Raw genomic sequence first — 72089 nt, 5'->3', positions numbered from 1 at the left:
AAGGCCCGATTGTAATCAAATTTGACATCCTCCAGGCTCAAATTGCAGCCCTCCAGCATATTCACGACATCCATCTTCAGCGTATACCTCGAGATTCCAAGCAGCTTCCCATACACCAAACCTTAAAAATATCATATGCAACACATTGCCATTGACACATTTCATCATTGAAATTAAATCCCCAAAACCCTGAACCCTAAATTGAAAATGGAAATGAAATCACAGCCATGCCCACGGCAGCCGATAGGTCAGTTTATAATACCTGTGGTTGGGGTTTGGAGAAATGGTTCGATCGGTGAAGCATCCTGCGGCTGATCAGACGGCGGGGAGTTCTGAGGCGGGTTTTCGGCTTCCGTCGAGAACCGTCGAGAACCGTCTCGCCGGTTCGCCGAGGAGCATAGGGAGGCCGCGGTTCTGCCGCACGGCCGTACGTACTGCGAGGTTTGACGTGATTACGGCGCGGAGAAGACCGAGCTTCGACATTTTTGCTCTCTTTTGGAGATTCACAGTGGCGCGGCGTCAGTGTCTCTGCTCTACTGAGTACCAAGAAACGATTTTCAAAAAAGAATTACAGATAAAGATGGAGTTACAGATGAAGATGAAGATGGAAGAAATGACTGCTAACAAACAGAGTTACAGATGAAGATGGAAGAAATGTAAAAGTTATGAACACACAAAAAAAAAATTGCCAACGGCATAAATTAATTACCTAATTTGGGTGAGAGTGAGACTCGGACTCAGTGCTAGATTGAGAGTTCTGTCTGTGAGGGAAAATTGCCCGAGAGAGAGAGATCGCAACTCGCAAGTGTCGGAGGAATCGTGAAGGAAGGCTGGAGAGTTCTGTCCTTGATGCTTTGGCGTGGCGGTGGCTGGGTGTTGATTTGTGAAGGAAGGCTGAGCCGCTGGAGAGTCAGAGACGATTCGAAGGAAGGCAAGCTGGGTGGTGATTCTGGTGAAGGAAGGCTGGTGGCACAGCACTGGCAGTGGCACAGCGGCTGCGCTCTTGATGGAATCATGGAAGTATGGAAACGGAAGTGAAAACTGAAATGGGGGAAGGGGATCTAACCTAAAAACAAATGAACGGCACAGATTAAATCTAAAACAATGAACGGTTGAAATAATTCTCTTATAATTAAAAAATAATATATATATATATATAATATTTATTTCGATTCGGTATGGGAATACCGAAAAAATGGAGATGCAATACCGAATCCCATACCGAAAATTTCGGTTTGGTTCGGGATGAAGTACCGAAAATTTCGGGAATTTTGGTTTGGGATCGGGATTTTTTCGGTTTGGTTTGGGATTTTTTTCCAGCCCTACTAATTTACATCTCTCCCGTTAAAGTAAAATTTCTTCGCTGAAGATGCTCTTGTAAAACAATATTCAAAGGATTCCAAGTTAAATCGAGCATTTTGTTGGCATTTGGTAGCATTATGAGCACACTAATTCTAGCATTACGACTAGATACATTACAACAAGGGCCTTATAGCTCATGTTGTTGAAAACATTTGTTTACCTCTAATCTCGAGGTCCTGCTTTTGATAAGTCCTCCCAATATCACTTGTATTATAAAGTTAAATACATTGCAACAAATGAAAATATTACCATGTAGGAGTTCAAGGTTCCACAGAGTATTGTCCAATAATTTTTTTTTTCTTGAACAAACAATATTATCTATGCTAAGAGAGTGGGGGAGTAGGGTAGTGGGCTAAACCTCACGATAGATTAGCCATATAATATGGTTCAAATTCGCTTTTGGCAAGAATCAAACTTAAGACCTCTCACTTACAAGTAAAGAGAAATATTACCAGACCGTAGTACTAAGTGATTGTATTGTGCAATAATTTATTTGCTACATAAATCATTTGGGTAGTGTCTACTAATTCCAATGCTAAGGGACCTGGAAACTTAAGTCCAAAAATATCCCTAAGTTTTACCTTCATCATGTACACATAAGAATACATCATTTAAAGACAATTCTTTTTTAGTCTTTTGGAAGTGCAATTTAACCATCGAGTAATGTTCGAACCCATTCCACCCTTTGGAATGATGTTCGAACTCATCGCGCAGGATGCTCGAATGCCACCCACTTTTAAAAATAAAATAAAATAAAAATATTTGAATGGTCAAAATTGGGCCAAGGAGCCTAAAGTTCCAAAGATTTTTCGGATGGAAGTTTACACAACTGTTAAAAAAGGCCATTGTCCAGGTACAATTTTCACCCCACGCAAAGTTACCAGCATTACCGGCCTTGTCTCGGGGGCTTTTGCCAATTTTTACCATATGAAACATAATAACAGATAGCCTCCTCACCTTTTCCCACCAACGCCATTGGTCTCACAACCCTTTGATTCTTACAATTTCTCTAGGAGTAGGAGTCTCTCTCTCTCTCTCTCTCTCTCTCAGAAGAGCTCTCTGGAGGCGCTGCAGGCAGACTCTGAGAGCTTAAGAGAGACGTGAGACCTTTCTCTCGTGGGGTATTATCCGAAAGAGTCAACAACAACAACAACGGCCATTCCCAGGCTCTCTCTTAATCGTCTTGCAGTTGCGGCTATTGCTGTCATCATTTTTGGCATTGCCATTTCTGCTGTTTAGGCAAACCCCATGCCATCCGCTCCCGCTCCCGCTCCAGCTTCCAGTAACAGCCACAGCGATGGTTAGTTCTGAATCAGTTTTTCCCCTTCTGTTTTCCTCTCCCTCTTTTCTCATTGTGTACTTTGGATTCGACATTTCATGGTTTAGTGGTATTCATGGGGGTTAACATCTTATTTTCAGGGACAAACATTGACCAAGGGATTGCATACTCACTAATCGTGCTGGCTCTTGTGCTTACATACCTCATCCACAGTGCCGACATTCCCGGCTTCTGAGCTCAAGAACAAACGAAGGAATCAACGGAATCAGGGATAAGAGTTTTGTTCAGTCAGATGGATGTTTGTGTATTCCCTTGCTCATGTGCTGTGTTATGGGATGTCCATTGTACTAATTCTGGCTTTGACAATTTGTTGCTGTTTGACAATTGCATTTCCAGAATTCTGTTTACGAATAACATGAAGCAGAAAAGTAGAAGACGAAATATAGCACATTTGTAAAATGCTAAACAAATCCAGATCAGAATAACATATTGCAAACATCATTTCCGATATCAGATACAAAGCACGGAGTTACGTAGTAATACAACCTCAATAATTGTCAGTTTTTCACCATCAAAAATTCAAAATGAAGAAGGGAAGGAAAGAAGTCATCCGTACGAGAAAGATCTCGGCCTAAGAATCCTATCAGCACCAAATGCAATCAGGCTTTCTGATCAATTTGGCTTTGCATCCTTCTGTTCCTGGTCAGCTAGTGAAAACTTCTTCACTTTCTGTTTGGAGACGAAAGAAACATGTTAGTGTTTGCATAAATGAAGGCACAAATTTGAATTCAGAAATTAAATGATACCATAGCCACTGACCTAATAAGCAATAGTGACTCAATAATCAAGATTGTAAGAAAGTATCATCGTTAGTAGCTTATAAGTTATGACAAAATCATTAAAATGTCGATATCTACGTTGGAGCGGTTGCTTATTTGAGCATTAAACTACAGAGCATCTATAAGCTCGATTTCTCAACTTTTGGTAAATCCGAAAATCCAATAGCAATAAGAAAGCTAGTTCTCCTGTTTACACACTGAATGCCAAGTTTATGTATCCAAATATCAACTTGATGACTACTCGGCTTTGATTCCCGCATCTTCAGAGCCATATAACTTCACCAAAACAAGTAAATAATCGAATTGAGGAAACAATGGAGTAACTGTCAAGTTCACGACTTGAACTCTAGTTTGCATAAAAATGGCGTCCCAAAGATTAGATCCCACCAACACATATATAATTGGGAAAGCAACAGCCTCGATGAGTCAGAATCCCGATTAGCAATCAGCTAATTAGGATAAGTTGGCTGGTGATTCAATTAGACAGTAAACAAACCAGAACCACGAAGTAGTTTATTTAGTTCAAACAAATGCATCAATTGGTTTCAGCAGAATGTTGTCATATGCACATGTCTAATAAACTTCACGAAACCAGAAAACTATATCTTCGAAAAAAGTTTCGTACTTTCAAAGAAAAGAAAAGCATGAATTGAAAACGCTCACTCCAAACAAATATCAATCTGGGTTTCAAGTTCCAACATTATCCGCAACAAAACCTAATTATCTGCCATACTAAATCAAACCCAAAATTACCTAACCCCATTCACTCAATTAAATCAAATAATTTGAATAAGCAGCCAAACCCCCAAATCAAATCCCAAATTACGAGTGAATTATTCGATCAATTACTTAATAATTTCCAGAGAAAGTAAATTCAATCAAAGAACAAATTAACCCAGTATCCACAAATTCACAGAGAAACTCAAAAGACAAAGAAAGAGTGTGAATTGAGAGAGAAATAGAAAGTGGGTGACCTTATTGAGCACACATTCTCGCAGGGAATGCAGGAGGCGAACGCATTTGTCTTGATCGAAAGGAGACTGAGCGACGCAGTTGAGCAGATCCAGAGCCTCCTGGCCGCACACCGCCTTGCCACGAGCGTCCTCCATTGCTGTTTTACCTTAATCAGGGTTTAGGGTTTTAGAGGTGGTGGTCTTTCCTCTCTTTTGTTTTTCCGAGGATTTGTTTGGTTCCCGAGAAAAGCAAAGAAAGTGGTGGAAAATTCGGCAGTCCCGCCTTGCCGAGTACGTTAGTCAAAGTCGGTCTGTCTGACCCCGAGTTTTCGTTTCTCTTTTTAACTTTTCTTTCTCCAACGACGCCGTTCCGTTGTAATCCGAAACTTTCCCGCCAAAGCGGATGACTTTGGTAATTAGGTTGTATTATTTGTATTACTTTGCTGGTTATACCTATTACAGTTCATGATCATGTTCTTCTAATTCATATTAGTAACTTCCTCACATGCTGCTAGCATGTGGCGGTCAAGTAGGGGATTTACTATGTTTGTTTACTGTGTTTTACTCTCTCTAGATCAAAGAGTGATCATTGGAGAAAAAGAACCCAGTTAGCATTGAATCTGTAATTGTGTTGTGACCGTGTTTTAACTTTTAAATGACGTTATTAGTATTACAATAGATAAGGGCATCTCCAAACTATTAGTTCTAGTAACAAAAGTATATTGATGTCAAACTAACTTAACAGTTAAAATTCTTTATTGTATAACAACTTACCGAATGATTCAATAATATTTTTCTTCATTTGAAATGAATAGGTATTAAATTCGAATGCACCAACTATGTAAGATTAAGATTGTGAATTACCACTAACGAGGAAAGTTTATGCTTCGAAGGCCCGTTGGAGCAATGGATTAGGAATAAATAAAAAAAATGAAGAAAGACCAACTTTTGTAACAATGTTTTGAAATACTACATACCCAACCCAATGCAATGAAATTGAAGAGTACTACATAGGAAAAATTGAGAGTTTGAACTCTAAATCATGTGGTATGATAAGCATGTCCAAACTGAAAATTTTGATTAAATCATGTGTATTGTTGAGACACTGTGACTTGTAAACATGTCGGACAGTAACTCTTCCATGCCTTATCAAGTTATGGGTGCAAATTTTGGGAGAGTTTTGGCTAAACGATTTAACCAAACTTGAAGTTGTAGAGTTTGTTAATGGAAAAATGTGGTGCAAATTATTGCCTCTTTTCTATGACTAGTAATGATGAGAATTGAGAATAATACAATTTTTAGAAAGGGTGTGTTATCCACACACCTCTTTTTACTTTTCACACACCCTTTGTTAATTTATGTCCATTGATCTTCTTCAAATTCATCCAATCTGACGGCTTAAAACCAAAAAGGTATGGGAGAAGTAAAAAATGGTGTGTGAATATCATACCCCTTTTTAGAAAACAAGATTTTAATACTTAAATAAGATGAAGTTTAGAAAAATGTCTTATACAACATTAAAAATTTATTTAGTACCTAAACTCTATTTAATACCATAATATGTATTCAATTTCTCTCTTTTTTATTTATAACTTTATGGTGTTCATAAATTAATTTTTTTGAAAATATTATAAATTTTAATCCCCATTATCGTAAGTATCTTATATAAGAAAATATTTTCGTACAGATTTTTCGGTACACTTATGCTTTTGCATATTTTCTTATGTGCTACTAATTCATTACAATATATTTAGGTACGAACATTTCGGTACACTAGGGTAGTTTAGTATAATATATTTAAGTACCGACATTTCAATACACTAGTTTAGTACCATATAATTTAGGTACGGAATTTTTGATACACTTACGTTTTTGCATATTTTCATATGTGCCACTAATTCACTACAATATATTTAGGTACGAACATTTCGGTACGCTAATTTAGTAAAATATATTATGATACGAACATTTAGGTACACTAATTAGAGGAAGTTAAATAAAATTAATGAATTAAAATGTTTATCATAATAAATTTAAAATTTAATGTAATGACATTTGTCACACCCTAAAGTTTTTTTTTTTTTTTAGAGTATGAATAAAAAGGGTAACTTTAATGTAATAACAGGCGACTACGTTGAACTAAAATGTTTCATTAAACAAAGTAATTTACATAGTCATTACACATAAAAGAAAAGACAACAATTCCTTAAAAAAAGTTTAAAACTATTTATAAGCAGTCTCTTTCTTACAAGTCAGCCACTAGATTTCTGTCTCAACTCCTGGAACACAATTAATAAGGGGTGAGCTAAAAGCTCAGTAGGGGCCCAAGGTCTTAAGTGATTAATATTATTAATGTTAAGAATGTTTTATAAGTAATGTAATGCAAGAACGTACTTTTTTCCTACCCAACCCCATTAATATATATATATATATTAAGACAAATAGACATGCATGTCTCTTACCATGCATTTTACCACTGTGATCCCGAGTGCTTTAATATATAAAATAACTCTCATCAAATATCCCAAGTTCATAAACCACTTTTGCTAGTTATCTTATCTAATTCATTGATCTCCAGCCGAAATCACCTTCATTGACGATTTATCCCACCAGTACCTTATTCTAATGTGCACATCAGGCTTGCCTAGAACTGGTTTCACAATTAATAGATTCAACTACAAAAAAGCTAATTTCCGCATTTTCCCACAACCTAAGTAACTCCTTTACTTCGTTGACATATGATAATGATCATGCCAGTGTATAATATACCACATTTATAATATATCACATCTAAGCCAATAGTTAAATATAGATAGCATGTTCACATAGCAACATTTCACTTAATACAAATAGCACATGTAATTAATTAATTCCCCTACCACGAATCCTCACTTCTTACTCCACGAGTACTTCTTTTGCTCACCTGCTTTATTACTCTCTTACTCACTCTCTACGTAGGGTATGTATTGCATGTTCCAAAAAAAAAAAAAAAAAAAAAAAAAAGAGTAAAGATGGAGCATTGCTCCTATTTATACTATAAATGAGGCGGCAAAACTAGTTGTTCTCATTGGTTTATAGGTTTCTCTACAATCAACTCCTCATGCTATAACACCATTCCACGTTAACTATAGGGTTCATTATTCATCATCATAGCCTTCAATAGTCATCACACTAAAGTGCTTACAAAGGCACTCTAAAAACACCAAGTTATGACACATAACGTACAAACTTTCCACCAAACATGCTAATAATATGATTAGTGTCCTTAGGTTAGCATTGTGGGTAAACACCATGTGGCAAACTTAGCCACGCAATGAATGCCATTTGTCCTCAATTTCCTAGTCCAACTGTAAATTCTGAATTCGTATAGACTCCTACATGTAAACCAAAAATTGTTGTGATCTCGAAATGAAATACACTTTCATCCTATGACATTCAAAATAGTAAAATCTACAACGCGTTCTAAGCACTTTGAAAATTTAGGAGTTTCACAATCTATCTAAATAAACTAAAGAAGGGTGAAGTCAAATTGGATTTTTTCCTATTCCAAAAGGGTTAAATATAAATTGTATATGGTTTGTAGTCTAATTTCAACCCAACCTTAGTTAACCTAATCAACTTTCTATTTAAATATAAGCTAAATAAAAATGTTCCCATTAATGCAAGATTAAATAGAAATGAAAAGAGAAGTCTAAAATTTTAATCATATAAGCACGTCGTGTATAAAATTTAGAAATTATAAGACTCCACAACATTAAATAAGATATCTATTAAATTAAAACAAAAATATAATATGAATTTGAATTAAGTACACATTAAAGGACTAAAATCAATATCCAATGTAACATCAGATTTTTATTAAATTTTAATCTTCTTTAAGGATTAAAGTTCAAAAACCTCTAGTAGTTGTTTTGTTGGAGTGGACAAATTTGTGTAAAATAAAATAAAAAACTCTATGTACATGTAATACATTGTCATAGTGAAACCATAAACATCTTTAGTGCGGACGTAGCTCAATTTTGGTGAATTTGCAATATATATCATTATGTTTTTGTGCATTTGTATGATTTATGGTGTAATAAGTTAATCCAACTATTGACATCAACAATGTCCATGGTAATCATGTTCAGACTTACACTTGATTGACAAGTTTAACGACTAATTAACCACATCCGCCATACTAACAGATTAAAGTCAATAATTAACTAACCTGAGAACGATTCATATCGAACAGAAGCATAATCAAATCAGAGAATCGTTTATTAACAAATTGCTTAATTAGGTTCAACAAGACACCTGATGATTCAAATAGTCATTTGTTATTTCTCCTAAAATAGCCATAACACTGCATGCAGATTGTTAGTTTTGCGTGCTAAAAACCCTCTTCTCCTTTGAAAAATAGGCGAAATTCCCTTCTCATATCTCTAACAACATAACCGTTGACATCGTCCGAAACCCTTAAAATACCATGCAATCACAGGAGCAAGCAACTCCAAACAATTTTTATAGCAGGCATCCATCTCACTGTTCTTTTAGCCGTCTTGTGTTGAAGGAAACAAGGACTAGGTTACAATATTATTATTTTTATTTTATTTTTATTATAATTAAGCTTCCTTCAACACCGGCTCACCAGGGAAATTAAATAAAATATTTATAAGAAATATATATCGAAAGATATATAGAACTCCGGGAGGCAAGATGGGAAAGATTCAGATTGCGGTGTTCCTAGCGGCAGCAATGGGCTGCTTCTTGATAGGATCAGTGAGTGCTTTCACTCACATTGTTGGAGGAAAAGAGGGCTGGTCTGTACCTGAGAACAAAACTTACTATGAGGACTGGGCTTTTCCAAGAACCTTTGGGGTTGGTGACAGACTTGGTAAGAACTTCTTGTTGATTTTTCAAATTTATGAAGGAAAGAAAAAAATAGTATCCATTTTCATCTTATTTATTGTATAAAAGGCTTTGAATTCCCAATGTGGGTTCTAACCGATAAACTAACGAATGATCTGTCTGATTGGCTTGAAAGGGTTTCGGTTTTGAATACATGGAATGAGGTTCAGAACGAAACCCTAAATTTAAAAACAAACAAGGAGTTTCAGTTTGATTCTCGAAAATAAATTAAATAGTTTGTACATTTGTAACATGTGTATAATACTCCGAATTTACTAACTAGGATTCTAAATGATTTTTGTTTTCAAACTAAACAATGAAGATGAAACTCGAACCAACCAACTATGGTTTTGTCTTGGCAATCGAAATTCCTTTGAGCTACGTAAATCAAAGCAAGTTCGGCTTGGCCTACAAATTTTCGAACTTTAGGTTCATATACTCTTGAATACCATTTGATATATCTATATATATCTGGCTAACAATTCTTGCCTGAATGTGTGGTCCGAATTGCAGTTTTCCCCTACAGGCCCGGCTCTGGCAACGTAGTAGTCATCAACAAGGACGACTTCGACAAATGCACACAGAAGAATGTCATCTACATGTATTACAATGGACCAACCATCCTCGACCTCACAGCACCAGGTGACTACTACTACTACAGTGGCGTCGGCAAGCACTGCGAGTTTGGCCAAAAGCTCCACATCAAGGTCGTCAACAAGCCTGGATCGTCTGGCAAGATTTCCCCATTCAAGCTTGTTTCCAAGAACACCAAGACTACTGCTGGCGCGCCTGCCCCCGTCACAGATGCGGCTGCTCCTGCTCATTCCTCAGCCACCACCATTCAAAATGTTGGCATGGCTTCTGGTTTATTGACCGTCTTCCTTTCTCTCTTCATCTAAAGAGAGATTTTATGTACTTTTGATATTGCCCTTGACAAAGTAATTACATGATATATATCATCCATACTACAATTAAGAGAAAATTCTGTCAAAAGTTGTACTGGAAGATGGATTTTTACCCCTATTAAATTAAATAATCTTAATAATTCATCTAAACCATGAAGTTACAATTACATTTACATGGAATCTTAGTTTAGTTTATCCAAATGCTTAGGCCTTTCACCGTAGGTCAAAAGTTTTGAGTTCGATTCTTATAGAATATATAACTTTTACAACCATCAAACTTACACGCTACAAAAACAGTGTTATAGAAATCAAACTCATACGGCCTGATTTTCATGTATTGTGATCAAACTCACATAAACTACTGTGGAATACCTTAATGGCACTTGGATTAACAATGCGGAAAGACAAAGATTTGACTCTTGAGAATGGACTCAAGCTGCCCTTCACTCAATAAGGCATAGGTATGATTTCAAAGGAAATAATGGACCATCAATTCAGCCCATTCCAACTAAATAGGCCTTAAACTATGACCCAAGAGGGTAGAGTATTGGTAATTACCAAATCCATTTTAAGAGCGTGTACAATGGAAGAGGATTCAAATTGTATATCCAAACTCAAATTCTGGTTTTCAACACATTTTGGGCACGAAAATGTACGGCTTCTTCTATGTAAGTAGATTTTCTTTATTACACACAAATCACAATTTGACATATAAATATATATATATATATATATATATATTTATATGTTTGTAATAAATCACTTGAGTAAATGTGTCAGCTTATCATTTATAGGCAGTGAAGAATAACTCCTTCACAGTAAAAACGAACCAATATTCTTCTCAACCACACATTTCTCTCTGCATATCTTTCTTTCTACTAGCTGAAAAATTATGTCAGATGAGATACGGAATAACACGTTTGAGGCCGTGAAAAAAGGAAAAAAATTTGGATAAACAAAAAGAAACCAGCAGAAAAAAAAGAAGGAAAAAAAAAAGGTAAAGACTTTGGATAAAGAGAACAAAAGGAAGGTTGAAAGTGCAAAAAAGAAACACAAAAGAAGTGCATGGTTGGAGTGTACTGTGTGAGTATAGAATAACTTATATGACACAGATACACTGTTATGTTGATGCATATTATCCCAACAATACAGGAAAATAGGTTAATATCTCACCATGTCTTCTTGTATCATTAGCACGAAACATCATCGTGGCAGTATACCCATGCCATACAAATCACTCACGTGATGGGTTTTTTGATATTTCAACAAATATCATCCATCCATCCCTCCATTAAATCTCATGAGAGATATCAATGTCCGACCCATAGAGGAAATCTCACTCGATTCTGTATCAAGAGTCTTGCTGTCGGGTGGTTGCTCAACTTGGCTCCCATTTGACCCTACCTGCCTGATTTTCCACCCACAATGCATGACTACTGCTTCACTGCAAACCCAGATGCATGCATACATACATTTAGTCTGAAAATTTTAATTTCTGCAATTACTCGTACTGCACATATTGTTGTACGGATTTGATTTGCTCCTAGAAAAAGTAAGCTAGCTAGATATTTAGATTTGGGGACAACCTCAAATAAATAGAGTGGTTTCATAATTTTATAGTCACTCACCCTCTTTTCTTTCAATTCTATACCTAAAACAATAAATCCTAGCTAGCTCTTGGTCAAAATTGTAATTTTATTTTGTGACATTGAAACATATCTCAAGTTTGAATATTTCTTTCATGTTCATTAGAAAGAAGTGCGAAAGTACTTAGAGATATGTCAACCCTAAGTGATGACGACCATGAAAGTTCAAAGATGATTATTAAAAAGCACATCTTTTCATAAACATTTTTTATGCAATTAGATTTATTGTAAGCATGTTGAAATTATTACTAAAAAGTGTTTGGACGCGTTTTTTGGGACCATCTCTAACCCACCCAACTAAATGCTAAGACCATCTCCAACCGAAGGCTGGCCATAGGGCTCGTTTTAGCCCTCTAGCCCTCCAAGATATTAATATTTTAATGAACAGTACATGATCATATTTGCCTCCATCTCCAATCGAGGGCCAAAATGTCATAGGGCTCATTTTAGCCCTGTCAGAAAAAACCATCTCCAACCAAGGGCCACAGGGCCATAGCGCTAAACATAATTATTATTTAAATTTAAAAACTACAACTTATATTTAAAAATTACAACTTAAATTTAAAAACTACAAATTAAATTTAAAAACAACATTAACTTAAAATTTTTAAATTCATAAAAAAAAACAATTGAATCCAACGATAACTAGCCATTGCATTTGAAAATTTGGCCTAGCATTCCTGTTGGATATAACCAACAAGAATATTTATATTGATGTCGATTATATCCGACAGGAATACTCAAATTTCTGGCCTAGCCCAGGGCTAGCTGGCTGACTCATTTGGGCTAGCCGGTTGGCCCTTTGGCCCTTTTTTGTCCAGTGGGGCCCATGAGCTCTTTGACCTAGCCCTTGGTTGGAGACGGTTTTCAAGTGTTTTTCGGTCCTCTGGACCATTCGGTTGGAAATGATCTAAATGATCTAACCCAAGAAGGTGACAATAATAAGAGCTTCACAGCTTATCCAAATTATTATTTTACCTAGTGAATCATTTCCAGAGCGTAGGGTTATTTCTTGCAGAGTACAATGCACTCGAGAGTAGAGTTTGTTACCCCTAATTATGAATTTGTATTCCATTGATTATCTGATATGTTGTTTCTCAAAACCAGAGGAAAAAAAACAAAGAAAGTGAGATTTTTTTTGGAATGTAAGGGATTGTTCTGTTACATGAAATCCTTTTTCCCTCAATTGTTATGAACGGGACAAATACTAGGGATTTCGAATCTCTTTGATAGCTCGGATATCTAACAGAATTTCCAGCCACAAATTTGATGTACAATAAAAAAAATATGGACGCGGAGAAACAAAACTCTCCAACCAAAATATTCAGAAAAAGTAAAAAAAATAAAAAACCACAAAATCTAATCCCATGAGTTCAAATCTTGGCCAGACAATCCCAAATGGGCTTTATAAGAACAAAACAAAAGCCCACAATTCAGTGGGCCTGGTGGTGCTCCTATCGAAAAATGCATAGCCACGTCATCGGCACGAGAGCTGGTGGGACCGCAATCGCAATCGGATGGCGCAGAGTCGCAGACACAGTGAAGAGTGAGCTGGACAGGGGAGGAGGGGGTGGGGACCGGGACCAAGAATGGGGCCCAAGCCCCAAAGGCAAAAGGCCGAGTTGCAACACTCGCACTTGCACTGCTCGAGGTGGAATACCGTTAGCCTGACATGACGTGTACGGCTGTGATTGACTGATTAAGTGGAGAGGTTGGACGAAATAACAAAGAAGATCTTCTGGGTTGCACTCAGTAAATCTGCCAGATTTTGGTGCGTTGTGCAGAACATTTAAGCGTTGGGTTGGTTTTTGCATGTGTCTGGTGACCTCTCTCCTCCCCTGTATTGGTTATTGTTCACACAGAGAGAGAGAGAGAGAGAGAGGGGGCAGAGGCGGCCTAGCCCCGACAAAGGTTGAGGCACAAGGGCTCGTTCCCCGAAATAAGTCACAAATGGTGTTACACAAAATACTTGGCTTCTCATAATTTGACAAGAGTAATTTAGTTACAAGATACATTACGTATTATGATTCATAATTTGACAAAGAATTCATTCTTTCGGTGCACCAAGTTTATTGTGAACATAAAAGAACACGTGTTTCACTTGCATATTGCTATGATTGCAAAGATTGTGATGTATAATTATAATTAAAGAGAACTCATTAAGATCTCATTTGAAATTGTTTCTTTAAATAGTATTTATGCTCAAAATTACTTAAAAGCTCTTATGTCATAAGCACATTGAAAATCTTAATAAAATTGTAAGACCTCTCAAAACCCATAAGCACTTCTAACATTTTTTACCAAACATATTCATAAGTGTTTTTGTTGATTTAAAATGCTTTTAGTCGTTTAAAAAACGCTTCCAGACAAGCTTTTTTTTTTTTTTTTTTTTAATAGATCCGCTCAATATTATGTTGATATATAAAGAATTGGAGAAAATCTAGAGGAAAATATAAATTTAAGAAAAACCCCAAGTCCGAGGTGCAATATTTGAGGGGATGATGACGTTGAATTGATACGGACCGTGGATAGGTTGATGAATATCTGGGTAGGCATTGTATTTTGTCGAGTGATTGCAGGTGTTTTGGTTTGGTTGGTTGGTTCATGCATTTATATGGTCTCATTTGAGGTTAATGTATACCTAACTTTAGAGATGAAATCACTCCATCAACTATTTTGGTGCTTTTCAATGAGACTATATACTATTTTGTTGGATTTACAACAAAAATTCAACACAATTCTTGTCATATTTGACAATATATTAAATGCAACCTTGAACTTCAAGAATGAAGTACTACAATCTGATGATATTCCCCTTTACTTAAAAATGAGAGGTCTTAGGTTCGAATCTTGTGGATGGCAAATTCGATACCAAATTAGAATGTCCATTATGTGACTTAGCCGAACTCCTCATCCCCTAAGTGTAAAAATATCGATGTACTAAAAAAAAAAAAAAAAACCGAAGTTTCCTACTTCTCTTTCAACTTGGAAAATGTTCTAATGCTACATGTGCTTGCTTTAACTTTACCTATTGGGTGGTTTAGATTAGACAGGATCGAGACTGAGTTCAATTTATTTATATTCAATTCTATCCCTGTAGAAGGAACTTCTTGTCCATAATATGTTGGACAGTTGTCCAATTTGACAAGTATAGTCTCGAATGATTTAAATTCACTAAACATGAAAGCCCCATTGTCCATTTTAATTGATTGGTCTTGAAAAGGTTGTTGCTAGGTGTCGCTAATGTCTTAGCTTCTTGTGTGACTAAAACGTTACATAAAGGTAGTGCATATTTCATATGATATGACATGTTACGTTATTAAACTATTGCATAAAATAAAGACATCGTGCAACCAATGTTTCTTACGAAAAATCTAGTAAGAGAAGTTATAGAACATATCTCTAATAAGCATCACCTGAAACAAAATGAAATAACAAAAAAGAGATGGTCTTTCTTCTTCTTAACCGGTTGGTTTGTATATGTTGTGTATGATTGTAAGGGACCCCAAAAGTTTAAGAACATACAACAAGGAACGGAACTGCTGTCCCTATCTCTCTCCAGCCAGGCTTCAATTGAAGGCTAAACAAGTCCTTGAAAATCCCAGAAGACCTACATAATTAGGACACAGGACACGTACTGGAAAATCTCACTCACTCCATCATTTCAAAGCTCTTGCATTTTAAACACTTGGAACTCCATGATCCATCAAGAAAATGACATCTCAGTCCTCCCCAATAAATACCATTACTATTCATGCAAATTTAACACATGCATGCCTGGAATTTGTCGCAAAAGTTTTTGAAGAACCAGAAACCCAATAAAGGAGGTTTGCAGAATTTTGCAATACAAAAGTAAAATATCGCAAGTAGATTGGGCAAAAAAAACAGAGAAAAAGACAGATTGGGTTTCTCAGGGGTATGTTTGTCATATTAGCGACGCGTGCAGGCTAGAAGGCTTTCAGGTCCGTATCCAGAATTTGCCAAAACCTATTTAATAGGGCATTTTGGCACTTGTTTGAGAAATCGGCAAATGGAATGGAAGTTTGGATTTTGTGGGATGGGGCATCTGGTTTTAGGGTTAGCCAGCCAGGTACTACGTGAGTTTTTCCGCTGCTGCAGTGGGTGAGGCACAATTGTTACAATTTATATGATGGCATTCAAAACGATTTCATGGACCACCGGACTGCTTTTTCTTCAACCCTGTCCGTTGATTGGATTTGACTTGATTTAAACCTTTCTCCCTTTTGTTAGATTAGGATTAACTGATACAGTAGTTTAACCGCTTCGGTTCACAATCTAACAACATACAATAATATAGTACACATCCTAAACGGGTGTTTAGTTGACAAAATGAATGATTAATTGGTTTCTTTTAAACAAAGTGTGATTATTCATACAACTTTACTCTGCAAATTCTCTCCAAACTCCCAAGTCAAAACTATGGTGTTCATGTGGAGCTCCCAAGTGAACCACTAATTAGTCAAACATTGGCTTTCCCTTTTCTGTGTTTTTCTTTCCCATGGAAGATACTCATATCAAATAGATCTCATCGGTAAAGAAAGACACGGAGTGAGGGTTCGATGACAATAGTTATGTCTACGCATATCTCATTAAATGAGACGTGAAGTGAGAGATGCATGGACATAAAAGTTATTAAAAAACTCCTTTGTAAAATAAAATTTTGCATTTTAAGGTGAGGAATGTGTCTTTTAAATAAAAAAACAAAAATAAAGTGTTTGGTCCAAATATCTGAAAATATTAATACTTGCGTTCCACTTATGAGGGGACAATCTACTTGCCTTCTTACTTTTGGTTAATGTCTTTTTACCGTACGAACTCCATGATCTGAACTGTTCATACTGTTTATCATCATTTAAAAATTATGTCGGCAAAAAATTATTCAAGTTGAAGATCGTTTAGTCATCCTCGTTTGTCAAACCAATCGACGATTTTTGTACCAAGTAGCATCCTCATAATGAACCTTCCCTTTGTTTGATGCATTTGAATTGCTAATTAATGATTTTCAAATTGAATGATTTTTTGCAGATATAATTTTTAGATGATTATAAAGAGTATAAACGGTTCTGATTATGAAGTTCGTGTGATGAAGATATGTTAATTAGAAATGGGGAGACAAGTAAGTTCCCCCATCAGGGGTAGACAAGTATTATCCATATAGTTTTTCCATTTGGTAGTAATGTTTTTCCATTTTCTATATTAAGAGAATGGTGGGGAAGGTGAGGCGGGTCATGCTTGTGGCAAAGGTGGTGCAGGGTGGTATTGGCGGCAATAGTTGTCGCAGTAGGGGTGGCACGATTATACATATAGGGTGGAGGTGGTGGCAATGGTGGTTCAGGTGGTAGAGATGTTGGCGATTGTGGGGGTGGCATGGTGGTGAAGGGTAGTGCCAGGGGCAATAGTGGTTAAGGGTGATGGAGGTGATAGTGGTGAAGATGGTAGCAGTGGTTCTAGTGACAATGTATGCGGGGGTGGCGGCGGCAATGATATAGTGTGGGGGAAGTTATGGTTGTAGAGATGGTAGTGGTGGCGATAATATGGTCATCGGGTGTTGGTTACATGATTGATTTTTTAGGTCTTAAAACTCTAATGTGATTAGGTGTATCTCTTTTTTCTTTTAGATGTAGACACATGAAATACCAATTTGACGTTTTGTAACACATAAGAATTTTTTATATCTAATGTTTTGTATCAAACGCATTTGATTACACTCGTATACATAAAACACAAAAATAAATATTTCAAAAACGTAACCAGATCCTCAACACCCAATCATAACATAAGCAACATATATGTCTCAAAACTTTAGTCCATCCTATCAAGGCATGGTTGTATCAAATATATATCTAATAATGTTGTCATATGACCCTTCAATAATTGGCATCTTTTCAACCGTTCTTTGCACAACAAAATTGTCTCCCTTTTCTCGTCAAACATTTTGATTGAGTGTTTGACAGAGAAAAATGTACATCCATATTGCTGTTTTTTGGTCTCACTCTCCCACTTGCTCACAGTATCTACGTGTTACCAAATGAAAGCTCCCCAAGCAATGCATAAAATAAAAAGTCTCCCTCCCACCCAAAACAGCCATAACCCTGCCACTGTATATCACCATGGATTCCATTTCCTACATTAATTCCATCACAATAACGTGCCATGTCTCCTTTCAATATATCAAGACCCATGAGATATTTTTTTTAGTGTATCTGGAATATAAAACGGTGTATACTATCTATCACACTTCTGACACAGGGACATTGAAAATTATATCTTAAATTGTCACATATCAACCTTATCGTTTAGTTGTATGATAACATGTGGTGTGTCAATATGTGTGCCGAGAAGACATAAAAATTTCTCAAGACACTGTCAGATTCCTTCCCGCTCTAACCACTCATTTATTTCTTAATTTTATTGAAAATGATTGGATTGATCACAATTAGGCCACTACTTAATTTGTTCTTAATTATTGATAATTAGATCTGCCATGTCTGCATCCAAATATCCCTACTTAGACCTAAAGGAACGGATATAATGAATAAGCCCATCATTCTTCTTATCTGGAATATTGCAGGGACGTGAGATCTAATTCTAATCCACCAAATAAGTATCAAAATTCTTCCCACGAATCAAAAACCTACTCAAAACAAAGATACCTTCCTTCTAAGTTTGTCCTGCCCTTCTACTTCATATACAAATTTAAGTAGCTAGGGAGTAGTGATAATCCAAAACAATATAATTACTTTCTGATATATTTCAATATAAAAATTCATAATTGTTATTGACGTTCCAAATTTATAATAATAATAATAATAATAAACAAAAAAGAATTTGTATAAAAATGAGTACATAGTAGTACTTTGGTTGGTTCTACAAGTGATGTTCTACACTAAGGAAAGAGATGATGGCCTAAATTCGGAACGTTGTGGATTAAAATTGAAAGCCCTAACCAGGGGGGTAGGATAGCATGTTAATTCGGAGTTTTTGTAAACAACACCTAGAGAATTATCAAGTTTCAGTTTAACGTTGTAGAATCAATGCCAAAAAAAAAAAAACAAATAACGGTTGACATAAATGCTAATGCTTAAGGAAGCAATTTAACCCAAAAACGTTACAAAAATTAATATACGATACCAAAGCTGTTGTTACTATTATGTGTGTTAATATGAATGAATTGGTCGAAAACAAGAGCACTTAGAATATTTATTGAATTAGTGAGAATTTTATTGGATTCGGTCCAACCTTATAAACCAAAAAACATAGCTTTAAAATTTGATAATTCATTTATAAATAAACCCAGCACGTGTGCAGCTCCACATGTGTTGCAAATTAGGACGCGCAAAGCAAAATATTATGGGACGGGTCAGTCACGTGGCATTTAAAAGATAAAACCAAAAAGAACAAGCGCACTGTACACCGTATGGCCAAAACTCACCGTTCATAAATAAACAATTACAAACCAAAACTGATAAAAAAACAAAAACAAAAAAATATTAAAAATTAAATTAAATTAAACACATTCCGATTTTCCGTTCCCGCCGATACAAAACTTGCCGTTAAACCGACAACACAAGGACGGAGAACTATAGTGTTGTTCGTCTCATAGCGCAACCAGAGGATCGGAACTAAACAGGTCGCCGATGTCTTGGAAACAGTCCTCCGTAGACCACGGCGAGGACCCGAATCCGAAGTCCTGAACCGAATCGACAAACAGGTCACCCAAGTTTCCGAAATCGGTCATTTCTTCTTTCGAAATGCCGAAGTTTCCGAAATCGGTGATTTCTTCCTTCAAAATACAGATATCGTCTCGGAGATTATTCTCCTCGAAGAAGTCCGGTATCGAGGTTTCGAAGTTAAATATGTCGTTCGGAATAAACGTTTCGAAACTTGTGTAATCCGAAAACTCGGACAAGCTCTTCGAAATGGAGGAGTTCCCTCGGACATTTCGGACTTCGGTGACTTCCGGAGATTGTTTCGGGCACGGCGACTCGGCTTCTTCGTTGGAAGGCGAGGGACAGCGTAACACTGACGTCGGAGAGCAAAGGTGGTTGTGCGACCCGTCGCCGGAATAAAAGCCAGAGCTAACTTCCGGCTTAACGTCAGGTAGAGATATCGCCGGAGGAGGAGGAGCGAAGTTGGTGAGCGCGTCGGGTCCACGCAGCTGAATGGCAGCGTTGTCGTACACCACAGCGGCCTCCTCGGCCGTGTCAAACGTTCCCAACCAGAGCCGTACACGTCTCAGAGGATCTCTTATCTCCGCCGCCCATTTTCCCCAGGGCCTCTGCCTCACGCCACGGAACTTCTTCCCCGCAGGAGCAGCAACCGCCTTCAAATCCCGGCGACCACTCGCCGGGCCTTTGGATTTCCCAGACGGCCGCTTCCTCCCGGTCCTCGACATCCGACTCCTCCAAACGGCAGAGTCGGTGTCCCTGTTTGAGCAGGACTCGATGGTAATCTCATTAACAAATCTCTTGACCCGGTGGCGGGTCCCACAAAAAGACGAGCCCTCGGCCTCGTCGTCACTGGAGGAGTCGGTGGCGTTTCCGTCGGTGACCGATATCCGCACAACACGCGGCCTGACGGACTCGAACTCGTCCGCTTCCGCCGAATTGGCCACCATCGTAGTGTGGCTCCGGTGGTGCGTGTACTTAACAGCAGGACGATTCATAGCTCACAAAAAAGAAACAAAACTTTCTAGAGTGAAAATTTAGAAGGTGAGTGGCATCGAGAGCGGGTTGAAAGAGTGAGTGGGTGGGGGAGCGAGTCAGCGGTGGTGGGTTAAAATAGAGGTGGAGAAATCAGAAGAAAAAAAGGAGATTCTTTGAGAGCACACGAGGAGGAGAGAATAAAGAGAGAGAAACAGGCGTGAAGGAGAAGCTGCTTCTGCTGCTCGAAACGGAGTGAAAATTACCAAAAGGTACCATCAAACGACGAGAAATTTCACGGAAAGCTTCGCCAAGAAAAGGAGAAAAAGGGGAAAGAGCGTGAGGGACGAAGCTCCAGGCCTTCCCGGCCAACGGTACGGAAAAAGAACGGGATATTTTCAGAAAAGCTCCGAAAGGGAATATAATGTTTTCGGAATCGGAATCGGAATCGGTTTCTGAAAAGCAGAGAGAGGGGGTGGGGGGGGGGGGGGGTGTGAGAGTGGTAGTGGTGGTGGGTGTAGTGAGAAATGAGGAGAGTGTGTGGAGTAAGTGAGAAAGAAAGAAGAAGCACAAGGTCTCGCTGGATACCAAAACTACCTACTTTATAGGATCCCCCAACAGCCGTAATCGCTAAACCCGGTTTTTTTGTTTTTCGATAAAATCGCTAAACCCGGTTCAGCTGCCTTCTCATATCTTTCTCTTTCTGTTTTTTTTTTTCCATTTTTATCCCCAAAAAGGAAAAAAAATCTTTTTTTTTTATATATTTTATTTTGGCTCTAAAAGCTTCAAAATTTTCAATTATTTTTAGTAATTAGAAGGCGGGTGGGGCCGGGACGTACCGGGGGAGAGTCCGGCGAGACTCGGAGATATTTTGCGAGGCGCCGCATGGGAGGAGAGGACCGAGGGGGGGGTCAGGTGGGGCCGGGGCTGACTCAGCTGCTGGAGAAAAAACTAATTCTTGGAGTTTGGGATTCGGGTCACGTGAGAGGACATATGGGTTCTACTTTGACTGAATATTAAGATTAATTAATGGTGTTAATCCCCCATTGAATGGCTGTTACTTGTCAGTTACTGCTTAACGTTCGGTTACCGACTTCACCAGTGGGGGTGTTTTCGTCATCGTAATACTTAAAATAAGAAAATGGCGTTACGAATTTATGACCTTACCTTGTGTGTGCACGTACTATGATTTAGATTTTATTTTACCATTTGAAGATTTTAAACCTTCTCTTTTTGTTTAATTAACAGCTAAATGTGACGTGGCAGGCAACCTCGAATACAAGGCAATTTTATAAGCCTATTTTTATCTCCTTAACCACTGCATGCCTTCTCCATAACCTTTTTATCCTTGCCCACCTCACACGGTGATCGGCGAAAAGCTTTTTTCAACCGTTAGATTCGCAATGGATTGAGGATTCGAACATTAGAGGATCGTCAATTGAATTATGTTGCATAGATATCATCATATTTCGACAAGTAGAACTTTTGTTAGTTTTTATTTTTATTGGCCGTAAATGTAATTAGGTAATTCATATGTGGGGGAATTAGTGGGAGGGTAGGGGTGATGCATTTATAAATGTAGGCGTTGGATCATAAAGATGGTGTTTTTTCTCCACTCGTTGTATGCTTGAAACCGATATGCATGGTTTCACTAGGCAATAAGTGGGGGAGGTGGTATTCAATGAAAACAAAGTAAATAGCAGGGTAAAAGGGGTAATTTTCCCCACATATATGGTCATAAAATTATGTGGTATTTTACAGACAATATATGGTCATAAAATTATGAGGTTTTTTTACAGACGATATCTTGTTTCTGTGTATGTTAAGTTGCTTAATTAGTGTCATTATGAGGAGTAATTTTTCGATGAATCGCGTGATAGTTACATTGTTAGTCTATGTCGCTCGTGTTAAAACAGTGTATTTGATTAGTATTATTATACTCTTCGTCTGTAACATTTAAACTTTGTTATTTGTTCATATTTCAACACTAATATTGGTAACATCATGTGACGATATAATTGTCTACTAAAAATGTCTCCATTATTAGGTTGTTTAGAAAAACGAACATAACATTATATGAGTTTTTACGTTTTACAGTTGTTTAAGCATGTGTGATTGATTCTCGGACATTGATATAATGTTAGAAGCATATCTAAAACCTAAATGGCTTCAATATATTGAGCTACTTGACTAGTCGAGTAGTGAAGTGCGATAAGTGTTTATAACATGACAATATTTAGGTGATACAATAAAGAGATAAACAAGTAGAAATTAAAGTAGTGTCATTTTCTAGCAGAAGCAAAAGCCATGAAAGAGCATTACATATTTATGAAAGCTGTCAGACTCGTGACTATCAGTATCCCTCAATCCTCATGTTCTAGATGCATCTCATTTCCCCCAACTTAATTAATACGAAAGTGATTGATGATAATATTTACCCTTCCTCTAATACAAATCATTGTTTCCTCTTCCAATTTTTTACAACTTGAATGTTTCTTCCTACTTTTTAACGAAATTCTACTTGCGTGGACAAATGTAAGCCATTAAATTTTGGACTGGTTAGATACAATGAAATTTAGTATGTCGGACTCTAATAACAATATTATATAATAATTAATATATAGTTTGCCAAAAGTCAATAAGCTTCTTTTTAATTTTTTTAATTTTTTTTTATCTCAAATAGGTGAACTAAGGATGATCTAACTAAGACCTGGTTTGGTACTGAGGTGATTCTAAAAAAAACTGGTATCAAAAAAAGATGGAAGCTGTTTTTGTGTTTGGTAAACATTCAGCTTCAGCTTTTTTTCACAGTTTTGGGTGAAAAAAAGCCAAAAACAAGAAGCTGCAAAACCCAGCTTTGAAAAATCGGTTTTTTTTCACATCTGTTTTACATAAAAGTTTACCAAACACTATAATACTGTTTTTTTTTTTTTCAGAAGCACTTTTACAAAAAAGTTTACCAAACACTCTGCTGCTTTATTTCACAACCACTTATTCTCACAGCACAGTAGAATCAGTTTTTTTTCAAAGAACAACAATACCAAACCAGCCCTAACTGTGTTCAAAAAGCGCCCTAGGGGGTGCCTAGATGATAGGCGATGTCCAGCCGTTGTGGTTTAGATTAAATTGAGAGGAAAATCGGGATGTGAATTAGGCGGCGTCCTGCAAGTCGTATAGGTGGCCTCAATGGTTTGGGTGGATGTCGAATGGCTGCAGGAACGGTTTCTCATCAATGAGATTGAGAAATTAAGGTTGAGAGAGACAGATCAAAGCCCACTCGGCTACCCAAATTAGGGTGTTTGTTTGATCAACAACTTGGCTACCCGAATTGAGATTGAGAGAGAGAGAGGGAGAGAGAGAGAGAGAGAGATAGGGACTGAGAATTGAGATCAGGGGCAGAAGAGAGAGAGGCTTGATGTTGAAGAGAGAGAGACACAGAAAACAAATATTTTTTACAGGGTAGCAATGGAATGAAAGAGATGGCCATGATTGACCATGTTAAATTCTCAAAGCTTGCGATTAGCCACAACTTCATATTAGCGAGTCTAATGTACTTTTTTAGTAGTTCACCATAAGTTTTTCAAACGAACACGACATGTTTTTTAACTAGCCAAAATTTAAAGGTTTTGTACAAAAGAGAATCAAAGAACTTGTAAAATGGAGGAAATAAGTATGAAATAACCCTGAATAGAAGTCATGTACGAGGCACATGACTTATTTTGGATAGAAAACTTAACGGTGTTAGGGGTGAGATGACAAATTAATGATTTCAGAAAGTTAATATGACAAATCGCTTAAAATTTTAGTTCATATGATAAATTGAAAAATGTGTATAAATTTATATGACATTTCAAAAATTTTCCTTTTCTTTCTAAAGTGTAAATAGGCACTCATTTATATGATAATTTTACTTAAATCCGCCTAGTATGCCTAGGCGTTAGGCCCCAGCCTACCATCCGACTAGCGTCTAACGTCTTTTAGAACTCTATTAACTAATACATTGGTGAAACATATATGTGTTCCGAAAATATGATAGCGGTAATGCTATTTATAGTATTAGTAACTATATATGGATTGAAAATCGATTCTTTAATTAAAAAAAAATGCAAATAGCTTGTTGCTCAATCGGTTAAGATCATTCATTTGATCTCTTTTCAATCAATAACACAGATAAAATAAAAAATAAAAATAAAAATAAAATTTAAAGAAAAGATCGATATGATATTATTGAAGAAACTTAGCAAACCAATGCATAAAAGTAAAAAAAAATTGAAAGTAAACAATAACTGGCAGGAGATGAAGCATTAGTCGAGCGTAACTACACATAAAGGTTGGCCATCACACTATTGATGCAGCCTTATTCTCATCTCGCACGAGGCAATCAGAAAGAGCTAAGATGCAGAAGTTTGGCCTCAACTACTATTGTAGGTTACTTCCTTCCTGCTCATAGCGATTAGAAAGGACTAACCTTTTGATAGAGACCCCCCCTCCCCTCATGCTTAACCAGACTAAATCAAAAAATAAATTGTTGTTAACTCTCTAACGAAGTCATCTGGCACTCTAAATAATGCACTTGAAAGAGTGCAAAATTACTTTGTTTTATGAGTAACAATAACATCTATCCACAAATGGTAAAAGCGTAGTAATCTATACACCCATTTTTTTTTTCATACATCTCTCTCAATTTTTGATTATCGGATCGAATGAATTGAAAAAAATCACAGATCAGAAATTAACAAGGATGTATAAAAGATAGAATGAGAGGTGAATATCACTTTTCATAGTAAAAATTAGGTGGAAGGGCAGAAAAGTAATTTAAGCCATTACAAAAGGTGGGCTGAAAAATAGGAGCGTGGGCCAGGCAGCCCATCTTTTTGAAGATGCTTGACTGAAAGAGTGACCGTGGGGAGGACAGAGGTGCCTAATTAACCCGTCCTCGAACAACGTATCAGACAACCGAAGCCGTCCTGGTTGTTTCTTTTGTATTAGTCGACTTTATTTAAAGCACCTATTTTAATATCCAATTAATTATTTGGTCTGATCACATCAGTGAGAGTTCCCATACAGATCGACAATTTACAAGTACTAGTTGCATAGAGAGATTTTTGAACGTAATCGTTGTACGAGATGTTACAGTACATGTTTTTACATATAAGGTGAGATATATGTATTAAAAAATTAATAATTAATAATTTAAAAATTAAAATTTTTCATTATTTATATAAAAACATATGATGTATCATCTGTGTTCCTGTCATAACTAAAAATTTCTCAATTGCATGAACACTCTGAACGCAAACGTAGCCACTCTTATTGGGCAACTTGCAGTCTTTTTTTTCTTCCACTTCGTTTTTTATGTTGTTGGTTTCGATTCTTTGGCTTTTGTTTTATAGAACTTTGGAGAAAGATGGTTTGTGCTCCTGTTGAGTTTTAACTATAATTAAGCTTATATTTTGTAATGTTATGCATTCATAACGATTGGGGATTCCGAGACAGGACAGAGCAACCTAAGGTCATCTACAACCGAGGTCTGGTTAGATAGCTCGTTTTAGCTCTCTGACCTTTTAAGATATTAATATTTTAATGAACAGTAGAGGGTCATATTTGTCTCTGTCTCCAACCGAGGTCCAAAAGGCCATAGGGCTAGTTTTAGCCTTGTCACAAAAAATTGTCTCCAACCGAGGGCCAAACATAATTTATTATTCAAATTTAAAAACTACAACAACTTAAATTCAAATCCAAAAACAACTTAAATTTAAAAACTACAACGCTAACTGGCCCAAAAAACCAAAAAAATTAGAATTTAAATTTAATGAATGGTTTAGGTATTTATAGGAAGAAAAAAAAATTAGAATTTTTAAGAATTAAAAAAAAAAGGCCTAAAAAACCAAAAAAACTACAACGGTAACTAGCCGTTGGATTCAAATTTTTTGTTTAAGTATTCATGTCGGTTATATCCGACATGAATGTACTTATATTAAATAAAAATGCATTCATGTCGGTTATATCCGACATGATTTTTTGAATTTTTGGCTAGCCCTAGGCTGGCTGGATAGCTGCATGCGGCTAGCCCTTTGGCTCTTTCAGATTCCGTAAGGCCCACGAACCCTCTGGACCCTTCGGTTGGAGATGGTCTAAAAACCAAATGGTACAAACTACATGGCCCTTCTCTTCAACCAATTTCACCATTACTCCTTCCCGAATTCCTCATCTTTCCCCCTCCAGTTCAGGCTTTTCCTCCTTTTTAGAAGTCAGGCGCTTGATTAAATTTACATTTTGTTGAGATTAAAAAAATTGCTTAGATATGGACATAACAAAGTTGGCCAAAGCAATACGTTCTCCTATTTGCACTAAATTTCACAATTTCTATCCACATAGTTTAAAACCATGCTATCTGAATAAATAAAAAAAACAAAGAAAATTACTTGATAGGTTGGGGCGTTCAAAACCATGCTAGGCTCCCCTTGACATATTTATTTTAACATGAAAAGAGAATGTAAAGTTGGACAATTTGCAATGATTTGCCGCTTTGTTGTGTAACCAAATTTGGATTATGTCTCAGCTGGTACTGCTTACACTTTCGTTCATGTACTAATCACTTATAATTATCAACTAAATAACAAAATTAGTGGGTGCTAATCATTGTTAAAATTTGGATACGGGCAAAATTTGCAATATCTACATATATAATAAAGAATATTGGCAACAAAGTGGGAATTTGGCTACCTAAATAAAAAACAATCACAAATTTTGTTTCAACAATATAGACACCAAATTCAAGTAAAAACTATAACACATATAACCAAGAAAAGAATTGTCCCCCCGGCCGATTTTAATAGTATTATACTTTCTTTTTTGTATGTCGTTAACTTAACTGAAAAAATACTAACCTTGTCCTTTGCATGAGGTATAAACAAGGTTTTAAAAGCCGTTAGACACTAATCATTTAACACATAAAAAATAACAGAGAAAATAGTGATATAAAAAACAAACACTTTCTAGACTAAATGAAAGGTGTAACTTAGCAAGACCATCCACTATTAAGGTTTTTTTTTTCTCTATAAATATGTTGTGTACAAGATTAACATAAAAGACCAATAAAATGCTTACATCTCCGAATGAGTTTGTTTCGAGGGTCTGTTTCATGTAAGTTTCCATACCCTAGACTTATTAAAGAGTAATGCAAAATAACTTTTTTGTACTGCTAATAACAGTCTTCTCATTAAACCTCTTTTATACATGTGTGTTATGATTAAAGTGGAAGTAAAACCTTTCCTACAAGTATGCTAAAAGGCACTCAAATTAAACACCAAAACCTATAAATCTTCAAGATTAGGCAACTTGCAAAAATTACCAACAAAAACTCACATTAGCTTTATGTGTGCCTACCTTCCTTCTATGATATATTGAGACTTGTGTTTTGCGATCCAATGGATGCTTAAGAAGAAATGCGCACTTGGGCATTTGGATTCACATCATCAAATTTTGAAAAATAAAATAATATAACAAAAAAAAAAAAAAAAAAAAAGTTGTGGGTTTCTTGGAGTTTGGCCGCGCTTAACTAGGAGCTAACCGTATGAACCCATAGATAAAAAAACAATTAGCAACGACTACACGGGATTCGACAAATACATGAGAGAGAGGGGTCATGTTCTTGGTCTCTAAGCTCCATATAACTAATCATATATTTGATGTTTGATGTTTTTTGGGTTCTCAAACCACGAAATTTCCAAACATTTTTTTTTTATATTTGCAATTTGTACGGTTTCTTAACCTTATGCTAGAGATATATACTAGTTAATCAGCATCATACGTTCTGTTGAGCCACGAAAAAGAAAAATGTTATAAAAACCATTTTGTTTAGATTATGTTTGGTAAACTACAAGATGTTGTGGTTGATGGCTGGATTACTTTTTTAATGATTCAACTATTACCGTCACATCATATAGTCTTACAAAAACGATATTTCTAGCATCACAAAATGAAAATATAGACAACTTCGAGTACTAGTAGTAGTTAAAAAGGTTTAACCATTATTAAATTTTTTTTTTCGTACATCGATATTTTTACATTAAGGGGAGGGAGAGTTCGGCTAAGCTACACAATAAGCAGCCTAATTTGGTATCGAATTCTCCATCTACGAGTTTCAAACTTAAGACCTCTCACTTTCAAGTGAAGAAGAATATCATCAGACCGTAATACTAAATGATAAATCATTATTAATTATTAGTTTTTGGTTTATTGCGAATTAATCGTATCCCAATGTTCTTATACAAGTCAATTAATTAGCACTAATACCTAGATGTACTTGTCTAGTTTGGGTTGTTACTATTCGACAATCATGGTGTTTGAGAGGGATCAACCCCACCACCTCTTCCTCCCAAGTCCCAAAGAAAAAATTTTGTTTCCGGTAATTACAAATTATTACTATGGTACATGGTTTTGTTATTGATTTGTTTTATTATTTATTATTATTATTATTAATACTACTATTCCTACGGGAAACTCATAGAAATATATGAAAAATGCTAAAAGGATATATTTGAAAATGATTAATAAGTTTTTCAATTTTGAAGTTGACATAGGCTGGCATGTAAATAATTTATATTCAAATAATGACGTGAACAAAAGTCAATGGACCTTAATCTAAAATAAAAAATGAATAAGGTTTCAATTAATGGAAAGAAAAATGAGAGATGCTAACCTAATTTATCCTATTTTATTTATTGCATATATATACTTTCTTTCCTTGCACTCTAAGACTTGTTCCTTGATGCCCAAGGCCCCGTTGTGTATATAAAGGGTGTTGAATACCTACCCTTTTTTCTCTATCAAATCAGCCATGTCATCAGGGTCAATACGAAAAATCAATTAACTGATGATATTCGTGTTAGTTGTGCCAAAAAAATAAAAAAACATAAAATCAAACCCCAACTGGAAGCAAAAATTATAACTACATGAAGGCGTGTTTTTCTAAGATGGGATCAAAAAAAGTTATAACTTATTACAATGTAAGGTTTATTCCTTACATAACTAGGACCAGAATGTTTTTATAACTTTAAGGAGGTTATTTCTATATTACTTTAGAGAGGTTTTACTGTATTATTATAATAATTATTATTGTATTTAAATGGAGTTAATTATTCATGAAGTGTGTACATAAGTTGAAGAACCAATGTTAGTAATTTTTTAAACAACAAATTTACCCCCCCCCCCCTTTCTCTCTTTTTCTATTTCAAATTAATCCTTTATTCTTTTTTATCAAAAAATCTAATTTGTACTCTATCACTACTTCTAATAAGTTTATTTTTACACAACACACAAGTTTTATCCTCCTACCCACATAAAAGACTCAAAAAAGGTGTTTGAAATCAACTCCCTTTTCGTGATGTGTAAAGAGAAAATATGAAATTGATAAGTAGAAATATATATATATATATATAGAAAAGAGCAACATTATTGTTGTTGTCACAAATCTAAACTTTTGAGTGCATAGTGACGTGGATTCTCCATGCGACGTGCGTTGCCATTTTCTTTGAATTTCCATCCATTTCCGTTGAAATTTCATACTATATAAACTCCTATAGTGCTCTTTCCCTCTGATTTATTTTATTTTATTTCATTTTTTATTTTATGAAAATTCCAAACCCCGAATTTTGGGGTTATGAGTTGAGATAGCCAACATTAGGGGAACAACATCACGCTTGGAATGTTATTCTTGAACTTTATTTAATGGATTCAATCGGTTTAGGTTGAAGACTCACTTATTAACATTAATATAAATTACACCAACTTCACCTTTGAACAACAAATTAGGACACCAATTTTCTTAATTTATCTGACACTTCCTTTATTAACAGAAGTATTATTTGAAGCAATTAGGAAATTGTTGACTTGAAATGCAAGTTGTGTGTGATTATTTGATAATTGATTGTATAGGACATGTTTGGTAGCATAGTAACCATCCCATAATTTCAAGGCTCAACAATAACGTGCTCAATTTAATGACATTGCAAGTTTATCACACAACTAATCCCGTTACTAATGTCTCAACTTTTTTTTCCTTTTGTGTTGTGACGGGGCGCGTGATGTTACTAATTCATTCATAATATAATAATATATATATGTATTTACCTATTAATTTTCTAAATATTACGCCTATGAAATATTAGTTTTGACATCCACCCATGGATATTATTGTACGTGTGTGAATAATACTACAAAACAGTATGATTGGTCAACTAAAAAATCTCTCAAAAAAGGAGGAGGATGTATGCATGGGGATGGTGACTGCCAGTGATAATCTTGTTCATGTCACGTGTATGACTATGAATTTCAAGTGGTATCACATAGATCAATAACATATATATGCACCTCGACGAAAAAACATTCAGTGTAATCTTATTGTAAACAACTTGTGATTTGGATTCTGCTCCGCGCAACTGGTTGTTCAAACAAGCCCAAGGAATTGTTCCTACAAATACTATTGCCATTTAAATATCTAATAGTTTATCATAATATCTTCCCTTAAAACCCATATTTGATTATTGTAATGCGGCAGATAAATTAAAGGAAATCAGCAAAGAATGATTAGGTATTAAACAAATGATTAAATGATTAGATTAGAAGAAACAAATGATTAATAAAGCCCATAATATCCCTTAATAGTTTAACCAAACTTTAGTGTAAGTCCACTTCACCAACTGCTAAGAAATGGAGACCGAGCTCGACAATGGCCACATCACTACATCTTTGAGTGGAGGTCACCAACTTGGGAGTCACTCCTGTCCTCAGTAGAGACAATCAGCCCTCCTAAAAGAACCCTACTAATTGTGATTAAAGTAGGAATTAAAGACCTGATAACCAGGGTCTTTTTCCAACTCCTAAAACACGACTAGTTTGCCGGGACTTCGGTTTTTGTTTTTTTTTCTTTCTGAATTTCTATTCTGCATTAAGCTTTTCCACGTGCATGCTGAAATTAAATAATGTTAGTGTGAAAGATTATAAATAAATAAATAATTTTTGGTCAAATTTAATTTGAATTAAGTAATCTTACAAGTACAATGGTTTTAGGCATGGAAAAACATGATCTCTGTGCCACTAAGATACAGCTAAGCTTTCATTTGGCTGTTTGCTTATGTTATTATTGGGAACTCAACCTTATTAAATTCAAGGGTTACCAACACCGGCCATGGTTCTTGACCTCCATAGTTTCCGGCTAGTGAGGTTGATCTTTGACCATTCGGTTCGAGTAATGCGATTTGTTAATAGGTTAAACGTATCTAAGGAGAGATGTTATCATCCAAAACAATGTCGGTCATGAGTTTAGAACATTAATCAAGTGAATTCTTGTTTGATCGTATAATGTACGAGCTTGCCAGATACTTAGTAAAGAATTTATATTATCCCCAACATCTCTAATCTCGTTGCAAAATAAAATAATATCATTAAGTAAAAGCGTTCGGTCATGTGAAAAATTCACTTTGTATTTTGTGTATATGTTAAGAACTCACTTTGTACCTTGTGTCATTGCATGTATAATTTTGACGGTATTAGCATGTAGTTAGACGTACTTTGTTGCATGATCCCTTGTGTACTAGCAACTCTTATTACTCTGTTCTTTAAGTAAATTGATTTCCTTTTCAAAAATGGAACTTTATTTAAGTTAAGATTAATTGTTTTCTTGATGTTAAAAAAAAAAAATGATGAGCAATTAGCATGTCAATGTACACGAGTGAAACCGCCTCCAATCACCCGTTGCAGCAACACCATGGAATCCTCAATAACATGCCCAATGAAAGACGTGAGCATACTTATTAGAAATGCCGAAGAGGCTCCCTTAAAAACACAATTTTTTGTCAACTCTTATTTTTTAAACAATATTTTTATAATGTTGACACGAAACTTATTTTAAAATTATGTATTTGCACAAAACCTATGAAAAGTTCTCACTTTTAAAAGAGCCATGAGCATTTCTCGCACACTTAATTAACGGCTTGGTGAGTTAAATTCACTTAACAATTAACAAATAGAAGCAGGATTCCAAGTGTCCTCACGTGATTGGTTCCGAACTAGCACCACCACCATTTAGGTACACTGGACGCTTCTGATGTTCTTCAAGGCTCTCTCTGTGTTTTGACTTTGAACCGACTAATTCGAATCCAAACAAAAAAATAAAGCAAATCTCTTTTTCTTTTTTCTTTTTTCCTTTTGAAAGGGAGAGAGAAGCAAATCTCTTTCCTTTTTCAAATTTTATTTTATTTTTTATTTTGAAAGGGTTATTGTGGGGGAGCACTTAGATGGCTTTTCAACGCTACAAAGATGTTAAAAATAGCTAGATCCTTCTAAGATCTTATACTCATGTTTATTCATCATATATCATTTAATTAATTTTCATTAGATACTATTTATATTTAATTTAAAATTTTAAATTTTAAATTTAAAATAATTTTTAATCGTATGATATACCGTACATACATAAAATTATAAGATCTTCCGATCCTTTGAAAAAGAATTCAACGGGAGTCCTTTTCCGTTAAAAAACCCCAAAAAATCAACACTGTCTGAGAAAGAAAGTGAGACGTGAGAGAGAGGAACAAAGTATCCCTCTCTCTTTATCTCTCTCTGTGCCCATGGTCCTAGGCTCTAGCCCTTTTGTAGGACATGTCTCCCTAAAGACATTTGGATTTTTTTGTTTGTAATCCACGTATTTACCATGTTGAAAATTGGTTAAAAAAAGGACGAGAACTGACGGCTCTTAAAAGTAGATTTTTTTTTACGATATTAGAACAGAATTTATTAGAGGTTTTTTATTTGAATAAAGTTTTTTTTTCTAAAAAGTATGAAATTCTTTGTAAACTTACTATCGCCTCATAGTTTAAGCTAAACTTCTATATCAATACTAAAAAATATTATGTAAAAAATGTAAGAAAACAGAATGTTGAAAGTCACATTTTGAAAGAGAAGTCAGTATTTTTCAAAAGAGGAAATGACAATGGTGAGAAAACAAAGTTGTGGATTTGTAGGGTATTGGAGGACTATTTCGTAGGATTGCAGCCCTACATTTTTCCCAAAGACAGAATTGTCGTTTTGTGTACAAATTGATACGCATCATGTTGATAGTGTATTGACAAAAAAAATTTACACAATTTGAATTCGAGTGATGTTTTATTCATCCGCTTGGTATCACACTCGCCGCAGGAGGACACAAACTGCCTAAAAAAAATTGACGCATCATTAATTAACTGGATCCTGATTTTGAGTAATTTTAGGTTTGTTTTACCGCATTTAGTTACTGAAAACAACTTACATAAAATAGGTTTACCATTATATAGCGTTTCGGTCTAATAATGCAATGCTATGTAGAAAGAAATTCACACATAACATTATATTATTAGACCGGGAGTCCGCGGTGGATGGAAACCTAGTTCCAGTAAGTCCTTATTCTAGTTACCGTGTACTGTCTCTCTAGGGTTTTGGTTTGGCTGGCAGCGGCACATGATCAGCTACTGTCATTGTTTATAATATTTTGGAAGATCAAAGAGACAGAGGGGACTTCTGATCTCAAACAGTTGCTTGAGGTTGAAAAGGCAACAAAAATGGAAATGGCCTACCCACCCGATCACACCATCCAAATGCCATGAAAGCATGCATGCTTTACTAAATCCAGGTTAGGTGCATCTTCGTTACGAATTCGTACTTTGATGGGAACACCACTCAGCTGATTGCGATCCGTCGTAACTCACGATGAACTTGTCGATCTGACAATTATAACTACGCTCACATTGAGTAGAAACTAGTAACTTGAACTTACCCAACAAAAACAAGAGGTTAGAGGTTAGTTTTTGGGGAATCGAAAGACAAAAGTTGCTCGTAATATCCAAGTTTTTTTTTTTTTTTTTTTTTTTGAATGGTATTATATATACTAATGGAAAAAGATGTGAGTTTAACCTCACAATATATTAATAATAATGTGGTTCAAAGTTATCTTTTCTCGTAACATCCAAGTTGATCCCTAAAAAATAACTTTGATTGTTGGGGTATCTAGGTCTCCTCCTATTAATCAACTCACCCTTTAAAATGGATTTGGGCCAACCCCTTTGAAGCCCACTACAAAATGAACACTACACAGTACACATTCCTGTTCGATACGGACAAAGAATACCAAGGACTTTTTTTGCTTTGGGAGGTTTCAAATCACATCGGGTTGGGACTTAGGCTAGGCGCTGAATTCATGGGCATTCTGGTTGTACCCAGTACTTCTGATATTTTAACCGTTAGATCTTATTTTGATATTTTTAAATAAAAATCTAATTGTTAAAACTCTTAGAATACTGGATACTTCGGAGCATCCAAAAAAGTCCCTAGGCTAGGCTGTGTTGCTTGATGAAAGAAGCTGATCAGGGTTGTTCAGGCGGACTCGGCCTCCAACGTCCGCCTAGTGAGTTTCAGCTCGAGTCTTCCTCATGGGGTTGCAAAAAAACCACTAGCGTAACGTACAATGGTAGGATAAATGCATTAAATCGATCAATGGAAATTCGAACTTGAATGCAAAGACCCCTGCCAAATAGTAAGCTCTATCCAACTTAACTAACTCCATCTTATTTTACAACCATTTTTTCTTAACAATACGCACACAAAGTGGTACCAAAAATAAATGACTAAAACAAAAATAAAAAAAATATAATAGTCATGAAAATCAAATTTAACAGCTAAAACGCTTCAACCACTAGCACTTAGTGCAACGTACTTAGATTCTCGTAGGTTCATTCTTCTTGTGGCCATTATCTGCTATGACTCCTCCAATTGTAAATAGACATTCCTGCTTATCTGCCAATCACATTTTCACACATAAAACTTTTGTTGCGTTTCTAACGAGTTAATTTTGCATGTGTCAAAATGTGAATTGCAAAAAGCCGGAACAAATATTTTCTAGGAGGGGCCAAAGAAGTTCATTTTCAGCAGCACTTTGTTAGAGGGAGAGAATGGTTTCAGAGTCTCATATATAAACTTTTGCATAACAAACAATTCGAAAGCAATATAGTGTTCCGAGGGCAGTAAACTCTCCCTTTTGGTCCGCTTATGTAAAGAACAGAACACACATCCATTCATACATCTGATCAAATGATCATACTGCCACAAGAAAAGAAGCAGTCCTTCACACGGTCCTAGCATCGCCCAGACTAACCCATAGCATACTTCTGAGTCCAGCTCCTTGCGGTGGTCTCATACTTGTTCTTGTCAGTCTTGTACATATGGGCGATCTCTGGGACCAAAGGGTCATCAGGGTTTGGGTCTGTCAACAGTGAACAGATCGAGAGCAACACCTGAAACATGAAAGTGAAACCAGTGCCTGTGCTTCAGTGACACGAAGGACATATGATTGCATCAACTATAATAATACCCAGATATAAGAAATTTCCAGCCAAACCAGTTTCAATGTGTATGGCAGATCTGATCAAACACTGTTTCCTGTTCAGTGCATAACATCATAACAGTTCAAAAGCCACAGTGCATCACATCAACATAATTCAAATAGGCAATGGGATCCCCAAGATCAATGAGTATTTCACTATGGAAATTTCTTGGTACAATTAGCACAAGTGATGATTCGTCACAAGAAAAAGAAAACGAAAATTATTCTGGCCGATAAAGGACTTGTGCTGTTTGTTTCTCATAGAGCTCTTATGTTTGCAAACTTTAATTTGTAAAATTTCAGAAGTAACAAAATTACAAATTAAAATCAAAAGATGTAAATCACAAGGGGCCTTGTAATAATAATGGAGTCCACCAAAATCATGGCATAGGATCATATAAAAACCCCAAGTTTCATCACTAGTGATTCGCTTTTCCTGTAGTGATGTAACCACTTCGAGTCATATGTAGAACTCGGTAGGGGAAACTAGTGTCTGTAGAACAATCAAATTCGTGAAGAAAGCAATCCTGCTTAGGGTATTAAGCATTTACCTTGGATATGGTCAGGGCAGGGCTCCACTGTTCTTTCAATATGTCAAGGCAAATGCTACCGTTGCTGTTGATATTAGGGTGAAACACCTTTGTCCTGAATGCAACCTGCAAAAACAAAAAAAAAATAGCACAGAATTACATGTAAGTAGCAAAAAGATAAACGAAATAACAGTTGAACAAAATCTTTAATAAGTTCTAATAGTAGAAGTAAAAGATCTTGAAAAGCCAACATAACAGTATTTATGACAACAACCAATATGCAAAATTTCACAGTTTCCTAGTCATTTATCAAAATTTGGAACTTTTAAAACCTCCAATATGGACTTCGGCCAGTGTGTCTATTAGCAACGAACTTTGAAACTAAACCAGATATCCCATAGGACTTAAAAGGTCCGTAAAAGTAGCTCTTGTAATTAGTTTACATCATAATTTACCACAGGAACACCACATGTGAACCATGTGGAGTCCCATTTACAGAACAGCCACTAGTAATGCGAACAGGTTACCATTCCAAATGAGGATGCCATTTACTTCAGTACTAATAAGCTAGTGAACAATTGTCAATTTCTAGTATCATGAAATCAACTCCATGAGATATGGAAAATACATTAGGCATCATTCATCAATTAATTAATGTATTACTGTTCAAGAAATTACAATCAATCAAGGCATAGTGGGTCAGGATATGGTCATCTTTCCCAGGCATAAGCCTATTCAATTGGTTATCATATGTGTGAGAAAGATAGCATAAGAATATGATTGACGTCTTTCCAACTTTTTAGGCCAGATGAGGTACTCAACTCTTTGACATCAAGATACTAAGGATTCTGATTCAATTACGAAATCAGCAGAGCAATAAAGAAAGGAACTTGTGCGTATATGATGTGAAATTAATAGAAAGCCAGCAAGTACCTTTGGTGGCTTAAAAGGATAGTCTGGAGGAAAATGGATAGTGACAAGAAACACTCCACCTGCATAAGGACTGTCAGCAGGACCCATTATTGTTGCCTGCCAGTGGAACATGTCTTCTGCAACTGGGCCTAAAGATATACATAAGAGCAAAGGCAATCAAATTGGATATCTGCTGAGAACAATGTCGTTAGTCTTTTATCGAATAGTTTCAGTAAATTTCTAACAACAAAAAAAATTGAAAAAGCAGACAAAAGTTGCCATTTACTATGAAAACATTATACAAAAAGAGTTCTAATAGCCTAGAAGAAGTGAAGGGTTACACTTGCACATAATTTCGTTAATCACAGTAGGTAGACTGCTGTGGCTATAAATGAGAGAGACTTGGTCCATATTCTCCCAACATAATGAACTCTTGCAGCCGTTAAGTGGATTAAACATAAACAATGACAAAAATTATGGTAATACAAATGATGATAAACATAAACAATCTAACCTAGTCAAGTTATTTGAAACTAAAAAACAAATTATTATCATTTATAAGATAAGCCATATATAAGAGGGTAATGTTAATCTTCAAAGTAAACCAGTAAACGAATATGTGTTTATAGTCCGTTCAGTTAAATAATATCACTTAGGAGGAAAATGGGAAGTTTTAGGGTGGGCCATATGCGGGATTCACTAATAGCTTCCCGTTTACTTTCCAGATACATCTAACGCCCATACCCAACCTAACCCATTGTTAGAGTGGGTAGGTCTAGGTCTACTCTGGATATAGCATATATAACAGAAGAGAAGAAATATATATAATTAATCCATGCAGTAGACTGTCACAAGGGGGAAATTTGAAATGTAAGGCAGTTTGTCCTTCGTTTCCAGAGTAATGCCATTTATCTGTTGAGATAAAGCGTTGAACAAGAAACCCCAAGACAATACTTAATCACCTACCACGAAAAATAAGAATGCGTCTTTTCCCACCACAACTTATACAACCACGCAATGACCGCTTTACCTAAACAATATTCAAAACAATCAGAAAACAAATACTCAACACTGTTCCAACTTCAAATTACCAGTCAACTTCTTTGAGTGCCCTAACCTTCCTCTTCTTTAGGCTTTCTAACAACATTAATGTCTAACAACTCCGTCTTTGCGACCATCGACAAGCATGAGAATAACAAAACTCCCACCAAAAACCGCTTTAGCACCTTGGTGGACTTGCAAGACCCAGTGATTTTGAGTTACTCAAAATAAGGATCACCCAAAAACCGTAAAGGTTTCCCTTTTGGATGTTAAGTGTGTCCTTACAGACCACCGTTATAGATTTAACACCTTGTTAAATTGGAAATTACCCATTTATAACCAAGATGCTAGATGGGTCATCTATTGCCCAATTCGGTATGGTGGGTCGGGCAGGGAAATGGGTATATGGGTAACAAGTAGCAACTACCACACAATAGCACCTTCACTATCATATACCTCTTCTCAAATAGTTCTTAGCCATGCAATTCAGATGACCAACTTTCGAAAACAAATACAGTTTCATTCAATTTTCGACAAATACAAAATTGCATGAGATAAAATGATCAAAGTCTGTCAAGAGCAAGACTGCTGCTTTTACACAGATTTACTGGTTTGGGTTATAAAAAAAAAAATAAAAATAAAAAATTCAAAAGCAAGCATCAATCGAAGGTCAAATCAGATGCCAAAATCTACCCAAAACACAAAATTAAAACTTTATCAGCATACACAAACCAAAAGCAGCATCAAAAGGAATCAGATCGGATTCAAAACTAGACATACCAGCGCTGCACGAAGTAGGAGGATCTTTCTGGAGGTCCTTCAGCTCCTTCAGGATCCGTTTCGACGCCATCACCTTCACAAACAAAAATTCAACCAAACAAACCCTAGATCATAAAATCACCTCAGTGAAAAATCCCCAAATTAAATTTCTGCAAAATTATCGAGAGAGAGAGAGAGAGAGAGGGTTACCTTTGACCTGAGAGACCCTCCTGCTTTGTTATTGATTTTGATTTAATCCTTTCTTTTGGTTTTAAGGTCTTTTGAGTTTATTGAGAAGGTGGGTAGCTCTTTGAACAACCACTCAAAATCACTTCTTGGGAAGGAGGAAAGGGGCATTTGTGTCATTTCGTTAAAGCATCACTTCAATCAAAGTGTGCCATCCCATTGACATTATTCATAAATAAGGACAAATTTTTCTATATGATAGAAAGGAAATTGTTATTGACATTTTAAAAAAAAAAAATTTTAATTTTTTATAATTAGAAAAAAAAAATACACTTTTGAAAAATATAAAATGAAAATTTTGGAATACTAATAACAGTTCTCATTAGATATATGAATTTTAAAAATATTAATTTGAGATTCAAAACTTTATACCTTATGATTTTGTTTAACAAAAGATTGTCATTGTACTAAAGTCTTCTGCTTTATTATAACCAGGCATTTGTTCTTTTAGTCTTTTCATGATATTTGAAATTTTTTTTTTCAAGGGATGTATTTGAATTTTAGGTAGCAGTTATACCTCGCTTATCAATATAGAATATGTTTAGAAGTGTTTTTAAAATAAGCGAATATTTTTTTATTCTAAAAGCATTTGAAATGCTTTTTGAAAAAAGAACATCGCTTTAGGTTGTTTTTCATAATTTACTTGTAGATTTACATTGTTCAATAAAACCTCTATAAAGTTATAAAATTGATGGAGGTGTAGTTAAAAAATATTATTTATTGGCTTATTTATCCTTAATGAATGTTGCATTTCTTATTTAGGATTCATTGGGGGCCATGTATTTTATTTCTTGCACATATGTAATTTCTTTACTTGTACTTTAAGGCGTTGTTCCTTGAGGGGCCATTTGATACGCAAACGGGATGGAATGGGACGGGACGGGACAGGACGTGATGGGACGGGACAGGACGGGATGAGACGGGACATGACAAAATAGTGGTTTCATGTGATGTTTGGTATGCGCATGACAGAACGAGAGAGTTGTTCCGTTTTGTGTTTGGTAAGCGCAGGACAGAACGGAACCAAAATGTTAAAATGACTAAGTTATCCTTGTTTCGTCTGTTGTTTGGTACAATGTTTGGGTCGGGACAGAACATTTTTTTTTTCTTCTTCTTCTTCATGATGTTGCTTATCTATGATATATTTTGTACACTATACTTGGATGTGTTCATATTTCGTACCATGTATAACAGAAAACAAGAGACATGTATTTGTACTTTGTTGCTCATATAATTAATTTAGTGGGATAATACATCAATTAATTTTATGTGATTTAAAAAAATAATAGGGTGAGAGCATGCCATTGGCTTGGCACTTGGTACATGGCAGTGTAACCACAATATGTATATGGTTATGTATATGTGATGAATTACATATGAAGAGGTTGGCGTGGTAGAACAACTGTTGATGCAATGGCTATGTTGGAATCTTTGACACAATCTGCTTTCATCTCTTCGTCATCACATTGAAATGCAAATTGTGTCAAACAATATGTATATTATAAGTTAAGTTGTGAGACAATTGGATGTCTATGGCATTGGTTGCCATGCAAGGATGAAAAATATATAAGTTTAATGATATTATCTTGCTAAAGCAATAAACATGAAATATCCAGAACTTAAACATGAAGTCCCAAATTAAACATTCGTCCTAACTTCAGGAAAAAAAAAGAAAAAAAAAAGAAAGATAATGTCTTACTAAACCTCAGAAGTTGATGTAGTTCATATCATACTAAACCCCCTAATGCTCAGATGCCATCCATATACATTTTAATGAAATCTGCCTTGTGAGAGCTAGGGTACACCAAATACTCATCATATCAGTATCTTTCACTAATTTCATTGAAATTCTCAACACCTGATTATATAGGAGACCCATGGCCTGAAGCTGAGAAATTAACTTGGCTTTCGCTTCTCTCAAAGTAAAACTTTCACCTAAATTCTTCATTTCAGTAACTGCTTTATCCCAACCCTCACGGATAACAACTAAAATATTTGCATCAGCATTATTCTTATTCCTTTTCCTCTTCCTAATAGGTTGAGATGCACTGGATGTACCAATAGAAGGAGATGGGGTAGGTGAAGTCGGAGGCATCTCAATGTTTCATCATCATCCTCATTTTCCAATCCCATGTTTTCAATTGCATCTGCTGCTGATTCAGCCATACTACCCTTGGCTTGATCTCTCCCAAACACCGTACATAAGCGTGGATACAACGAAAATGGCTTATTCGGTTTGTAAGATGCATTAGGATGTTTCTACAATAAGAACCCAAAGAAATCATAGTTATGACTTTTAAAGCAACTAATTGAAAAAGAATAAGAAACAAATTGTACCTTCACACACAGCTGAAGTACATCGTCACTATCCACAACAACACATTTTTTTTCATCATCCCAACCAAATCCAGAGGTATTCATCATGTCATATGCAGAGGAATACTTTTCTTTTAGACACTTCAACTTGTTTTGTATATGCTTTGGCTCTATATTAATGCCCGGAATCATCTCCCTCATCTTGGTGGCAACCATTACAAATGTACCATCCTTAAAACTGCCGGTCTCACACCTAACACCATCAACTACCATCTCCTCGAGGATGGTAAGCAGTACATCCTCGTCATGATCATTCCAATTACGTGAGGTGGCCATATAATCTATCAAAGAAACCGTAATATTACATATGTAAAACAAAGAAACATATTGTTAGTGGAGCAAACATGATGCAATTAAGTTAATATATGCCTACAGCTTTTTACAAAGCTAAATTACTTCATAGTGGAAAAGGTAATCCAGTGAACAATATATACGATTAATTAAAAAGCAAATCCAATGAACAATATATATGTTTTTTTTTCACTGTTGTTTTGGGCAGTATTGCAACTTTTTGGTTTTCATATGTAGCATTAGTAGGTGAGCATCAGTAGGCTGAAAGCATCAGTGATTTTGATTTAATGCTTTCTTTTGGTTTTAAGGTCTTTTGAGTTTATTGAGAAGGTGGGTAGCTCTTTGAACAACCACTCTAAATCACTTCTAGGGAAGGAGGAAAGGGGTATTTGTGTCATTTAACGCATCACTTCAATCAAAGTGTGCCATCCTATTGACATTATTCGTAAATAAGGAGAAATTTTTCCGAATAATAGATAGGAAATTGTTATTGACATTTAAAAAAAAAAATCAAATTTTTTATAATTAGAAAAAAAAAAACACTTGTGAGGAGTGTAAAATGAAAATTTTGGAATACTAATAACAGTTTTCATCAGATATATAAATTTAAAAAATATTAATTTGAGATTCAAAACTTTATACCTTATGGTTTTGTTTAACAAAAAATTGTCATTGTATTAAAGTCTTATGCTTTATTATAACCAGTCATTTGTTCTTTTAGTCTTTTCATGATATTTGAATTTTTTTTTTTAAGGGATGTATTTGAATTTTAAGTAGCAGTTATACCTCGCTTATCAATATAGAGTATGTTTAGAAGTGTTTTTGAAATAAGCGAATATTTTTTGGTTCTAAAAGCATTTGAAATGCATTTTGAAAAAAAAAACATCGCTTTTGGTTGTTTTTCAGAATTTACTTGTATATTTACATTGTTCAATAAAACCTCTATAAAGTTATAAAATTGATAGAGGTGTAGTTAAAAAAATATTATTTATTGGCTTATTTATCCTTAATGAATGTTGCATTTCTTATTTAGGATTCATTGGGCACCATGTATTTTATTTCTTGCACGTATATAATTTCTTTACTTGTACTCTAAGGCGTTGTTCCTTGATGCCCAAGGCCCTGTTGTGTATAAAGGGTTTTGGATGCCTTTTTTTTCACCTTCAAATCAGCCATGCCACCCAAGGTCATTATGAAAAATCAGTTAACCGGACATATTCGTGTTGAGTTGTGCAAGAAGAAAACATCAAACTCCAACCGGAAGCAACATTTATAACAACGTAGAGGTGTGTTTCCTTAAGAAATTTGTAACGTATTAATGTGAAGTTTATTCCTATACAAAACTAGTCCCAAGTTGTGACATCCCGTCCCGGAAATATCGAAACGTACATTTGAAATTACAATTTTACCCCTAGTTCGTTACATTTACGTGTAGTGTTGTGTTGTGTAGTGTTGTAGGACCACACACACACTCACACACTCTCTTTCTCTCCCGTGATTTCCTCTCCCTCTGTCTCTTTTCTGTCTCTTCTCTCTCTCTCTCCCAAGCTCCGTTCTTCCTTCTTCTTTCTTCAAAAACGTACGGACGACACACAAATCACCCAAACCTTGATGGATCGAAGAAACTAAGGACACCATCGAACTCGTGAAGCTCGTACGAGTGCAACCATACCATTTTCAGCTTGTAGGAAGCTTGGTGAGGTCCTAAGGAAGCTCGGAGTGCTTCGTTTGAAGGAATTGGACGTCGGGATCATCGTGGTCAAAGTTGGCCGGAGCTTTCGAGGGTTTTTCCGGCGAATCCACGGCGAGTTAGGGGTCAAGGCAGGTATGGATGTGTTCGTCTCGTCAATACCTTCATTTTGATATATAGTACGTCGAAAATGGTTAAGAAATGAAGAAGTTATGACACTTTGAAGTTTACCCAGAAATTCCGGCAAAACACCCACCGCCGGCGAAACCAGTCCGGCGACGCGAGGAAGAAGACGCGCGCGTGGGCAGCGCGTGAACAGTGCGCGTGGGGGCGCGTGAGAGCTCCAAATTGAGTTCTGAAAATTGTCACGCGTTCGTGACGTCGTGTAGATCACCGTGGTATATTCATACACCCAAATTGAGCAACGTATGAGAAAGTTATGGACGAATGTTTGGTGTATGTGCGTTAAATAACGTCAATTTGGTTACTTTTTGTATAGGTGAAAATTATACAGAGGAGGAATGTAACCAAGCTAGGGGAGGTTCAGGGACCTATGAGACGTCGATGTGATCAGTGAGTGGGCAGTTATTTTTCAGTATATATATATATACGTATGCTTGACGTATTTCCCAGAAAACGTATTTTAAAAGAAATACGAATTAAATATCCTGTCATATATGCATCATATTTTAATATGTGCATTACCATAATTATGCATACTGTTGCATGGTGCTGAGGAGGCCCAGGTAAGCTACATTTAATATACATTTGATATACGTACGAAATACATTTGATATACGTATGAAATACGTTTGGAATACGATTGAAATACTATCATCACATGCATTAGTAGTGGCATACATTTATATATGTGTATTTGGTGCTGTGGACGCACAGGTAAGTGCCAGGTAAGTGGTATTCATGTTTGTATTCAGTAGTAGTATGAGATGTTAGAGAGCTCATAATCTGCACCCCCGGTGTTAGTGCTCCCGCCCGAGGCCAGGGCACAGCCTTCACGTGTATGTTCACCAGCACCGCATGCTCGCCTTGGATCCAAGTTAGGTGCAAGCCTGTCGTACAGACCACATTAGGTGGTTCCGACTTGTAGGTGACCCGCGATTTATCGCACAGCTTCACGTGATCGTAGCACTAGAGCATATATATATTACACCCAGCCTGTCGTACAGACCACGTTAGGTGGTTCCGACTTGTGTGCAGATTCAGTTATTGAGTTGAGATTTGAGCTCTATATGCAGCCGTACAGGTCACGTTAGGTGACTCCCGGCTGCCGGATTATATGTTATTGATGTGAATTATACATGAGCACTTACATTTCATTATGAGTTTCCGACATGGCATATTCTTGAGCATGAATGATATACCCTTGAGCATGTTTGGCATATTTATACATACGTATATATGTTTATTTTCTGGGAAATTATACTTGTTTTACAGCGAGGGGTTAGTATATGCAAAAGAGAAAAGAAGGTTTTGAATACGTTCGTTTTGCTGACCCACTCAATTTTGTTTTGCGCCCCTCCAGGTTTAAGGAAATGCAAAGGTGTGGTGACTACGAGGAAGTTCAACGGTGTTCTGACAGAATGGACCAAATAAGGACTCACCTTCGGGTGTTTCATTTTAGAAGTTGTATATCTTTAAAGCTTCCGAACTGTGCAAATGGTTACGTCACTCTCACGTGACGGCCAGCATGCCCTCCTTCGGGACGGGGTGTGTCACAAGTTGGGACCGGAATTTTTTATGACTTTAAGGAAGTTATATCTTTCTAGAGTATTACTTTGGAGAGATTTTACTGTAATTGTTAATCCATGGTTGAAAAATGGTTAGAAAAGTTACCCTTGATATGTGTAGAATTTGATTTACGTATTAGATTCATGAGTATAAACTTTCTATGTAGGGAGAATTTCAAAGTCACTCTTGGCTGTTGGCTCCCCTTTGTGAATTCTCTTCTTCTCACTTGGGAAAGCATCAATGCAAAAGGTATTTAACAAATTTTGATTTCTTCTCACAAGTGTATATTCAACCATTAAAGCGAGAGCAACTTCCATGATACAGCTACATGTCAGATTAATATTTCGAATCACGGAAGTCATCCTCCACCGAGGTCAAGGCACACCGAAAAGAATTCAGGGAGAGTGCTTTTCCCCACCACTACTTTCGAATCTCTCCGCAACTCACCTCGAAATTTTGAGTTCTCCCTCCAATATTCTTCACATTCAGATGAACTTTGGCCACGTAGAAATCAGCATCAAACTTAACTTGCAGCCCTGAAAAGTGAAAAACTTCGTGTAGAGAGAGAGAGAGAGAGAGAGAGAGAGAGAGAGAGAGAGAGAGAGAGAGAGAGAAGAAACTTTGAACAAACAAAACATAATTTGGAATGCCATTGTGAGAATCAACAGCCACTAATACATTGACAATGACCTAACTTTCTACCTAAATGGGATCAACTTGATAAAGAAAATAAAAATTACCACATATTTGTTCACTAACTAGACCAAAAGCATTTGAGATGAAATGAAATTACACCAGAAGGGAAAAATGGCAAGTGGCGCTCGCTCATTGTGAAGTTGGATTTTCTGCTCTAACCACCGGCAGTGGTGTTGAGCTCTCGGATCTGTTTTCAGAAGATGGTCGATTGTCATTATCAGCCCGGCGGACGTTTTCTATCATCTTCGCTACATCCAGCATTTTAGGTCGTTGATCAGGCATCCTTGCAACACAAGACATGGCTATCTGTAACATCTCCACCATTTCCTCCTCTATGTATAGATACCTCATCAGCTCTAAGTCAAACACTTCCGCTGTCCACTCCTCTCGGACAACTGAATGAACCCACCTGACCAAATGGATGATCTCATCGCCAGCTGTAGTATGGATTGGGGATTTTCCAGTAAGGAGTTCCAGTAACACAACCCCAAAGCTGTAGACATCAGCAGGTTGTCCTGATTTCCTAGTGTCTGTCACTTCTGGAGCTCGGTAACCAGCAGCACGAGAGATTGGTGGGGCCAGTGAGCTCGTTATAGTTGCCAAACCAACATCAGAAACACAACCATACTGTTGAGTGTTTACAAAGATGTTTGAGGCTTTGACGTTTCCGTGGACAAGCTTCCCACCATTCTCTGTATGAATATGAGCAATTCCTCTTGCAGCTCCAATTGCTATTCTCAGTCGGGTATCCCAATCTAAAGGATTTCTGCCCTCTCCTCTTCTACCTGAAAATGGAAAGAATATTGCAGGATATATATTAGTCGCTACTACAGGGATGATGCGTGCAGCATAGACAATGGAGTAAGAATGCCAAGCATACCACCAACCAAATATTGTCATACCAAAAGATGTCAATGCCGAGAACTACAACATATTTTCATCAATAAAATTGAGTTCCTCCCGATTACCAGCCACAACTTTTGGGGGTTTGAAGGCTTGATCAAGATAAAACTAGGATGCACCAAAGAATAGCGCATGATGTGTAAAATACAGTATTTGCCTGTCCCTACCTTGACGGAATGAACACTTCCAACGCACCACGGGGTTTACAAACAAAGAACTCTAGAATGGAAGAACCAGAGGAACTTCTACCCAAAGAAGCTTTTCAGACAGATATTTACTCCCTGATGTCCAAAATATCACTTTGTATTGATTAACCATGGATTATCCTAGTTTCAAAACTTATATTTCTTGGTCAAAGAAATGTTGAAGCCTTACAAAGGTATAAGGCACAGTAACACCAGTGAACGCACTCAGACTCTATGAAGCTACTTTCTCTTGACTAGTGAAGCAGCAAGTGATGTACCACAAACTTCACACAGTGTTGGTATGAACCATATAGTATTACTCGACTAAAAAAGGGTAATTATTGTTTTATTGATTAAAACAAGATTAGCTTCTAAACCTCAAAATTCAAGCATTAAACAATTCTAAGCCACAGGAATAGTAGAAGTGTTACTTGGCAAAGGAGTTAACTGAATTATCCAAAGTCTACACCATGTACCAGCAGAATATCTTTTAACAAGTTTTGATCCCATATACATCCAGAAAACCAAGACATGTTCTAATATTTGACGACCGAAGACCAGTTAAAAACATTGAGTTGAAGCGAAGACTCATAGTATTCATCTAGGTTTCGGGCTAGTTCCAAATGGATCTATCACATACCTAGTAGTACAGTTCCAACATATTATAATGACTGAATACAAGTTATTCCACCAGTGTTAGATGCTGCTGAGTACTTGTAGAAAGATAACATCGATAACGTACAGGATATCAAGGGTATTATTAACTTCAAAAGAAAGAGGTACAACAGTCAGCTATTTACATTCAACACTTTTCAACAGAAAGATTATCAGCGTGACCAGGCTAACATTTATCAAATATGAAATATGGAAGACAGTAAGTTACCGTGTAATAAAGCAGAGACACTCCCTTGATTGTAGTAATCATATACCATCAGCTTCTCATCTTTGGAATAATAATACGCCTTCAATTCCACCACATTTTCATGCCTAATATTGCCGACAACCTCCATATGTTGCTCAAAGTCCCGCTTTCCAACATTGACATCCTTCAACCTCTTCACCACCACACAGGTTGCATCTTCTAGTATTGCCTTATACGCTGTACCAAATGTCCCCTTTCCAAGCACCTCAGCTGAAGCCCTCAATAAATCCTCCAGATCAAATGCGTAGTGGCAGCCCTCAAAGAAAGCCAGTTTATTATTCGCATCTTGACTCCGTGAGATCACCTTTTCTGGTGACATTCCCCCCTTGGACAACTTTCCAGAAAGCCCATCTTCTTTCTTTCTTCTTGAGCAGAAAACAAGTATCAGAAATGCAAACGCTACAATGCCTAAAACAGCACCAGCAATTATAATTCCCAGCAGTGCTGTCTCCCCAAGCTTCCCACCATTCTTAGGTTTCGGATATGGTTTAGGGGCGGGCGGAAGAACAGGAGGATACTCAGGTGGAAAACTTGCAAAAGAAATGTTGTTACCAATAAACGCAGACCTCGGAAACCTCTGAAGTGATTCGGGGACAATACCATTCAGCTTGTTGTTAGATAAGTTAAGCTGCTGCAATTTATGCGATTGAAGATCAGGGATTTCACCCGAAAGTGAGTTGTTTGCAAGATCCAATCCCCAAAGCTGAGTCAAATTCGAGAGTGAAAAAGGAATGCTCCCATTGAAGTGATTGTTAGACAGATTGACAATGGTGAGGTTCTTCCAAACTGAGAAGTCCAAGGGTAATGGCCCAGAGAAGTTGTTGAACTGAAGATACAGAAAAGACAAGTTCTTCAGATTGGAAAAATCAGAAGGGAACTCCCCACTAATCACATTGGATCGAAGACTCAAAATCTGCAGCCTCGAGAGGCGGCTAAGCGTGTAGGCAGGAATCTGGCCGGTAAAGCCAATGCCGGGCAATCGGACGGCTATCACGTGAGACTTATCCTCACTACAAGTCACTCCAGTCCAGTGGTCACACACAGGACCGCTCTCATTCCAATTCAGAGTGCGAGAGTGAGGCAAATTGTTCAAGAAATCGAGCAATGCCTGCTTATCCTCAACTGGGTCTGCATTTCCTTGCAAGAAAATCAAACCCAAAAGCAAAATCCAATACAAAACGCCAAGACCCGCCATTTCCCTCACTACCCTCTCACCAAAATCCCAAACCCTTCAAATAACGAGCTGTTTCTGGGAAGTTTCAATCTTTTCATGCTTCTGACAAAATATAGAGGGAAAAAACAAGTTAAAAATACAAAAGACAGAATGTAAAGCGAAAACAAAAAGAAAAATAAATCAGATTCCGAGAAAATTGTCGAGAAAAAGCAGAGAGGTGACTCTGAGAAATTTGAGCTTTTGCAGGCTTTGAATATCGTGTTTATATAGTAAAAAAGGGAGTTATTTTATTGTGCAAAAAGCAAAGTACGCAGTAGTACCACCAGAAATCGAGCTTCTTTTTGTTCTTTGTTTGCTTTGAGCTTTGCAAGTTCAAATTTCAAAAAATTTACAGAAACCCAAGAATTTTACATGGGAATTGTGTTCATAAACTGTAAAAAAAAAAAAAAAAAAAAAAAAAAATAAATTGGAAAACCAAAGTGCACAGAAGCTCAAAACATACCTTTACATAAACACCATTGATTTCAGAACTGACCCATCAAGGTTTTCTGCTATTTTGAGTGAACCCAAGTCGAATACAAGTTCAAGTCTGCCTCTGAACCCAAAAAAATTCAGAGGAAAATTACTATATGGTACAACAAAGTAAAATGTGGAGAGAGAAAATTACTGTGAGGAATGAGAGAGAGAGCAGTGGAAACGTACATGTTATGATGACTCTAAACTGATGGTGCCGGAAGCTATTAGCATCCAATGTGAATAAACCTGAGGGGGAGGGGGAGGGGGAGGGGAAGGAGGAGAATACTGTTGCAAAAAAGGCCAAAGGTAAATGATTTTACCTTTTTTTGTCCTGTTTTTGGGGTAAAAAGTGCAAAAACAAGAAGAATGAAGCCGCTATTTTAATTCACGGGATTTGGAGGGCTCTGGAAAAATACCTGTTTTTCCGAAGAAGCTGAGTGAAGGAGAAGAGAGTGGTGGCTGCTGCTGCTGCTGCTGCTGAGGAGTGCGGGGTGGGAGTTATTATAACGTAACCGGTGGTGGGAGCGAGTAGATCGTGCGTTCGTGACTTGGTGGACGCAAACGCCGTTATTGTGGTTCGGATGGTGACGTGGTGTGGTGGGGATTTGACATGTGGACCCGATTGAGGTGCTCTTCTCGTTCTTGAGCGGTCGTTAGTTAACGATTAGGGTAGCGATGGGTGACGGCGTTTGGTTGACTTTGTTAGCACGAATTTTCATTTTTTACTTTAACAAAAAAATATTAAATTATTATATACGGGTTGTTGACCAACACTTATCCTCAAGTTGATGAACCCTTGCAACCTCATTTGATCGTTCTTGTTTTTACCTTCTTAACTTGTATTGTTGAACCATAATTTTAATTGTTCACCTTTTAGGTTTTTCTTTAATGATTTGAATATGATTTATCTTTTTTATTAAATCAATATTATATAGGACTAAATAATTTTGAATTTGGTTGGTTTTTAACAAGAAGATTTGCCTTTTTGTTTGGGTGCCCTTTTCATCCCCTCTTATTTTGTGCGGTCACGGTTAACCCACGTCAACATTTTATATATCAATATAAAATGTTTACGTGGGTTAACCGTGACCGCACAAAATAAGAGGGGATGGGAAGGGCACCCAAACAAAAAGGTAGACAATCTGCCTCCTTTTAACAAAGTAGATATTGAAAGGTTTAAATAATCATAGCTTGCACAATTGTCTCCCTTTATTAAAAAAAAAAAAAAAAGGGTTTAAATATTGATAATTTCGTTGATTTTTGATAAAGTTGATCTTAAAAAAGTAATCTAGAAACTATAGAGTTGTGATTGTCGTGAAGGATTACAAGAACAAAATATAGAGATGAAAAGGTAGTACAAGAAGGTTTGATTGAGAAAGTTGGTTGCATCTACATTCAAGTTATCTCACCAAAAATGGTATTTATCAAAACAAATAAATGTATATTGTTAAAAAAAAAAAATTTTATGCCAAATACATGTAAATAAGCTCTGCAATTGCCCTTTTACCGTAGTGGTGGAAAAAAGTTGAGTTCTTGCATGACGACGTGGGTTCGAACACCGTTGGTGGCTAATCTAACGTTTAATTTAATAAAACTATTGTTTAACATAAAAAAATGTAAATAAACTCTTATGAAAATTTCACTAAATAATGCAAAAAAGTTTGATGTTTATTAAACTAATCTATGAGAAATTTCACCAAATAGTGCTAAAAGAACGAGTACATAATTGTGTCCAGCGTGAGCATATCGAGATCTGTTGACTTTTTATAAGCAATAATCTTGTTTTGTGGTAATGATTCTAGACGTAACTATTTTATTTCTTTATTCATTTGTTAGGGAAAAGTCAACTATTTGTTTTGGTAAGACTATGTACACCAAGCATCCAAGGAGGAATGAAGTTCCTTGACAAAATGGAGGTCTGTGTGAACGGCGAACAATGAGCTGGTGTAGCTCGAAGTAAGGCCTTGTGCCTTTTTTGTGAGGTTGTGTACCTCCTTAGTATCTTTTCTTGATATTTCAACCCATTTCCTCAGTGTCTCTCCCTTGTTTTTCAACCCATTTCCCCCTAATTTCTATGTCCACCACCCCTGAAACTATGTCGAAATGTCTCATCAGCCAGCTCTAAATGAGGAGGAGCTCAAGTGCATGTTGATTTACTTTGAAGGTTTTGTTGATTTGGAGGATCGATTTGAGGAGTCGATTCACCTGTATAGCAGACTTATCACCGACTAAGAACCCCCTGAATCTGAAGTCAAGGAAATGCTCAGGCAGGCCTGGAACGACTTAAGCATGGTAAGGGTTTTGAAGGCGAAACCGAATATATACTCCATCACTGTTGGTGAAGAGGAAGTAGCGCACCGAATCCTAGAGGGGGAACCCTTGGTTTATGAAATGGTACACTTTCTCAGCTAAGCCCTGGCCTCTTTACCATTCCCTCGATGACATTCGAGCTGATCAGCCGATATATTGGATTCAGGCACACAGCACCCCCCGAAATTTATGCACCCAAAAAAGTGCCCTTTATCTAGGGGAAAACTTGGATATGTGTTGGAGATTGAGGATCCATCGAAGATTAGGTTCATAGGTTTTCTACGAAGGTGGATTGATTTTGACACCAGTAAACCTCTCCACTCCAGAGTCATGATGCCTTGTCCGATGGCATGAAAGAAGTTGATTCGATTGAAGTATGAGGGGTTGATGCACGTTTACTTCAAGTGCAACAGATTAGGCCACTCCAAGGGTTGTCCATGGCAGACGCCGGAAATGGGTTTAGGAGAAAACTACTCTAATGTAGAGATGTGCACCCTTCGAATTTCTTTGGCTTCTTCCCTCATATTTCCCCCCTAAGGCTCGCTCCCTGCGACCTCCACAGTGAATGAGCATCATTGGCGTTGAAAATGGAATTTCGACTGTGATTTTTATAGCTTGCCTGAGGAGCTATGGGAAGAACCGGCGTAACTATTCATGGAAAAGAGGAAATTCAAGAAGAGGTCAGGAAGTCGGTACTGAGGCCCAACAAGGACAAGACAATTCCTGCATTATCTGACCTTGTTTCGTCTGGCACATCTGACATGCGCACACCTGTGACCAACGACATTGGTTATCCTAACTCGAGTGTTATGGTGGAGCAAGCCGAACCATCCGCGCAGTGTTCCTCTATGCTGGATCTCGACCATGTTTGGCACCCAGATAACTATGAGACCCAGTTTACTAATGGTTCGCTGACCATTACTATCAATGGTTTGTCCATTGACAAGGTATGGTGTGACCTTCATAAGGTGCCACCTTGGGCTTTCAAAAATTCTGGAGTATTGTTATATGACCCGCATCACTTTGGGCCTTATCCTAGTTATGTTGAGGAAAGCCCATGTGCGGGCTCAATGATATTTCATGTGTTGCACACTGTAACACCCATCATCACATGTATGGCGTAACCCACTTTTGTCTTTGGAATCATCTCCTAAGAATGCTCGTTTAACTAGTATTCCCCGACATGGAAAAACCTTTCACCTTTCTAACACTCCGCGCAAGGGAAATAAGGGACGCTCTAGGGGGACGTGGTGTGACGACACTCTCTGGCAATGTCGGTGGCTCAGGATGATTTTATTCCCAACATTCTATGTGAGGTAACTATTAGCCCCACAAAGGAACTTGTGGATGCTAAAGATGATGGTCTTTCAGGCAGGAAGCAGATGCATGAAAGCACCAATGAGCGATTGGTGGAGGCTGAGTACTATCAACCTCACGGGCACAATGAGAATTTTATTTTGGAACTGTCAGGGGCTTGAGAACCCTCAGACAGTTTAGGCACTGATTAGGCTTATCCAATAGCAAGCTTCTAGTATAGTATTTTTAAGTGAGACCAAGTACTATGCTGCTACACTGAGGTCTTTGATGTATAAAGTTTGGCTTTGATGAAAATTTTGTAGTCAATTCGAGAGGGAGATTAGGAGGTCTTGTCTTGATGTGGAAGAAGGATATACCAATACAGATCCTCTCATCATCTTAAATCACATTGATGCTTAAATTGGTGGGTTGGAGGATGATGATCACTGGAGGCTTACTAGTTTTTATGGCCATCCCATTGCCGTGCTGCTAATCAGCAGTTGGAACTTACTCTGCTCATTGGCCTCTAATTCTTCTATACTATGGGTTTGCGGAGGAGACTTCAATGAGCTATTGATTACTGAGGAAAAAAATGGTGGGGTTGGCCAAATCTTACAGTTTCGAGAAGCGATTGAAGAGTGTTATATCACGAATCTTAGGTTTACTGGGGAACCGTTCACATGGATGACTAGTGTGCATAGGGGTGTCAAAAAACGTCTAGATATGGTCTTCGCCTCTCGAGATTAGAAAGATAAGTATCATGCTGCTGTGATGCGCCATTTAAACCTCTCTAAGTCTAATCATATCCCTATCCTCCTGGATGTTCGAAGTTGTCCTATACCGTCTTCTCGAAGACGCTTTATGTTTTATTTTGAAGATCTTTGGACGAATCATGAGGAATGTAAAATGGTTATTCAGAGAGCATGAGATACTCCTACTGTGGGTGTCTCCTTCTTCCAAGTCTGTGAGAAAATTAAAGTTGTTTGGGAGGCTCTTCTGAAATGGTAGCATGATGCTTTCCAGTCTAGGCAAGAGGATATTAATGACATTCAAGCCAAACTCGGCTTTATTCTTGCCCAACCAATTTGGGACGTCTTCTTGGGCGAAATGGTGAATCTCTTAGCCTAGCTGGATGACCTGTTATAAAAAAAAAAAAAAAAGCATTTTGGAGGCAAAGGTCCTGTAATTAATGGATGAAAAGAGGGGACCGCAATTCTCGTTTTTGCCATAAATGTGCAAATGGCAGAAAGGCAAAGAACCGGATTAGAGGGTTAACAAATTTGCAAGGCACTTGGTCTCAGAATATACAGGAAATTGAGAACTCGGTCCTTGGTTATTTCAACAACATCTTCAGGTCCAATCAGGGGAGCGACCTAGATGCGGATGAAATATTTGATGCCCTCGATCAGAGGATTGATGTCGATATGCTTCATGTTCTTGAGGCTGAGTTCATGGACACAGAGGTTAAGGATGCGTTCTTCCTAATGGAATCCTTCTGGTGTTTTTCCAAAAGTTTTGGCATATTGTTGGCAAAGATGTCTCCGTAGTGATCCTTTCGGTCCTCAATTATGGTAAAATGCTCAAAAAGATCAATTTCACCTACATGACTTTGATTCCCAAGGTAAAAAATCCGATCAAAATGGGCCACCTTTGCTTATGTAACGTCTTGTACAGGGGTATCTCCAAAGTGCTTTCTAACAATATCCGTATTAAGCTTATTATCCCTCGTATCATATCTGACCACCAGAGTGCATTTGTCTTGGGTCGATTAATTTCCAACAACACTCTTTTGGCGTCGAAAATAACTCACTTTGTTTTGAGGAAGAAGTAGGGGTGGGCACTTAGAACTGAAAACCAAAACCAAAACACGAACCAAATCGAACCGCACCGAATGGTTTGGTTTTGCGATTTTGAAACGGTTTCGGTTTTGAAACCTAACCGCAACATAGAAAACAGTTTGGTTTTGGTTTTGGCTTTTGAAAATCGCACTGCAAATATTAATAAATATTTAATTAAATTTCCATATTAGATTTCATGTTTTAATTGGTTGTTTGTTAGAATCTATACACTTAGTATGAACTCAACCACACTAGAATATCATCATTCATCACTTTCTTTCCTTCATTAACTTGAAGGACCTTTGCTATTTTATACCATCACACACACATATATGTACAAGGGTGGACTAATCTTGTTATCAAGAGTCGAACAATGATCTAATGAAGTCCACTCATTTGAAGCATGATATCACATATTCTAGTATGAAAGTTTCGCTCACTTTTAATGAATTCAAATTTATTCAACTTGTTTTATGATAAACATGTTTTATTGCACAAACATGTTTTAACATCACAACTGCATGCAACAAGCTAATTGTTTACGTAACAAATGTCATTTTCCTATTGCTATTGGGAGATGCTTATTAATATGTTAAATTGCAAATTGTACATTTTTTTCTTAAAAACCAAACCGAAACCATTTGAAACCGCACCGAACCGAACCAAATGGTTTGGTTTCATTTCGGTTTTGGTTTCAAAACCGCACCGAATCAAACCGTGCCCACCCCTAGGAAGAAGCTGGAAAAAAGGGATTCATGGCAATGAAACTTGACATGAGTAAGGCCTTCGATCTTGTGGAATGGCGGAATCTAAAGGGTGTTATGCTCAAACTGAGTAAGGCCTTCGACCTGGATTCCCGACCGGCAAAGAATAAAGCCTCGAAAGGGGGGAAAGTTCAGAAACCCAGTGGGAATGGGTGTGTTCGAGTTAGAGTTGAAACGGGACAAGGACTCCCAATCCAGATCAGGATGCAAATCGGTCTCAAGGAATGGGGTGCTATAAATACAAGAAATCGCGCAACAGAAAAGGCCCCCTTCAATTCAGCATACAATTGCCTTGCGCAAAACCTCTCAAATACCTTGAGATTTTTCCTTTTCTTTTTCTGCCGACATACCTTCAGTTTGGATAAACAGCACTGTGGAGGCACCCGACGAGCACCTTCAGTTTGGATAAACAGCACTGCTGCCGCATAATCAGTCGACCGAGAAGCACCTTCAGTTTGGATAAACAGCACTGCGTCGAGGCCGACCGATTACCTATCTAAGTCTCGGCCGAGAAGGGTTTTCGAACCCTTGTTGGTAGAGGTCACCTTGCTAGCCTTCTCGACATAGTCAGGTGTTACGAGTTGCGTTACTCGGCGTACTGGACGCCGAGTGATTTTATGATTGGATACTCGCAAGTAAGTTTCAGGGTTCGGCATTCCGACGGCCGAACTACATTTACCATCAAGACATATATCACGTTTGAGTACCTATGCCCATACAGTTTGGTCTCGATTCGACGTGCTTATACTCTTACGAATATAATCACAATGACCGAATCGGGCTCCGACGATTTGTGAACTCCGCAGAATTAGTAGCCTTGTCTTCAGGCTATAGAACCTAGAGACCGAGAGGGTTCCTTCCTCGGTCGCAATCGAAAAATAGAGAAGTCAACGACGCGCTCAACGCTACATCAACGAATTTTACTCCTCGGCCGAGCTCGGCCGACGAGTTGGCACGCCCCACATTCAACCGAAGGACGTAGTTAGCTTATTAGTTACTTGGCCTGCGCGCCACGTAGGTTTTTGTAATTTTAGAGTCAACATTTTGGCACGCCCAGTGGGACCTTTATGCTAAACCTTCGGAGTTCATGACCATTGAGACACGGTCTGTAAAGAAGAAAACAACCATGAGAAAGTCAACAACTGACTTACCAGTGCAAGGCCTTGGGCAGGATTTGCACCCTGCAAAAAATCCGATCATTGTTGTGCCGCCCGAGGCCACAAGTGCAACACGCCGAGAGAATGAAATCTATCTCGGTGGACAACCTCACAACACGCCGAGCAGTCGATTGGTCAAAAAATGAATGATTTACTGGAAGCGATACGAAGTAACAACGATACACAGACCAGGATGCTTGAACTGTTGGTTAGTAAAGCCTTCGAAGATGGCCAGGTCGGCCAGCCTCGACAGCTTTCTACGAATATTCCAATACAAGCTGAGAGAGGGTCCGCCCGGCCACAACCAATTACCTTGGATAAAAGAGGTGGACCGGGCAATAGATCCGAGGGACCAAGCCAGGGAGAAGAAGCCGCCTTCGTAAACATAACCGAAGTCCAAAGAATGATTGACTCGGCCCTAAAGAAGGGGCCGAAGTTTCCAAAATTCATCCATCCATACCCGGCTTATGTGGAAAGGTTTGAATACCCACGAGGTTTTAAGATCCCTGATTTCAGCCTCTTCGCCGGGGAATCGTCTTTATCCTCATTAGAACATGTGGCTCGGTTCACAGCGCAGTGTAGAGACGTCAATAACGACTTCTATAAATTACGGCTGTTTAATTTTTCACTTACAGGCTCAGCTTTCGCCTGGTACATTAATCTCCCACCCAACTCCGTGCAGAGTTGGGAAGAGTTAGTGGAGAAATTCCATGAACAATTCTATCGGCCAGGAATGGAAATGTCCGTATCATCGCTGGCCAGGATGGCTCAAGCGTCCGACGAATCTCCAATGGAATACCTAACAAGGTTTAAGTAGGCCAGGAATTGGTGCCGAGTACCTCTCCCCGAAGTGGAGTTTGTCAGGATTGCCCTCAACGGATTGGACGTCGAATACAAAAAGAAGTTTCTGGGGGCAAACATTCGAGATATGTACGAACTTGCTCAACACGTTGAACACTATGATTATCTGCTCCGAGAAGAAAAGATATCAAAGTCACCATCCCGGGGGACGTTGTATAAGAATCCCACGGTTAGCTATGCATTGGCCGAAAGCGAGGACCCTTAGTATGCTAGTGTGGATGCGGCCGAGATAGTAATAGATAAACCTTATGTCTGCAAGGCTTTAGCTCAAGTAAGTTCCAAAGACACCAAGACCTGTTCGGCCGTCGAGGAGATGAGTAAACCGTCGAAAGTATATACTTTCGATATCACCAAAGCCGATGCAATTTTCGATCAATTATTGGCAGCAAAAATCATCAAGCTTCGGCCGGGACATACCATCCCTAAGGCCGATGAATTGAAGGGCAAGATATACTGCAAGTATCATAATTCTAATAAGCATGCAACCAATAATTGTGTTGTATTCCGAGACACAATTCAAAGTTGGATCGAGAAAGGAAAATTGAAATTTCCGGAAAAGCAGATGGCGGTCGACGTCAATCCCTTCCCTTTAACAACAATTGGTATGGTGGATGCTCATCTTCCTAAAAACAAAGGGAAGGCCGAATACGTCCCGGTGCAGCATATCCATAGACGGAATGGTCAGACAAGACTAAAGATTGAGTTATTTTCAAATGCACCGCCTACGGAACGCTCGGGGCCACCCATCGATGAGCCTATGACGGGGTTGAGTTCAGACGAAACTCATGAATCAAGGGTTTTATGCGACCATTGTAAAACACCAGTCGAACCTGGGAAGAAGACATCTTCGTCACCATCCACGACCCCTACAACATCGCCACGGGGACTTGGTAACGGTCCACGACGCCAAGTGTTCGATAGACTCGGCCCACAAGTACGGCCAATAGACCAGGCCCCGGTCAGGCGGCGTTTTGACTTCGACGCACCTTTCTATAATGAGGATTATTATTCGCGCAATACCAGCAGTTCGGGCCTACCAGCCGATCGAAAAACTTTCAAACCACCCAGGACGTCGGATCAACGCTGGTACAGTTACAATTCTTCGACTGGCCTATATACGGCGTTGTCTAAATCTCAAAAACGTCATCGCCAACGAATAGATTGCATAGCTCGACGACGAGAAGCGCAGACCAACCCTGCCAACCAGTGGCAACCAAAAAAGGCTGTGGAAAGCATTAGTGAACGGCCAACCCCGACTATCATGACCGAGTTAGTCGAAGGGAGAAAAATAGCGGCTCCCGGCTTTGAAGCCACCATTGAAGAGTCTGAGAAACGTATCAAGCTTCTTCTCCGGCCTGGGGAGACGAGAGCTCGTCTTGAGTATTTTAGACAGGACGACGAAAGGAAACTTTCTCCGTTACCACCGCGTGAGCCGTTTATCAAAATACGACGCAATTTACACCCTCCATTCCTCGGTGAATCCCTGGAATACATGCGAAAGTTTCATAAGAAATATTCCGCCAATGACCTGTACGAACTACCCAAGGCGTGTCAGGAAGCCCCCGACCTAGCTCTAACTTGCCCTGATGCCGAGCAAATTATTCAGAAAACTTCCGACCCAGCGATCAAAGCTAGATTCCAACATATACGGGAGGCTCGGGTCCTTGGTTTTGAGGTCGATCCTTACACAGATATTGACGCGGCCGAATTACCCTTTTCACTCAAAGACCTTCAGCATTTGCGCTATCATTTCGAAGTTTTCTCGGCTGTATCTCTCTTCGGCCTCACGGCCGACGAGGAAAAAAGGATAGCACAGTTGGATACATATCTGGACATGAGGAACGACCGTATCGCCTATGAAGAACGAGCTCGTATAACGCAAGACCAAAATAAGTCTTCGGCAATAAACATAGTCGAGGACAATAGCCAAAACAAACTCGACTCGGTCAACACGCCTCAGATGACGGTTCACACCAAGGCATTTCAAAGTTCGATTGACGATGTTCCGCCGACTGATACTATGGCTACTTCTGCGGAAGACGATGACCATAATCTCATGGGTCCTTCGGTCCTCAAACATATGGAGATCAGCATGGTCCACGTCCCACCAGCCGAATTCCAACCAAGTACTCACCAATCAAATTTCTTGGACGGAGACGTGGTCGCTTAGGAAGCAACACAAGTAGATTTCGTCGCAAACGACGACGATAAGGAAGTTCGAAACGGGGACAACCTTAAGGCAGCTTTGGCCGAATTATTTCCCCGTTCCTCCTCGGTTAATCTCCAACACCTCAAGCCGTTGTACGTCACGGCTCACATCGAAAGATTTCCCATTTCTAAAGTGTTTGTCGACTGTGGAGCCACAGTCAACATTATGCCGATGTCCATCATGAAGGCTTTACGCCGTTCTGATAATGAACTCATCCCGTCAGGTATCACTATGAGCAGCTTCGTTGGTGACAAGTCTCAGACCAAATGAGTGCTCCCGTTGGAAGTCAGCATTGCCAGTCGTCAACACATGACGGCATTCTTTATAATTGACTCCAAGACCGACTATAATGTATTACTTGGCTGCGATTTGATCCACCAAACCAGTTGCATTCCTTCATCACTATACCAAGTCCTCATCTTTTGGGATGGCAAATCGATCGTAGTCCACCCAGCCGATAATCAACCATTTGAAACCAACATGATTCAGGCTCGCTATTACGATGATCACGTCGGCTACATCACCCTCCAAGGCCTTAACGAGGATGGGCGGCCGACGAGAATTTCGGTACAGAAAATGATTGAGGTCAGCGCCGAGACTGTCCAACAGGATTCGGCGAGACTTGGCTTGGCAGATTTAGTCACCAATGCCGATGATTGATTACACCAGACAAGAACGGCGTCAGGCCGCGGTTTCATCAACAATGGAACGTCTGCTGGCCCATTGGTACCAAGCAACCAAATTTCGGCATCAATTTAATCGAATTTTTGGCCGAAGCAGATAACGGCCCTGTGCTAACTTTTGATAAAGTTCAGGCCGCACCGGCCGAACTCGAAGACCATCGGCCTCAGGTTAAGGACCCATTAGAAGAAGTTAATGTAGGCACGGCCGATGATCCTCGAACATTGTTTATTAGCGCGCTACTCCCACCGTCTATGAAGGTCGAACTCCGTAAGTTACTCCAGGAATTTAGAGATTGCTTCGCGTGGAACTACCATGAAATGCCAGGCCTCAATCGAAACCTTGTAGAGCATGAGCTACGCATCAAGGATGGGTGTAAGCCTTTTCGGCAACCCACACGCCGATTTTTGACCGAGGTACAACTCGGCATCAAAGAGGAGTTAATTCGGCTTCTAAAAGCCGGGTTTATTAGGACCGCTCGGTACGTCGAATGGTTGGCCAATATCGTCCCAGTATTAAAGAAAAACGGAGCCCTTCGCATTTGCATCGATTTCCGTAATCTAAATCTGGCTACTCCCAAGGATGAATATACGATGCCAATCTCAGACCTGCTCATTGATGCCGCAGCTAACCATGAATTGCTATCTTTTATGGACGGCCATGCGGGATACAACCAGATTTTCATCGCCGAAGCCGACGTCCACAAGACGGCTTTCCGCTGCCCTGGGGCACTCGGTACTTACGAATGGGTAGTTATGCCATTCGGCCTCAAGAATGCCGGCGCCACATACCAACGAGCCATGAATATGATATTCCATGACCTAATCGGTACAATCGTCGAAGTTTATATCGATGATGTGGTGGTCAAGTCTAAACGCCGCCACACGCACCTGGATAATCTGCGGCAAGCGTTCCTTCGCATGCGCAAGAATAATCTCAAAATGAACCCGGCCAAGTGCGCCTTTGGTGTGTCGGCCGGTAATTTTTTAGGATTTTTGGTGCACCATCGCGGCATTGAAGTCGACGAAAATAAAGCCCGCGCAATCATTAGCGCTCCACCTCCGACAACAAAGAAACAGCTCCAGTCATTACTCGGGCAGATAAATTTCCTCCGCCGCTTCATCGCCAATTCGGCCGGTAAGATGAAGGCCTTTTCTACGCTCCTCAAACTTAAGGATACCGACAAATTTGAATGGCGCGAAGAGCATCAAACTGCATTTACGCAAATCAAGGTGGCCCTTTCCACCCCACCCGTGCTAGTTCCACCTTGTCGCGGCAAACCCCTTAAATTATACATTTCGGCAGCCGCTGAATCCATTGGTTGTCTCCTCGCGCAAGATAATAATGTAGGACGTGAACAAGCTATCTTTTACCTTAGCCGTAATCTGAATTCACCAAAGCTCAATTATTCACGTGTCGAAAAACTTTGCTTAGCTTTGTTTTTTGCCGCATCAAAGCTTAGGCATTACATGCTCCCATCAGTTACGCAGGTCATCGCCCAAACAGACGTAATTCGTTACATGCTCACTCGGCCCATCGTCAAAAGCCGAATCGGGAAATGGACGCTCGCCTTATCCGAGTTCAGCCTTCAGTACGTACCCCAAAAGGCCGTCAAGGGGCAAGCCCTCGCCGATTTCTTGGCCCAACACCCTTCCCCTTATGGTTTCGGGGGAGGCGACGTCGACATTGGTTTAGTCACAACACGTGATAACCATTGGACTATGCATTTTGATGGTTCCAGCACTTCGACCTCGGCGGGTGTCGGCATTGCAATTCAGTCGCCCGACCATTGCCGATGGTATTTTTCTCTCAAGTTGGATTTCAGCTGTACAAATAATCATGCCGAATATGAAGCCCTCATTATCGGCCTCCACGTTTTACACGATCTACGGGCCTCCCGCGTTCTCGTCCTCGGTGATTCCGAACTTGTGATTAACCAACTGAACGACATGTTTCGTTGCATGAGTTGTACTTTAGCGCCCTATCACATGGTCGCCACCTACCTGGCCGAGTCGTTCGAACGGATCACATTTGAACATATTTCACGTATTCACAACACAGACGCCGACGAACTCGCCCAGATCGTCTCCGGAACACAACTCACGGGGGGCAAGCTAGGCCGAATTGCAGCCGCAAGTCTGCTATCGTACCCAGCCTTGATCAATCGGCAAACTCTCCAGCGCGCACACGTAATACGCACAAGGGTGATGTCGCTCCCATCCCTACTAGAACGGGGAGATCCCGTAGAAGTATGTGTCGTCGAGTTGGAACCAGATGATTGGAGAAAGACGATGTTACGATACCTCGATAACCCCAATGGGAAACACAACCGGAGAACGAAGGTCCTCGCCACGAATTACGTGTCGTACCAAAATGAATTATACCGCAAGAGTGAAGACGGGTTACTACTATTGTGCCTCAGCCCACACGAGGCTGCCCAAGCAATGGCCGAGGTACATGAAGGAATTTGCGGGGCACACCAATCTGGACGAAAGATGCGCTGGTTGCTTCGACGACACGGTTATTTTTGACCCAGTATATTAAAGGATTGCATCGAATATGCACGAAGATGTGTACCATGCCAAATCCATGGACCCGTACAGAGAGCCCCGGCCGAATTACTCCACTCGGTTACTAAACCATGGCCGTTCAGGGGATGGGCAATGGACGTAATCGAAAAAATCACGCCATCGTCGGGGGCGACGAAACACGCGTGGATAATTGTAGCGACTGACTATTTCACTAAATGGGTCGAGGCAAGATCATACGCCGAATTAACGGCCAAAGAGGTATGCAATTTCGTAAAGGAGAATATTGTGACCAGATTCGGCGTACCAGAAACGATCATAACTGACAATGGCACCATATTCACGGCCGATAGGTTTAAGGAATACGCGGCAAGTCTGAATATCCGACTTGAGCAATCTACACCGTACTACCCTCAGGCAAACGGACAGGCCGAGGCAAGCAATAAAGTGTTGATCGGCATCCTCGAAAAAACAGTAAGAGAAAGACCTGGGTTGTGGCATTTGAAGTTAAATGAAGCATTATGGGCATACCGAACTTCACCCCGGTCGGCCACTGGAACCACTCCTTACGCGTTAACTTTTGGGCACGACGCTATGTTACCGGTCGAGTTGAGTATAAACTCATTGCGAGTAATCGAGCAGAGTAGTTTGTTCAGTGTCGAATATAGCCAAGCGATGCGACAAGAATTAGAAGACTTAGAAGAAAATCGAATCGACGCGGGCAACTTATTGATAGCACAAAAGAAAATTGCCGAACGAGCGTATAACCAGCGTGTAAGACAAAAAACGTTCGGCGAAGGAGAATTGGTTTGGCAAACGGTGTTGCCCGTCGGGATTAAAGACCCCCGATTTGGTAAATGGTCGCCGAATTGGGAAGGGCCTTTCATCGTTCATAAAGTTCTCGGTAATGGGGCATATCATCTTAAAGATCGGACGGGTTCAGTTCACAAATTGCCAATTAATGGAAAGTTTTTAAAAAAGTACTATCCAATTACATGGGAAATGCAAGAGTAAAAGACCATTGTGTTGATAATAACCATTGTATTGATAGTCAAAGCATTACATTGATAGCAAAAGAACCATTGTATTGATAACAAAAGAACGAATACAAAGATAAATTCCTAGGGGGTCGAGGGGAGGAAAGTCTCGAGGGCAGCTTTCAGCTCCAACCACTTCGCTTCGCTCAAAATTATCTCAGCCTGCCTTGTCTTTTTGTTGACCTGCAATTGCTGGATGTGCCGTGCGCCGGCAGCGAAGGCCGTCAGCCGAGCCCTGTTGGCCTCGAAGTCCTTCTCAAGCTCTGAAGCGGCAGCAGACCTTGACGCTGGAGGTCAGAGATATGGCGATCAAACTCGATCAGCTTCGCTTTCTTGGCTTTTATTGCCTCCATCTCAGCTCGACCAGCCTCTTGCGCGACCTTGGTTGCCTTCAAGTCGTCCTCGGCTTGCAGGGCTCGTTCAAAAATATTGAAGTGTTGTCGAGTCCGCTCCAAAAGGTCGGTAAGGAATGAGATATTCTCCGTGCTCAGGTAATCACCGCTGGCGAGGTCATTAAGACACTCCCCAACGGAGTCAAGGCCCTTGCATCGGAGAGCTTGGGAGGCAGAGAGAGACAGGACTTCGTGCAGCTTCACGAAGGCTTGGGCCTCGGGCATGGTTCCCACTGGTTCGGCATGAGCAGCAGAGGAGCCGGCCTCACCAGTCGTGCTCTGAAGAAGAGCGTCGAGCTCCACTTCCCACGATGGCTGCACATAAAAGGAAACCTTTGTGAAGAAAAATAAGACGACGAAATATAGTGCATGACAAAGGGATTGTTTTAGACCTGCCGAGAGGAGAGTTCGGCCATGCCCTCTGGGCCATTGCTCAAACCCAGAGAACTTAATGGCCGAGCCCAGTGCCTTAGACCGCTTCTCAATTCACGCGGCCGATGGAGGTCATCTGCATTTGATGGCCACAACGGTGGTCAGGAAATATAGACAACGCCTGTCGGCGCATAAAATTGTCGGTGAAATGAACGTTCGGGCACCTGACATTTAATAGTCTTTTAAGAACATGTGTCATGATAAAATCAACGCAAAAGAAACAAGACTTACAAAGGCCGAAGAGACTTCCTGCGGAGGAATGGGAAGGTCTTCATCCTGCGGATAGATCGGCGTTTCGGCCGTTGCCTCAGGATCGACCATGGGTCGCTTGCCGCGATCCGCCGTAGGAGGATGGACAGGAGGAGAGTTGGCTGGTCGAGGACGGCGCTCCAGCGGCACCTCGTCACTCTCGCTCTCGACGTCCTGAGGAAAGTTTCGTTATGACTAGATTCTAGAAGCCTAAAGAAACAAAGGATAGAGGTAGAATTTTACCTCTTCTAGAAAGACCGTCGGTCGCTGAGTGGAAGGTGCCTCGACAGGTGCAGCCGACTCCTCCACGGCAGGTGCTATAACCGGCTCCGAAGCTGGAGCTGATACGACGACTGGATCGGCCGTGGTCTCAGGCAGAGAGACGGCTGGAGGAATCGGGTTTGGAGAAGCTGGGGCAGCCGGGACAGAAGGAGAATCGGCAGGAGCAGTTGTCCATGTGGTGTCACTGAGAATAACATGAATCTCCCGGTCGCCATTCTTTGCCAATTTCTTGACGCGCTTAGAAGAACGAGGAGCATCATCCTCCGGCTCGGCTTCTCGAGTGAGGCATTTTGCGGGGACTGTCCGCTCGGTGGCGATGGTCCTCTTCATAGGAGCCAATTTCTTCGACCTCGCCACCGCGGCGACCACTTCCACCTTCCTCGACACGCGACCCCCTGAAATAGCAAAGTAATTAATAACCGAGGACAAGCAATTGAAATACAAAGAGCGAAAGGACAATATACCTTAGATCGACTCCTTGGGTTGGGCCGAGGGCGCTGGTCTGGGGCGGTCGCCGAAGATTCTGCTTACCATGTCTTCGGCCGAGACGCCGAAGAAGTCACTGGTGTACTTCTCCTGAAACTCCTGCTCCGACGTCTTACATTCCCTCTCAGAGGAACCAGAAAGACGCCCTCGACTCAGGAGGGACCGAGAAGCAAGCAGGGGTACAGGGCAGCCTTGGAGGTAGCCAAGTTGCCGGGCGACGAAATGGGGATGGTAGACCTCCCAGCTGGCTCGGCGGGCATAGCAACCAAGAGGAAGATCGCGAGCCAGAACGAATGACCCCCAGCGTTGACGGATGTCCGCATCCTCGGACTCGGCCCATGCTGCCGTAGGGAGCCTAATCGAGGTAGGGTACTCCTGGTACCGGCATACCAGGAACTCGTCGTCCGAAAGGACGTCGAGGCTGAAGAAGTGTTTGAGGACCTCGTCCGCCTGGTGAGGAGGCGCCAGTCGAGAGGCCAGTTGGAGGCCGAGGACGGCCGATCGTTGGAAGGCAGGAACCTCCGGCCGAAGGGTGGAAAAGTAAACCTGCAACCAAAGTTGGAACACCCAGAGGGGTCCGTTCTGGTGCGGGTCAATCTTGTTAATAGTCGTCTCGGCCAAGCAACGGTAGAGGTTGGCGAGTATGGCCGGGCTGAGCGCCAAGGAACGACCATTAGCCAGTGCCTGGGCCACCGGCATGTTCTCGACCAGGCATTTGTTTGACCTGGTACAACAAATGAATTTGTTGTACCAGTAGAAGAGGAAGGCTTCGTGTTCTCCCTTCCTAAGGCTTTCCTCGCCTCGGCCGGCGAAGTGAAGGATGAGAGTGTTGTAGTTGAAGAAGTTTTTGTGGAGCTTCTGAACTTCTTCCCTTGAGGGCTCCCGGTCGCCCCGACTAAGCGTCTCGACGGCCCGTTCGTCGAATAACGCCTTTAGGTCGAAAGGAGAAGGGTATCCGGAAAGGGCGGCATCGATGGGAAGGCCGGTTGGAGAAGTCCCAAGGATGGCCGAAATGTCGAGGACTGTAGGGCCGAGAGGACCGAAATGCAGGATCATGGTGTTGGTGGCCGAACACCATAAACTCAGGGCCGCCATAAGCAGCTCATTGTCCATGGCAATCTCCATGGTCGAAAGAATGATGGCATCATAGATACCAAGAGCTTTCCACTCTTTGCCGAAGAATGTGCTCATTCGGTCAACCCAGGCGGCCCAGGCTGTGGTGGTCGAGGGCCAGGCTCCTTGAGGTCGCGCCAGAGTCCATTTCAACCAATCGAACCCCTGCAGTAGGGGTATTAAGCACTGCTCCTTGAGAAGGTTAGTGATGGACGACAGTACTGCGTCCTTGAAAAGGGGGCCCAGAATCTGGTGGGTAGTGGCCATATCGTTTTCGAATCGCAGCGTCTTGATGGCGCTCCGATCGATGAAGTCCTTGCATTTGCTGCACTCGTCAGAGAGCTTTGAGATAAAGGAAGCCATTGATGGAGGAAAGGATTTGGGGTTTAAAACAAGAGGTTGCAGGAAGAACTTGAAGGTGTTGCTTGAACAAACGGGAATGATAAAATAAAGATTTCGAAATTTCTGAAGGCGTGGGCTGTGAATGGTAGAAGTTTGGGTTTTATAGGCTTTTCAGGATGAAGATCAAACGTTTGGTATTCGAAAAGCACTGGTTCGAATTGGGGGGAAATTTAACCGGGAAAAGGTCCCAATCATTTCTGATATTTTGGGAACCTGCAAGGATAGGATCGAGGTCTCGAGGATCCAGGACGCACGATTGCGTGCGGCGGCGGTTTTAATGCATTAATGAGGAAGAGACGCTTCGGTGGGTGCATGTTTTTAGGGCCATGATTGAAAACCGTTAAGATCGGCGAAGAATCGACACGTGGCTGTACGTTGGGGGTAACGAGGAGAGTGCAATCATGTCTCATAAATGTGCACAAGTAGTGGTCATCAAGGGAAATAAAGTCCAAAAAGCAATAGGCGTTTCCGCTTCTTCAAGGTCGAGGCCCGACCAAAAGTTAACAGTCGGTGACCTCAGAAGCGAAGGGGCAATGTTTGGACTCAAAATAATATTGTTGGGCCGAGCAGCAGGATGTGCTCGGCCCAAGGCTGTGTTAAATACTATGGGCCGAATGATAAATCCCGGACCAGTTGGCAGGGTCGGACAAGTCCTATCCTAAGTAGTCCAGATAAACAGAAAGGGTCGAGGAAGTCCTGGTACGACCTGGATTCCCGACCGGCAAAGAATAAAGCCTCGAAATGGGGGAAAGTTCAGAAACCCAGTGGGAGTGGGTGTGTTCGAGTTAGAGTTGAAATGGGATAAGGACTCCCAATCCAGATCAGGATGCAAATCGGTCTCAAGGAATGGGGTGCTATAAATACAAGAAATCACGCAATATAAAAGGCCCCCTTCAATCCAGTATACAATTGCCCTGCGCAAAACCTCTCAAATACCTTGAGATTTTTCCTTTTCTTTTTCTGCCGACATACCTTCAGTTTGGATAAACAGCACTGTGGAGGCACCCGGCGAGCACCTTTAGTTTGGATAAACAGCACTGCTGCCGCATAATCAGCCGACCGAGAAGCACTTTTAGTTTGGATAAACAGCACTGCGCCGAGGCCGACCGATTACCTATCTAAGTCTCGGCCGAGAAGGGTTTTCGAACCCTTGTTGGTAGAGGTCACCTTGCTAGCCTTCTCGGCATAGTCAGGTGTTACGAGTTGCGTTAGTCGGCGTACTGGACGCCGAGTGATTTTATGATTGGATACTCGCAAGTAAGTTTCAGGGTTCGGCATTCCGACGGCCGAACTACATTTACCATCAAGACATATATCACGTTTGAGTACCTGTGCCCATACAGTTTGGTCTCGATTCCACGTGCTTATACTCTTACGAATATAATCACAGTGACCGAATCGGGCTCCGACGATTTGTGAACTCCACAGAATTAGTAGCCTTGTCTTCAGGCTATAGAACCCAGAGACCGAGAGGGTTCCTTCCTCGGTTGCAATCGCAAGATAGAGAAGTCAACGACGCGCTCAACGCTACATCAACGAATTTTACTCCTCGGCCGAGCTCGGCCGACGAGTTGGCACGCCCCGCATTCAACCGAAGGACGTAGTTAGCTTATTATTTACTTAGCATGCGCGCCACGTAGGTTTTTGTAATTTTAGAGTCAACAACTGGTTACCATGGACTTTGTCCTTTTGAAATATATGCTGCATCTTTCAAAAAAAAAAAAAAACAAAAAACAAAAAACAAAAAAACAAAAAAAAAGCTAACACTCTATATGTCTCCTCTCCATCTAAACTATTTTCAACACCCCAAAAAAAAAAAAAAAGTAAAATTGCCAAAAATAACCCATTTTCTTAATCTTAGGATTGAAATAAGATTTTTTGAATATGCACAGAGCATGCACACGCCATACACAACAATAGGACATAAATATGATTTTTCTAAGATTACAATTACCAAATTGCCCTCCCATGTAAATGGGTTACCCAAAAATTTCAACTCTCATTTTCTAGACAAAAGGAAAAAAAAAAAAAAAAAAAAAAAAAAAAAAAAAAAAAAAAAAAAAAAAAAAAAAAAAAAAAAAAAAGAGGAGAGAGAGGGAAACATGACCGACAAATTTGATCCCAATGGATGCGATCCTTTGACGATAATAGGGTAGTGACCAAGTAATGTTAATGGATTGTTGCTAACCCACATTATTAGTAGGGCAATATGCAATTTAAGTGAGAGAACAACCTTGAAAGCTATTCTTTGTTGGGAATATTTAAATGGATGGTTACACATAGCGGTCTCTCTCTGTATATATTCTATTATTTTTCTTAGTCCTTGTCATTGATGCAATGGGTCATTTTCTGGAATTCGAGTGTCGCAACAAAAATTAGAGCTTTCAATATTTTAATCTAGGATTTTTTTTTTACTATGAGAAATTAGGGTTCTTGATGCAATTTGTATCAATTTTGTTGTGGACGTGTATCGTGCAATTGATGAGGTTGTGAGATATGCAAGGGCTTAGATTCTGGAAATTTCTTAAAGATTTGTAGTTTACAAATCTTTGACCTAAACTAGATTCTGGAAATCCCTTAAAGATATGTAGTTTGTAAATCTTTGACTTGAACCTAGATTCTGGAAATCCCATTAAAAATTATCACTTTCCAGTGACATGCACATGATATGCTCACAGATTTGGGCCAACCAAAAACCTCACAGCTCACAGCTCTCTCTTCGAAATCAGAAAAATGACATCATCACTTGTGAGTTTTTACATTTTATATGTGGATATTTTCGTCATTTCACTTTTGTGCATGGTTGCATAGCTAGTTTGTCCTATCTCAGTCTTAGGATTCAGAAAATGGGTTATTTTTGGCAGTATACCAATAATATGCGCTTTGTGAAGCAAATGTGGTTGTTTGTAGCTCTTATCCGTGGTGGATTTAGGAAATTTGTTATTGGGATAAGATGTAGCACTCCCAATCACAAGAAGCTCTTCCCTTTCCTTTCCTATAGTCCTGTTTTGGTTTGGGTCACTTTTATATCTCTTGTTTATTTAGGAGTGTGCTATCTATATATTATTTTTTATTTCTCACACATCTTGTTAATTTCTATCATTTGATCTTTCTTTAATTCATTCGATCTGACAAACCCTAAATTAAAAGAGTGTATGGAAAGTAAAAATGAGTGTGGAAAGTAAAAATGTGACTTTTGTCTAACAACTTATCCTCATGACAACTATATTTTATAAGTGTTTCTATAAAAATTTCCATTTCATGATTATTAAACTCCATACACCTAGGCACCAAACAACCATTGTCCATATTCTTTGAAAGAAGTAAAACTACAAAAATGTTCTCCGGTGGTCGGAAAATACATGATTATTTGTAAGTGGATTGTTTATCAAAGAAGAGAATGAATAAGTGACCAAGAGAACGAAGGTCGGTAAAATTAATCTAAACTATACAAAAAGAGGCAAAATATTTAGAAAAGCATTGAGCTCTTCCCCTTCACTAGACTGAGCCAAAACGTCCCTTTTTCATGTGGACTTTTACACTATGTTTGGATGAGAAAATTTAAGATTACTTAGAAATTTCAAATTGATGGGAATATAAATGACAGAATTTTATTTTCCAAAATTTGTGAACCTTCTTGTTTGATTAATCTAAAAGAACAATGAAATTTGAATACGGATTTTCTTTTTTATTTTTAAACTCTTACTCATAGAAATTTGGAAATAATACATATTTACATAAAATTTAAACTTGGGAATTGTAGGTCTCAAATTTGAAGTTTTTTTTTTTTTTAACGCTGAAATTCTAAATTTCTATGTTTATGAATCCAAACAAGAGAATTAATGTATGTTAATTTATAAATTTCAACTTTTACCAAAATTTCAGATTTATTTCACTTATCCAAATATAGTGTAACATTTTTTTTCTTATAATTATTCATTTGTCGCCTTCCTCATTTTTTTTCCTTTTCTTGTTGTAAAGATGTTATACACATGAAACATTGTACGATATGACAAACAACAATAAACTGAAAAGGTCCATACATAATACTACTTTTGATATTATTCATTGAAAAGATATATATCCACTTTTTTTTTTCTCTCTGTTTTT

At 38.9% G+C, this 72089-nt stretch overlaps 5 protein-coding genes and 1 long non-coding RNA gene across 6 annotated transcripts in view; 1 reads left to right on the top strand and 5 right to left on the bottom strand.

The window, feature by feature from the left end:
- Positions 1–367, bottom strand: part of LOC137709864 (uncharacterized) — a 1016-nt gene extending 649 nt beyond the window's left edge. The window contains exons 1-2 of the long non-coding RNA XR_011064944.1: positions 263–367; positions 1–121 (exon numbers count right to left, since the gene is read on the bottom strand). The exon at positions 1–121 is cut by the window's left edge and continues 15 nt beyond it. This is a non-coding gene — a long non-coding RNA (uncharacterized lncRNA). The remainder of the gene's footprint in view (positions 122–262) is intronic.
- Positions 368–8941: 8574 nt separating this feature from the next.
- LOC137709725 (umecyanin-like) lies at positions 8942–10365 on the top strand. The gene is made up of 2 exons (XM_068448709.1): positions 8942–9309; positions 9837–10365. The coding sequence occupies exons 1-2, from the start codon at positions 9132–9134 to the stop codon at positions 10220–10222; spliced, it is 564 nt and encodes a 187-aa protein (XP_068304810.1). The 5' UTR covers positions 8942–9131; the 3' UTR covers positions 10223–10365.
- Positions 10366–19304: 8939 nt separating this feature from the next.
- On the bottom strand, positions 19305–21021 carry LOC137710892 (ethylene-responsive transcription factor CRF2-like). Its single transcript, XM_068450049.1, has one exon. It carries the CDS (start codon positions 20558–20560, stop codon positions 19493–19495), a length of 1068 nt encoding a protein of 355 aa, XP_068306150.1. The 5' UTR covers positions 20561–21021; the 3' UTR covers positions 19305–19492.
- A 14501-nt stretch (positions 21022–35522) lies between these two features.
- LOC137711188 (ubiquitin-conjugating enzyme E2 10) lies at positions 35523–39491 on the bottom strand. Its single transcript, XM_068450398.1, has 5 exons — positions 39405–39491; positions 39216–39288; positions 37416–37543; positions 36504–36608; positions 35523–35863 (listed from the first exon to the last, which is right to left on the bottom strand). Exons 2-5 carry the CDS (start codon positions 39283–39285, stop codon positions 35720–35722), a joined length of 447 nt encoding a protein of 148 aa, XP_068306499.1. The 5' UTR covers positions 39286–39288; positions 39405–39491; the 3' UTR covers positions 35523–35719.
- Positions 39492–41426: 1935 nt separating this feature from the next.
- On the bottom strand, positions 41427–42092 carry LOC137710086 (uncharacterized). The gene is made up of 2 exons (XM_068449042.1): positions 41778–42092; positions 41427–41699 (listed from the first exon to the last, which is right to left on the bottom strand). Exons 1-2 carry the CDS (start codon positions 42090–42092, stop codon positions 41427–41429), a joined length of 588 nt encoding a protein of 195 aa, XP_068305143.1.
- A 4081-nt stretch (positions 42093–46173) lies between these two features.
- Positions 46174–50382, bottom strand: LOC137711124 (probable inactive receptor kinase At4g23740). The gene is made up of 4 exons (XM_068450331.1): positions 50129–50382; positions 49929–50021; positions 48214–49528; positions 46174–47027 (listed from the first exon to the last, which is right to left on the bottom strand). Exons 3-4 carry the CDS (start codon positions 49445–49447, stop codon positions 46372–46374), a joined length of 1890 nt encoding a protein of 629 aa, XP_068306432.1. The 5' UTR covers positions 49448–49528; positions 49929–50021; positions 50129–50382; the 3' UTR covers positions 46174–46371.
- Positions 50383–72089: the final 21707 nt, after the last annotated feature.

This window comes from Pyrus communis, chromosome 12, assembly GCF_963583255.1.
Source record: "Pyrus communis chromosome 12, drPyrComm1.1, whole genome shotgun sequence".
NCBI classification, from domain to species: domain Eukaryota; kingdom Viridiplantae; phylum Streptophyta; class Magnoliopsida; order Rosales; family Rosaceae; genus Pyrus; species Pyrus communis.
Note: the sequence above shows the minus strand (reverse complement) of the source record. Positions and strands in the feature narration are given on the sequence as shown.

What these genes read in the sequence shown, in the direction of transcription:
- LOC137709725 (XM_068448709.1), top strand. Translation starts at nt 9,132, where the DNA reads ATGGGAAAGATTCAGATTGCGGTGTTCCTAGCGGCAGCAATGGGCTGC. An exon ending in TGGGGTTGGTGACAGACTTG is followed by an intron (nt 9,310 to 9,836) that starts GTAAGAACTTCT and finishes TCCGAATTGCAG; the next exon opens with TTTTCCCCTACAGGCCCGGC.
- LOC137710892 (XM_068450049.1), bottom strand. Translation starts at nt 20,560, where the DNA reads ATGAATCGTCCTGCTGTTAAGTACACGCACCACCGGAGCCACACTACG.
- LOC137711188 (XM_068450398.1), bottom strand. Translation starts at nt 39,285, where the DNA reads ATGGCGTCGAAACGGATCCTGAAGGAGCTGAAGGACCTCCAGAAAGAT. An exon ending in ATCCTTTTAAGCCACCAAAG is followed by an intron (nt 36,609 to 37,415) that starts GTACTTGCTGGC and finishes TTGTTTTTGCAG; the next exon opens with GTTGCATTCAGGACAAAGGT. An exon ending in CTGCCCTGACCATATCCAAG is followed by an intron (nt 35,864 to 36,503) that starts GTAAATGCTTAA and finishes TTCATGTTTCAG; the next exon opens with GTGTTGCTCTCGATCTGTTC.
- LOC137710086 (XM_068449042.1), bottom strand. Translation starts at nt 42,092, where the DNA reads ATGGCCACCTCACGTAATTGGAATGATCATGACGAGGATGTACTGCTT. An exon ending in TACTTCAGCTGTGTGTGAAG is followed by an intron (nt 41,700 to 41,777) that starts GTACAATTTGTT and finishes TTCTTATTGTAG; the next exon opens with AAACATCCTAATGCATCTTA.
- LOC137711124 (XM_068450331.1), bottom strand. Translation starts at nt 49,447, where the DNA reads ATGGCGGGTCTTGGCGTTTTGTATTGGATTTTGCTTTTGGGTTTGATT. An exon ending in TGTCTCTGCTTTATTACACG is followed by an intron (nt 47,028 to 48,213) that starts GTAACTTACTGT and finishes TTCCATTTTCAG; the next exon opens with GTAGAAGAGGAGAGGGCAGA.